The sequence below is a fragment of the Hyaena hyaena genome, unplaced genomic scaffold (genome assembly GCF_003009895.1).
Source record: "Hyaena hyaena isolate Hyena2069 unplaced genomic scaffold, ASM300989v1 scaffold_1288, whole genome shotgun sequence".
Lineage (NCBI taxonomy): Eukaryota > Metazoa > Chordata > Mammalia > Carnivora > Hyaenidae > Hyaena > Hyaena hyaena.
In genome coordinates, this window is record NW_024081913.1 from 134,049 (window position 1) to 206,137 (window position 72,089).

Genomic DNA, 72,089 nt, shown 5'->3' on the forward strand with positions numbered 1-72,089 from the left:
AAACTTTAGCTGCTGCATCTTAGTGATAAAACTCAATTTGTGTCCAGGACTCAAGTTGTAAAGAATCCAAAATATGTAGTTTCTAGATTTTCATCCTCTATGTGATAGGGAGTTTGCTTGAAGCAGACTGGAAGGATCAAATTGATCATATCCTCTGAATCCAATTTAACTACTTAATATCCAATGAGTCTTACAACTCAATCTTTAAAATAACACAGCAATATTATGCTGCAAAATATAATTTAAATATTGCTATTACAAAAGAAAGTACATGTGTTCTGTCTCCAAAAAGACAGGCTAAAGCCTCTTCAGTCATTCTACTTGTCTTGTTTCAACAGTAACTTTTATATTCAACAGTCACATTCTAAACGTGAAATACTGATGGGTTCTCTAGCTCACGGGGACTTGGTAACACCGTTTTCCACCTGGACCCAATAACATACCAAAAACTGGTTCTCAATTTTTCTCTTTTGCCAAAGAAGTCTGAGCTTTATTTGAATATTTCATGTCTTTCTTTCTTTCTAATTTTTAAAAAATATTTATTTATTTTTGAGAGACAGAGAGAGACAACGCATGAGCGGGGGAGTGGCAGAGAGTGAGGGACACACAGAATCTGAAGCAGGCTCCAGGCTCTGAGCTGTCAGCACAGAGCCCGACGCAGGGCTTGAACACACGAACCATGAGATCATGACCAGAGCTGAAGTCAGACACTCAATGGACTGAGCCACCCAGGTGCCCCAATTTCGTGTCTTTCAGTGAGATTGTCCTTAGGAACAAGTTTGCCATTTTTCCAGCAATGTAATATTACCTAGATAAATCTTACAGAAAAGTCTTATGCAAGATACTGGGACGGGAAATAAGTGTAGCTTCTTTCTATCATTTAAGGTTAGTTAACCACCAGTGCTGTGTGTATATTAGTGCAAATTGCTTAATATGTTAAAAAGCCATTTCTTTGGAGTTCTTTTTTTGTTGTTGTTTTGTTTTGTTTCATTTTGTGCTTCACTGTATTTTGCACTGAAATGAACTTGTTTCAGACACTAAAGAAGAGAGTTAGTGAAATCAACACTTTGACTTAATACTGATCTCTACTGTGACGATTGTGGCCCCTTGCTACTTAAGTGTTTTCAAGTCCAGTGGTCATGTGACTCACTCTGTCCACTGACACACACATACTTTCTAGTAGGAGGTTTTTAGAAAGTTTATTTCTCTCCCCTTCGCCCCCTAAACAGGGTATACGTAGATGGTACTGTACTTTTTTTCTCTATCTTTCTGTCTTGAAACTGAGTGTGTTTTTTTTCTGGAGTAGAAAGCAATCATCTTGTGAACAAAAAGTAACAAGAATAGGGAATAAAGCCATCACACTTTGTATGGGGGAGAATACAGTGAAAGACAAAGGCAGGAATCTTTGATCAGCCAAATTGATGCAAACTACATTTATTTCTACGCTTGGCGTTATATGAAGAAAAAAATAAGACTTGTTTCTTAAGCTACTGAAAGCTGGAGTTTCTATTACTTGAGTCAGAACACATTCTTAGCTGAACCAAAGCCTAAATAAATTGGTTTAGTAGATCTGTATATGTAAATGTTTATTTACATCTTTTAAGAATTTTTTAAATAAAAGCCAAGCATGACTTTGCATTTTAGAATCAGCATCCACATTCCCTCAATAAACTATGAATATGTACATGTTCAATATTCCTGCCTTCTATAATGGATTCCTACATACTGATATGAGATGCTTCTACATGTCAGTTTCAAGAACTCCTCTGGAAAGCTTCTGTTATTCATTAAAGTTGCGGTATTACTTTTTCCATAAGTTATACATTTATTATATATCTCCTTAACTTTTCTTGCTGAATTTAGTAAAATGTGTTATTTATTTAAGACAAACACATAATAATTAAGGAAACTATATGTTTTATAAGGTTAAAAGCCATATATATATATATATATATATATATATATACGTACATATTTGTGTATTGTGTATATATATGTATGTATGTATATATATACATTATTTTTTGCTACACAAATAAAAGATACATTGTGGGGAGAGTTTTATATAAGACATTGACAATCATTATAATGAGATGAGACATTAGGAGACTTATGGGTTCAATATCTCCTAAAAATATATGTTGAAATTCCGATGCCTAGTACCTCAGAATGTAACTTTATTTGGAAAAGATGGTAACTGTAAACATTTAAGATGAAGGCATGCTGGAACAGGGTGAGCCTTTAATCCACTATTGTTCGTGTCTTTCTAAGAGGATAGAAGGCAGAGAGGAAAATGCATGTGAAGACCAGGAGATGCACAAAGGGAAGAGAAACATATGAAGAAGGAGGCGGAATTATGTCCCATAAGCCAAGGAACACCTGGAGCTCCTGAAAGAGCGAAGAGGCAAAAAAGGATCCCCCTCTAGAAGCATAAGAAGGAACACTGCCCTACTAATACCTTGATTTTAGACTTCCACCCTCCAAAACTGTGAGGGAATGAATGTTTGTATTTTCTAGGCATCCATTTTGTAGTATTCTATTACAGCAGCCAGAGACAACTTGGGACCTAGAAGTACCTGAGGACATTGTGCCTGCCAATGACTGGGTTCCAGTGGGCTGGGTGTGCGACGAGCCTCTAAGACGCCCCCGAGGAGCCTCACCTCATAATAAATTCACCTTCCTATGGTGTCGCCATGTGAATGTGAGCTGGATTTAGTGACCTGCTTCTAACAAATGTACTATAAAAATGATAGGATGTCAATTCCGATGTTAAATTACAAAAGACCGCAGCTTCAACCTTGGACTTCTCTCTCTTCTCTCTCTCTCTCTCATTCTCTCAGACCCCTCACTCTAGGAGAATCCAGCTGATATTTTGTGAGATGACCCTGTGGAGAGGGTAAAGGAGGCCAATAACCATGTTAGAAGAGAGGGTCTGAAAGCAATTCCATGCAAATTGAGTCTTCATTAGTCCATGTCCCTAAACGGTAGCATGACTGCAGCTTGTGAAAAGTCTTCAGCTAGAGGCACACAGCTCTTCAATACCCAGACTCTTGACTCATAGAAACTAGGAGTTAATAAATGATTGTTCTTTTAAACCACAAAATTTGGGGCATATTCGTTAGACAGCAACAGATAAGTAACACAATTGATGACTAGAAACTGAACTAAAAGATGATTTCTGTTATATACCAGAAGCAGGACTGTTAAGATTCGCCCCATAAGAGATTACTACCCTAAGGTCATAAGCATAAATGAACATTATAGGCTACACGAGAGAAGTGAAATCAACAACAGCTTAATAATTGCACACAGCCTTAAAGTGGCTCATCTCGAAGACTGCATGTAGCAGACCACAAAACAAAAACGAACAAACAAAACAATAACAACAAAAACAAAATCCAAGATCCAGCTCAAGTGGGTTAGAAGGAGAAAGAAAGGCTCACTCCAGGCAAGAAGCTTGTTGAAAGATCACTCAGGTAGGAAGATAATCTCAAGGGGAGTGCAGGCTCTCACAATGACAGTGGGAATCATGCACTCCAGCTGGCCAGCTCCCAAACCGATATTCCCCATCCCAGATAGGGGACTGGGAAGCTGGGGAATTTGAACCAGTCTTTCTTTATCATAAGCCCCCCATCCCAACTCATGGCAGATGGATGGCTCCAAAGGATCTTTAACCCTCTGCTCTGGGACACACTAATTATCTGAATGAGGGTGTTGAGAGGCTCATGGCTGTCAAGATGCTACCTTTGATGCTAGCCAGATGCACAGCAGAGCTTCCAGCCTGTGTGGACGGAACACCCCAGCTTACAATGTGTGCTGGAATACAACCACCCACCCCAACCCTCCCCAGGCTCACATCCAAGTCTCTGTCAGGGGTGCAGGAGAGCAGCTCTCATTTTATTAGGGAGTAAGAACGAAGTCCTGGCAGGGCTAGCACACTGCCCCAGCGGGTGGAAGATCAGCTGCTGCGAAGTTCTCTTGGAATGAGGGCGGAAAGAGGGACTGCAGCTCAGCTAATTCTCCACATCTCCATTTAGGTGCCATTGTCCCATCTGACTCCCACCTTACTTCACTTCCAAAACACAAATGCAGGGGCACCTGGGTGGTTCAGTCAGTTAAGTGACTGACTTCAGCTCAGGTCATGATCTCACGGTTTGTGGGTTTGAGCCCCAGGTCGGACTCTGTGCTGACAGCTCAGAGCTGGAGCCTGCTTCAGATTCTGTGTCTCCCTCTCCCTCTGCCCCTCCTTTGCTCAGACTCTCTCTCTCTCTCTCTCTCTCTCAAAAATAAATAAACATTAAAAAACTAATAATAAATAAATAGCAAAACACAAATGCAAATCTCAAGACGCCAAGGGCAGAGCATTAAATGCAAGCCTGGGGCTCTGTGAACCCTCACTGGCAACACAGTCATGAAGGTGGCCCTGACCAAGTGTCAATCACCGAGGGTCCACTTCCCAGTATTACACAGTGCAGGAGGAGGACAGGAGCAATCTGTGCATCAAGCAGGCAACGTGATGGCTCTAGGAAAATCTATAAGAAAAAGGGACGCTCAGTTGGATAATAGGCAGAAGAATAACGTCTTATTTATTCTATTCCAGCCTTCGGGATGCTAGACTTTACCTACTGAACCAGCAAGTCAGCAAAAGCCACTGCAAGGAGCAGGAGAGAGACTCTTCATGTGAAAATCTAAGCTGTTTGTTTACTGTGGATCATGTCCAGGTTGAGAGAGGTCATTGTAATTGTATTTATGTCACAAAGCTTTTTTGAATGAATTAAGAATGGTATTGAACAGGATGCATAAGAACTATCTTGCAGTAAGTTTTGGTGAGTTAATGTTTCTTATAAATCCAGAGAGCCTTGTATTTTAGGCTGTCAAAATACCACAGAGTGTCTTAGAGGTACTTATTATTGATGGCAGACAGTAACATGATCCCTATATTTAGCTGTAGTATTTTTAAATTTTTGTTTCAATAGCACCCTGTGGCTCAAATATCACCATAAAATCCTCTACCCCCCCAAAAAAAAAACACTAGCAAAGTAATGCCAGGCAACATGATAAAAGATGAGTTTACACTATCATATTTACCTCAATTCAAAGATGCTCATTTTCAGAGATCTTAAACTCTAGTAAGCTCTTGGTCTCTTGTGACTCGAAAGGAAACAGTGGTGGTAACTTATGGTTTTAGGTAAATTCAGGTACTTCTGTGATTTTAGTATTGTTAATTTGCAGAACTAATCTATTTGGCATAAAGAACAGTTATTATTTATTTAATCACTTACTTGTGCATTCCAGAAATGGCTATTTAGTGTCTACTACACCTAGACACTGGAGATGTAATCAGTGATCAAAACAGAGCTCCTGCTCTAATCAGTAACACAGATTATTTATACATGTAAACAGATAACACATTTTAAAAAAGTAAATAAGTAAATTGCCATATCAGATGGTCAATATGCTCTGAAAAGAAATAAAGCAAAATTAGTGGGGCCTGAACAGGTCAAGGATTATTACTACCATTTTTTTTGTGTTCAGTGAATGTCTCACCAAATGGGTGGTACATGAGCAAAGTTCAGAAAGTAGCTGGGGACCCCTCCCGGGGGTGGGAAATGAATTTTCCAGTAGAAAAAACCACAAGAGGTAAAGTCCTGTATGGGGAACACGCCCGACCATGCAAAAAGCACAAGGAGCCAGTGTGGAGGATGATACGTAAGAAGAAAGTGGAGACAGTAGAAGATGGGATTGGAGAGCTAAGAAGGTCCTATCGTGGTGGGCTCTGTCTCCTGTGGTAGAGTTAGACTTTGACAGGAGTGCTGCAGAATGAAGGCATGGGGAAGTTATGAGAGGGAGAGTAACATCATGTGATCCTGCTTCTGAAAGAATTCCAGTGACTATGTTCATAACAGAGGAAAGCAAGGTGAAGGCAAAAGCAAAAACAGTAAGAGACCATATCCACTTGCTTGCCTGAATGAATGCAGTGATCTCTGAGCAGCAAATATGAATTAGGAGACTGCTATGGCAGAGATACTGAGAATTGGTCAGATGCTGGATATTTATTAAAGGAACAGTAGACAACCTCAAAAGGAAACTGATGTCAGATGTGAAGAGAAGAGAGGAGTCAAGGGTAATTAAAAGATATTTGGGTTGAAATAATGAAGATCAGACTCATCAATTAAAAAGCAGCTAAGGACAAGTTTGCAGAGGATAGGCACAACTGGGATTACAGTTTGGGGAATGTTAAGTTTGAAATACCTCTTTGTTTTACAGGAAGAGATCCGGTAGGTAGCTCAATATGAATCAGGCAGGTTTACAGGAAAAGTGAGGGATGTAGATAAACCTTTTACAATTATCAACCTAGAAATGAGACTGGAAGAAAACACCTAGGGGCTTCCTATAAATAGAAAAGAGAAGTTACCTGAGGATTTGACTATAGACCACTGCAACACAGAGAGGGGGAATCACCAGGGAAGAGGGAAAACAAGTAGGTATCTATAGGGAGAAAGGGAGATAAGCAAGAAGACATTGCACCAGAAATAAGTAAACAAGCACAGCCTCCCAAGCAACTCAGAAGACTTCACTGAATTATTGAATTACAGGTTATAATAAAGAAAGAGAACTAACCACTGAATTGAGTATCAAAATGACACATAAGGGTTATTTGTATGTTGTATTGGAAAGAAAAACATGAATGAAGTGGTTTAAATGGAGATTCGGAGAACTTGACCCTAACTTTTTTGATAGGTTTCACTTCACCAGTGAGAAAAGAAATAGGTCAGTGGCTAAAAGGAAATTGTGAGATACTGTATATTTAATAATGAACCCTCAAAGTTATATACATCTTAATCCCCAAAACACAGGGGTATGTTACCTTACCTGGCCTAGGGATTTTGCAGATGTGTTTAAATTAAGGAGGCTGAGAAGGGGAATTATCCCAGATTATCCACATGGGCCTAATGTAATCAATCACAGTGGTCTGCAGAAGATGACGGCAGGACAGTCAGATAAAGAATGAAGAAAACTCGGTACAATGGAAAATGGATTCTCTTAGCCCATCTAGAAGGAACACACCCCTGCAAATGAAAGGCCAATGGAACTGATTTCAGATTTCTGATGTTCATAACTATAGAAATAGGTAGATAATGCATTTACATTGTTTTAAGCCACTAAATTTGTGATATTTGTTATAGATGCAATAACAAACTGATGCAGAGTTCAAACAAATTTTATATAAACCTTTTGTAGTTTGAAATAAATCACATATTTAGTAACATGTATACCACTTAATAGAAAATATTTAAAGTAAATACCTGTGTTACTTCAAACCACATGGTTTAAAGATACAGAAAATTTCTAGTAACTTACAACTCCTCGAGTCTGCATCTCGCCCCTCAAAATGCCATGACTTAGAGGTAACCAGTACTCTGAAGTTTGCAGTGATGCTTCAATATTTTCCTTTACAGATTTTAATCAAAAATCTATTATAATATAGTTGAGATTGCTGTTTAAACATTACAGAAATGGAAGTATCAGGATACATATTTTGTTTCTGATTTTGTACTTAACAAAATAGTTAAAAATATTTATATGAGGGGCGCCTGGATGGCTCAGTCAATTAAGTGTCTGACTTTGACTCAGATCATGATCTCATGGTTCATGGGTTTGAGCCCTGCACTGGGCTCTGTGCTGACAGCTCAGAGCCGGAAGACTGCTTTGGATTCTGTGTCTTCCTCTTTCTACGCCTCTCCCCTCCTTGCCCTCTCTCTCTGAAAAATACATAAACATCAAAAAATATACTTATTCTTGCATGTAGAAAGATCATACATTTTCATTAACATAGAAGATTCCACTGTCTAAATGTACCTCATTTATATGCTGATGAATATTTACTTATTTTCTAGTTCTCACAATTACAATGTAGTTATACATATCTGCAGGTTAAATACAAAGAAACATATTCTACGAGCCACTGACTACCTGTATATTCATTTTTATTGAAAAGTACAAAATATAAATACTTTGAAACACACTGTCACCAGCAGTGTTTTCTTTTCTTGGCACTCTGACCATCACTTGGTATGATGTAACATGCTAGTTTCTATCTTTTTGTAAAGAAGTTTGCGTATTTTTTGGGAATGTACGCTTTGTGGCTTTTTGCATTCTCGTGATTAGTAATGAAGTGATTGATAATATTTAGATATTTTAGACCAATTAAATACCTTCTGTTTGCATTATTTTTAAAATTTATTTATCTTATTGACATGATAGAGAGCTTTAAGTTTTCTAGATACAAACAGGGCATTTTCCCCTTTTTAATAATATTTTATTTTTATTTTCTTTCAGAGAGAGAGAAAGTGGGAAAGAGAGCATGCAAGCAGTGGAGAAGGGCACAGAGAGAGAGAGAAAGTATCCCAAGCAGCCTCTATGGTCAGCATGGAGCTGACTTGGGGCTTGATCCCAAGACCCTGGGATCATGACCTGAGCTGAAATAAACAACTGGATGCTAAACCTACTGAGCCACCCAGGTGACCCTTTAACATTTTTTAACCATTGGAAATCACAACTTTCAAAAGAGGACTAGTGTAAAAAAAAAAAAAAAAAGTGATAATCCCATGCTAATATAGTCAAGGTATGTTAAGACATGGCACAGGAAGTATGAATTCATGATCTGAAGAGGTAAAGTGGGAATATCATCTAGTGACATGCGCTTGAAATCTGGTGATTTTAGGTGGGAGAGAAAGGCTATAAGATATAAGTTGTAACGAAGAGCAAATAATAAACCTATTCCCCTCCAAACCCAGTGTTTTACAGAGAACTTGAAAGGAACAGCCACAGATAACTGCAGGCGCAGAAGCAACAGCCTTAGAGAAATGGCAGGTTTCATTTACGCAAGAATATGGAAGGAATAATATCAATATTATTATCAATGATGACATGTGAGTTCCAGAAAGTTCACAGGGAAAGTTTCCTTCTTTGGAGAGAGAGATGGAATAAGAGTCTGCTCATGCAATGCCGGATGGCATCTGTAAGGGCATGAGGAAATGAGATTTTAGAGAAAGCCTGGTATTTGGAGTTTTGTGGTTATTGATATAAATACGCAAAAAGGCATGGTGAGATGATCCCTGGTCTCTTGAAATTGTTTTGTTGAGACCTTGAGTATTGGAGTGGGTTGACAGGGAAGAGGAAAATTTCCAGGAACAAGGAAAAGGCTGTGAATCCCTCCTTTCCTGCTAATAGCAACATGAGAGCCAGGGAGAGGATAGTGTTATGAGGACAACACAAAAGCTCACCCCTCCCCCACTTCTTTATTCCTCCTCTTGAATAAGGATGTTACAAAATGGATTTTAAGTGGAACACAATCAAGCTAGTCTGGAGCACTGTTGTCTACCATTGACTTTTGCACAAGTGAAATAATGCAATGCAGGAAGGAACTGGGTAACTAACACGTGTTTTCTCAGGGTTATTAAAGTGTCTAGTGGAACGTCTTGCTTTGCATCACTGTGTCTTTGGGGTGTGATGTGGAAAAAAAAAGAAAGCCATACTAGTACTATATGTAATTATTTTTAAAGGTTGTCTCTAAATGGGAATTCTGATGGAAATCTTTACACACACACACACTAAGGACTTGATGTGGGTGGAGTCTAACAAATCTGACAATGACACCATCAAGGATATCTCTTTAGCACTTGTTGACCTTCAGGTAAGAAATAAATTTCCGCTATTATATAGATGCTCCAGGTGATTCTCTACCCACTTAGAAAATGCAGGCAGCAGGGATGCAATAGATTTTGGTCTTGGAGAACAAGATGGGGCAGATATGAATTCCAGACATTAGTGCTTAAGTTAATTTAGAGTTGCACTTTTCTGTTGATTTATTTCTGCTCTCTTTTGTCTTATCTCCTTGTCTTTCTGGATCTCACCCACACTTTATACATGCACACCTATGCACACAAAGACACACACAAACCATCACACTTTTTGTTACCATTCTCAACACAGATGCTTTACATATTTGGGTGCTAACCTTCAGCCTGGAAGCTGAATTTGTTAAGCATCCTTTGGTCATACAGATTTGACCACAAGTATTCTGGTTTTCCAAAACTTCCAAAAGAGAAATTTGCTTCTATATCTCTTGTTTCTATTTCTTGTTTAATTTGTATAAAGATCCAGCCATTTTCTTGGACTCTGTCAGTGAGCTACGAATCCGTCAGTAGAGTCCATTGTATGTCAAATCAATAGTCAATGACAAAGGCAACTAATAGAGAAAAATTGATGAAAATATCTGAAATCTTAGGCTCTAATTTGGTTAATTCTTTAAAATCAAATAGGGTATTAACTCTAAGCCTTTATGAACACAGATGACCATAAAACCAATCTCCTATACTCCAGATTATAATCAAGTGGAATGTGAGAGGCGTTAAATTTAACCTTTCATTTAAAAATATATGAATGTCATATATTTTGTGTGGTTTAAGAAACCAGAAGCAACAGTATTACTTAAAAGCTACCAAAATGTGTTTCAAGGAAACAACAGCATAAGCATTACCTAGGAATTTGCTAGAAATCCAGTCTTGAGTTCCAACCTGTTTCTACTGAACCAGATCTGCACTTTAGTAAGATCCTCAGGTGGTGTGTTATCACATTAAAGTTTGGGAACAGCAAAAATACAGAAGGACACCTGAGTTGCATCGGAGAGAAACAAATGGAGTATTTGAATATTTTCTAAGTATATAGTATATTCACAGTTTCTTGCATTTTAATAAAAGTGAACAGATCATATCCCTGAGAAACCATGATACTGTTGACCTCATAGTACAAAATAATTTACAAAAATATCTAAGGAAAATGTGTCTCAATTTGTTCTTGTGACCATTCAGCCATATGCATGTTAACCAAACTGCCTTCCTTCCTATGAATACAAAAAGACAGTCAGGATAAATTGTCACTTTTTCTAAATGAACAGTAAATAAAAAACTTTCTTGAAATTCTGATACTTGCAGGAAGACTGTATTTTCTAGGTCCTCAAAATATTTATTGTAGTAATAACTCACCATACTGTATTTTTTTAACCATAGTGTATTCAAATAGCCAGAAAGATTTAATTACATTCCCTAGTTACTTAGTGTACAACCTGAGAGGAATAAAGATCCAGATAAAACATATAGTTGTTATCTTGAAAATAATTATTTTAATGGTCAAATGTTTTATATATTATATATAATACATATGTATATTATATTTATATGCTTATGTATATGCTATATATATATATATAGAGAGAGAGAGAGAGAGGAATATTTATTTCACTTATGTTATTTCTTTCATTTATATTACGATCTATTAGGTAAGAGTACTGAATTTCACCGATTTAATGAATAGAGTTTTGATTTTTTATTACCAGTTATATTAAACAGATAATGGATATAGAATATAAATATAAATATAGCTGTAATAGGCTCTCTTTATGATTTTAATGGTCCTTATCTAATTATCAATTTGTATCATATCTTCCTTATTTATAATCATAAATCTGTAATTTGTGAGATTTTTCTGAATAGCCAGTATAACCACCTAACAATCATGCCTTCTTAAACATTTTATGATGTCTTAATTCAACATCCCTGCTGTACCCAGTAGTTTTCACTTAGATAAACATGGCGTGCTGGCTTTATACCTCACCTCTGATGAAATTTCAGACTAATAGAGTTTTGCCACACAGAGAGAAAAAAAAGTGGCCATTTCTAAGTATAGGTGACAATATAAACCTAGGTTGGGATAGGCAAAGTCCCAGCAAAGACAACTATTTGCCACCATATTAGTAAAGTTAGGAGAAAAAGTTGTCTGGGCTATTAAAAACAAAAACAAATAAAAATATCTAGCAGACTCTGCAATGAATTTATTGTTATCTTTATCTGGGATCTTCTCTGAAAGCTTTGTTTCACATTCCCTTAAGTATCTACATTATCAGTTACTCCAGTATTCTTAATTTTACATTCTTGAACTTGTATCTCATATTTTTTAAGATTTAGAAAAATGACATGTTCCAAATTAAAAGAAAACATTATTTGAAGATTTTTTTCAGAAAAAGAGAAATACTTACAGCTGGAGTTTAAAAATACATCTTTTAATCATGTGACCTAAAATTAAATTAGAATTATCACAATGACTTAGAAACAATAAAACACTGAATCACAGCTATGTAAGAGACTTATTTTTCTTCTAAAATGTAAGTTAAATACGTTTATTACAGGCACTTGCTTATGCATGTTCAAGCCTACATTCTTGAAAAATGTAAAATGTAGATTCAAAAAATTCCAATAGAATTCTGACTGATGAACTAAGCTTCAGTTTACAAACATCTTAATTTCAATGAACTGGTTTAGTAAGCTAAAGTATAGTTAAAAGTTAATTATTTTACAGATGTTGTTAGATGGCAGTTGTTAAAGATCCCTTAATTTTTTCTCAGTAGGAATTTTTTTAAGGTTGTTTTTTAAGGTTGTCTTTTAAGGTTATTTACAGTCAGTAGCTAAATATGTGCACTATATATTCGAGAGGAAAAACTTACACACAGAAGAAAGCTATTATGGGTTAAATAATTTATTCTTATCAATTTATGTGAACTAAGGTCTATGGCTTTGTTGGTTTATTTATGTATTTCTGTAATCTAATGAAGACTGGAGTATTTGTCTTCTGAAAGTCTTGTCTGAATCAGGAACAATCACAGACACCTCTATTATAGCAGTGTGATTTGACTTCACACACAGCATGTAGCTACATAGACTGGAAGCAAGGGTTTTGAGAGAGTAAATGGAGGAATATCTTTCTGAGGAAGAGGAAATCGATGATCTGTATTCAGCAGAAGCACCCTGCTGGTCTCAGCTGTCCAATGCTGACGCATCACTTTCTTCATTGATACTTAGTGGCTACTCCATTTACTCTTTTAAAAAGTGCTCCCTCTAGATAACAATGAAAGAAAGATAACAAGAATCAATATTGTAGGAAGTCTCCTGTACAAGCTCTCTGGTAAACAGAAGATAGGGGAAAAAAAAACAAAAACAAAAACAAAAACAAAAGAAAGAAGATAGATCAAGCTTTTCTGGAGTTCAGTGTTTGTGTAGAATGAGTTCAAGATGATGCACTCAGTAGCATAGCTTTATTTGCTGCATCTATGAAATTTTCCTGAGTACAACTTAAAGTACATTGTTTTCTTTATTTCTGACACTTACAGTTCAAATACTAAAATTTGAGTATAACCTTCCAGTTTCATCCTACTTTATTCCTACACAGATAGGTGTAATACAGGATATAACCAAGGCTGTATAATATTAAAATAATTTATATTTCAGTTTTAATAGTGGAAACAATATCATGTAGAAAATCTTTGGGACTACTTCTAGAGGGAAATAAGAGCATGCATATCAATTCTGATCCAGGGTTGACACCATATGCCTACTCACAGAATAAATATTTATGTAGCCACTATAAGAAGATAATATATAACTACTTCCATATCTCCATTTGAAATCGCAGGCCATACTATCTTTTCATTATTCTGTTGGGACTCTGCATGTTATACTTGCTTATCCCAACTTTATTTGTAATGCCTCTTATCTCTTGCCAAGCATAACTGATTTCTGCACACCTTCCTATTTGGGCAAGACATTAAAGGTTCTTATCATTTCCATTTCAAAGCGATCTTAGGAAAGTAGAAGAACTCAGGGTTCAGCTCTTAACAGGATGGTATCCTTTGAAATAACCATTCCAATATTGTCCTTGAAATAACATCTGTAGCTTGTCATCAATGTTTTCTTTTCCCAATTCTGCTATGGCTTTTTCACCTGTTAAATCATATAAATAATACTTTTTTTCTAGAATACATCTGTTAAGCTAACTAAAGAATTATCTTAGTATTTTCTGCAGGCAAACATAAATGTTATATAAAACATACCATCATTACTTGCTAACATTACTGAAAGTAAACAAGATAGGCAAAGTAACTTTGTAGTTCACACACTGGCTTCATCTGACTTTTTATAATCACAAAAAAATATTTCATAATTTTGCATTACTCTATTCTTCAATACCAAATCTACAAATGTGAATTCATGGAGACCCTGCACTAGAATCCATTTTGTCGAGTTATTATTTTCAATTATTTTCAATGTCAAATAGTGTTATGAGCTAAAAGATCACCATATTACTCATTAGAATTTAGTTTGATGAATATAAAATGTGCATTAAAAAACATTAACTTTTAGCAATTCTATTATTACTCAACAAAACGCTAAATCTCATTTTTGAAAGTATGCTTCACACCCAGCACAGAGCCCAATGCAGGTCTTGAACTCACAACCCTGAGATAAAGACCAGAGCTGAGATCAAGAGTCAGATGCTTAACTAACTGAGCCACCCAGGCACCACCTCACATTTTCAAATAAAAAAAAAAAAAAAATTATTTGAAACTTTCAGTGCTCACAATAACAAAACTTTACTTCTTGCTAACATTACAGGTCTAAGTGTCTTCATTCTGGGACCTTGGTGAGGTAGGAGGCCATATAGGCATTTTCATGGTAGAGGGTAAGAAAACAAGGTGGATGGGAGGAACACATAAAGGCTCTTAGAGCTTCCACTCTGAAAGGGAATTTGGCATTTTTGCTCACTCTTTCTTGATCATGGAATTCAAATGATGCACCTCAAACTGGAAGGTACCACATGTCACACAGCAGTGGGCAGAGCAATATGCAGAAAGAATTAACAGGAGAAGCATTCTGATCTGTCAGATGTATATTATGATTCAATGATTCTTTTCCTGAGAACACCCAAAAATGATAAAACTAACATTAAGGTGGCACATACTGAATTTTTACGCAGCATTCTCTGTAATAACAGGGGTCTGGAGATAAACCACATGTCCATTTCTAAGGGGACACACAAATTGCAGTGAATGTTCACCATGGGGTATTATTACAAAAGCAATTATAAGCAATGAATTAATGTGCAAAGAATTATCTGAATGGATTTTTAAAAAATACATAATGCTTGAAGAGAAACCAGTGTTGAGATGTACAATGTATTAAATATATTTTTGAAATATATGCACACAAAGCATTCTATCAAATAAAAAAGTAGAAAGAAGACTGCAAAGACCCATAATGATAATATTGCATCAATTGAGAAATATGATTAACCCAACTTTATGCTCCTATGGTACAAATAATGGAAATGATTTCAAAAAATTGTATCATACCAGGAAAGTCTCTGACCTAATGAAATTAAATAAAAGTCAATTAAAAAAAAAACCAGATTATTTTATACTGAAGTATTTAAAATACAGCAGATATCTTAATATATGTAGATATAATAGAGATGATAAACTATAAGGAAAATATAGAACTGTTGGACACTAAATTCTAGATAATGCTGTGAGAAGAAATGGGAGAGAGGATATCTCATGCAGGTGGTTGTTGGTATATCTAGCTTATATCTGTCTTATATTTCATTTGTATGTTTTTCACTTTAGTAAAATAAGCTTAGAACAATAAATATATTTTTTAAAAAGGAAAAAAATCAGCGATGAGGCTCTGAATTAAGGAAATGGGGCCTGATGATGTATGGACTTTACTATGCTGTCTAAACCTACTTTGTTGAGGCTTTTTACCATGAATGGATGTTGCACTTTGTCAAATGCTTTTTTTTTTTTTTTTTGCATTACTGAAATGATCATATGTTGGGAGCCATTCTGAACTCACTAGTTGAGAAAACTCCTTGTGAGGTTATAGCAAGTTTGCAAGGCTCTTAAATCAGATGATGACTGATACCCACCTCCACTTAATTGTTTCTGCTTGAGCACTCAACCCCAAAGCACCTTGTTAATCGGTATTCAGAGTGACTTAGTCTGGTCTTGATATGCTGACTGCCTCTTGTGAAGGAACTTATTGTAGGAACTTATTCTTTTGTGATTATGGGAGCAAACATTTGTGTTTCCTGAAAAACCTGTTTTTCTTAATACTTCTCCTTAAGCAAACAGGCTATTGACCCCTGCTCACAAGTTGCCTTTGCTATACTAAAAACATTGTCTTGTATTTGAATGCTAAAGATACCTTCCTTCCCCATAGGATAAGCACTAAATCACCTACCTCAATCACTACTGATAAAAGTTATCAGCATGAATCTTCTACAAATCCATGTTCTGGGAAATTCTTACATATCAAAGAAAGTGGTCATCAGAAATCATTGTCTAAGCAAATGCCACTTCTGTGCTGTCCCCCAAGCACTTAATTATAAAATAAAGTTGAGTCTCAGTCAGAGCAGAGATGCCTGCCTGGTGACCAGAAAGATTCTCAGGGCTCTCTCACTCTCACCGACATCGTCCATCCTTCAGGGACCCCTGGACAGGCTGGAGTTGGACTCCAGCAATCATTTGGTTCCTATTCTTTCTTTTATTATGTGGTGTATCACGTTGATTCATTTGTGAATAGTGAACCAGCCTTGCAACCCAGCAATAAATCCCAGTTCATCTTGGTGAATGATTTTTTAATGTATTGTTAGATACGGTTTGCTAGCATTTTATCGAGAATGTTTGCATCTATTTTCATCAGAGATACTGCCCTATAGTACTCTGTTTTAGTGGTATATTTATGTGGTTTTGGTATTAGGGTAAAGCTGGGCTTAGAATTAATTTGGAAGTTTTCCTTTTTTTTCCTATTCTTTGAAAAAGTTTGAGAAGAGTAGGTATTAACTCTTCTTTAAATGTTTAGTAGAATTCACCTAGGAACCCATCTGGCCCTGCACTGTTGCTTGTTGGGAGTTTTTTTACTACTGATTTAATTTCTATCCTGGTTATCAGTCTGTTTGAGTTTTCTGTTTGTTCCTGTTTCAGTTTTGGCAGTTTCTAGGAATTTAACCATTTCTTCCAGGTTGGGCAACTTAGTTTTTCATATTTCATAATTTTCTCTTATAATTGCTTCTATTTCTGTGATGTTGTTATTTCTCCTCTCTCATTCATGATTTTATTTTATTTTGGTATTTTTTCTTTTTGATAAGTCTGGTTAGAGCTTTATTAATTTTATTGACTTTTTTCAGAGAACCAACTCCTGGTTTCATTGATTTGTTCTAATGGGGGTTTTTTCTTTGTTTTTTTCCTCTTTTATGTTTTGCTGATTTTCTTTAGTGATATATTTGAATTTCTTTCTTTTTATTCTTTCATGTTTATTAGTGGTTTTGACATACAGTTAACAGTAGATTTACATATAACTTTTTCTGCAAATAACAGTGTATATTAAGTTTAATGTCACTCAAGTGTGAATCCATTGCTTTCTCCTCTTCTCCCCACATTTTACGTATATATTTTATACCTTTTTTGTGAGTTCCATGACAGATTTTTACAGTAATATTCATTTTACTGCTTTTGTGTCCTGCCTTTAAACTGTCACTCTTTTATACTCAAAACATCTCCTTTACTATTTCTTGCAAGGCTGGGGTAGTGGTCACAAATTCCTTTAGTTTCATTTGTCTGGGGAACTCTTTCTCTCTCCTATTCTGAGGGATAGCTTTGCTGGATAGTGTATTTGTGGCCACAGATAATTCCCATTAACCACTTTGAATGTATCGTGTCACTGCCTTCTAGCTTGCCAAGTTTCTGTTAAAAAAATTTCCAGTTAGCCTTATGGGTTTTCCCTTGTAAGTTAAGGGCTTCTTTTGCTGCTTTTAAGATTTTGTCTATATTTTGCAAATTTAATTACAGTATTTCTTGGTGTTGGCCTATTTCTGTTGATTTTGATGGGAGACCTCTGTGCCTTCTCAATCTGGCTACCTGTTTCTTTCATCAGGGTAAGGAAATTTTCAGCTATTATTTCTTCAAATGAATGTTCTGCCCCTTTTCCTCTCCTCCTTCTGGGCCTCCTGTAATAAAAATGTTATTACATTTTATAGAGTCACTGAGTTCCCTGAGTGTATCTTCATTTAGCACGATTCATTTTTTTCTCCTTTGTTCACCTTCATTACTTTCTATCACCTTGTCTACTAGGTCATTCATTTGTCCCTTTGCTTCTCCCAATCGCTGTTCACCACATCAAGTGTGTTTCCAATATCATATATTGCACTTTTCATCTCTGATTGATGTTTTTAACTCTTTTAACTCTATGATAAAGGTCTCATTGATGTCTTCTATTCTTTTCTCATCCTCAGTATGTATCTCTATAATTGTTGCATTAAATTCTCCACCAGGCATGTTACTTATATCTCTTTTGATTAGGTCTCTGGTGGTGGCCTTATATACTTTCATTTGGATAAATTCTTCTGCCTTTGCATTTGGTCTAAGTCTCTGCCTCCTGTGTGTTGAAAAGCCAATTTGTCAACTGTTCCTGAAAGTAATGGCGTTATGAAGAAGAGATTAAATAGTGTCCAGGGCCAGGCACTTCAGGGAGTGTATCCAGTGTGTGCTGTGTGCCCTCTGTTGATGTCTTCTTGTTTGTCTATCCCTCAGGCCAGTTGTATGAAGAGGTTTTCCTTGCCTGCTGTGGGCAGTGTTTGGTCCCTGCACTGAATGTGGGGAGTTTTAACTAGGTGTGCTCTTGTCTGCTTGTAAAATGAGGCTGGTCACCACCTCCACCAGAACTGAGGCCCTGCAAAACTGTCTCATCAGAGGTGTTGGTGTGAACAGGGCTTTGTGCTGGTCTTCTCAGGGAAGAGGTCTCTGTGCTGAGCCTGAGGCAAGCATGACCAAGAAGGGCAGTTCCACCAAAGCACAGCAGGTGGGGTGGTGGGGTGGTGAGGTTTGGTGTAAGCAACCTAGGCATGCAGCATCAGTGCTACACTGCTTGCCCCAGGGATTTCTGTGTTTATGCTGACTGGTGGGGGAGAGAAATGGCACTTGGTCAGTTCCTTTGTTCTCACAGAAGTGTCTTCATGAAAACAGACTCTCAGGGATATGCTCCAGGAAGAGCTAATAATCTCCCCGATGTATGCCCCAGGTGCTCTTCAGGTCACTGTTTCTATGCTGTCTGCCCCCAAGTTTTTGCCTGCTTTTTCTCCAGTAGAATTAGAGTCCTCCCAAGGCTTTTCCCAGCCAAGCCCACTGACTTCAAATCTCCAGGCTTTAAGCCCCTGTGGTTGCACAGTAACTCATGAAATTCAGCCTCCTTCATCTTCCAAGCCAATCAATCTGGGGAATGTTTCTCCTTGTGCATTTCCCTGTGTGTTCCTCTCTTTCTTGCCCTTCTCTAAGACCAGAGGCTCCTCCTCTGCAGCGCCCAGGATCTGTTTCTCCCTTAAATCACATCTCCACACTTTCTACCTTCTTCAATGTGTCATCTTCTCTCTCTTTAGGTGTGGAGTTTGTTCTGGTGGTCTTCAGGTCGATTTCTGGAGTCTTTAGGACAATGTGATAGTTATCTAGTTGTATTCATGGGATAAAGTGAGCCTAGGGCCCTCCTACACTGCCACCATTTTTCTATTCCCCAGGGGATTGAGTGGTAAGATTTGTACTTAGGCTTGAGAAATAGAAATGCTGAGGCACAAAATAGTGCCAAAAATAAAACTCAAAAGCATTAGGTACCTGAATTAAGTTGGAATCTCCCATGTTTCGCTTTATTCAGGTATCTCCAGTCTACTGCCTCTGTTCATGTATTGAGTTAGAATAACACACATGACCCCTGACATTAACCCTGTTCAAATTATCCTTAGAGTTCAGATTCAATGTGACCCTGTTGCAGCCATTAAATGCTCCTTTTTTGTTTGTTTTTGCTTTCTGTGTGTGTGTGTGTGTGTGTGTGTGTGTGTGTGTGTGTTAGTGGCTTACCTTATGTGTGACTTATGGTAAATGCGTACTGGGAAAATAGATCTTGTAAGAGGGAGAAGAATCAATTATTGATTATGCAAAAAATTTTAGGTCTGAAGTTGATACCATCTATAACCTTCTCTAACTTGTCAAGTTACAGGTGAAAGAGGAGGCTGAGCAGTGACCTGGCTTGGTTAAGGTCACATACTTGCTTACAAATGATAAATTCAGATTCCCTCAGGTCTTCTGTCAAACCAGCACTCCTGCCTCCGGAGCAGTGGGTTTCAGTGAACGTTCTCCATAGAACTAGAGTGCCTCAGGAGGTGCCTCTAAAGACCAAGCACATGGCCCTCTGGCCCATCCTCCTAGTTTTGGCCTGGAAAGATGTACTTGATACTGTATTTTCAGGAATTATTTTTGGAAAACAATTTAATTTTTTTGTTAAATGAGAAAAAAATAAACATTGTATAACTTAATGTTTTTATTGTACTTCCACAAAATTAGGACATTAATTATGCATTTAATTCATATACTACTATTCTCAATAAAGACAACTTCTGCATTGCTTCAAAAAAGCAATTAAACTTTTAGTAAGTAACAAATGCTTCTAAAATTCTGGAGCTACAATGATAACAAAAAAAATATGACTTGAATTTCCTTTAGGGAGGGACAGGGAGAAAAATGGCAATTGAGGAAGACTTTAAAATTAGTATGAGATACACAGAGAAAGGCTGCTCTGCATAGCTGAAATGTTCAAGGAATGGTATAACGCAGAAATATGATTGATAAAGTATACAGAAAAATGTAACTGGGATATCTGGTCCAAATAAAAGAAAGAGCATGGAAAAGGTCATAAAGTATATAAGGGCAGAGCTATTTTATGGGTGCCTGGGTGTCTCAGTCAGTTAAGCATCTGACTTCAGACTTAGGCTCAGGTAATGATCTCACTGCTCACGAGTTTGAACCCTGTGTCAGGTTCTGTGCTGACATCTCAGAGCCTGGAGCCTGCATCAGATTCTGTGTCTAACTCCCTCTCTGCCTGTCCCTCGTTCATGCTCTCACTCTCACTCTCTCGCTCTAGCTCTCCCCTCTCTCTTTCTCTGTTTCAGAAATAAATAAACGTACAATATTTTTTTAAAAAAGGAGAATATTTTAGAAGCTAAAATTAATTCTGAATGGGTATGGGAGAAACTGGAACTGTGGAGTAAGTCATGTGACATGGAGAGCAGAAGTATAGGCTTTACCATGAGACTGACAGGGCTGGAGTCCTGGATACACAGCGTGAGCTTGATAACATACTTTAAACTGTCATGTCCACTTCTTCCGCTTCGAGTTGTGTTAGCAATAGTACCTTCCTCATAAAATGTGACAATGCTAAAATACACAACTAAGCATGGGATTAGTCACTGAAAGAATGAGATGTGGATGTGTAGACAGACGCATTTAGGTTGGAATCATGACTTTGCCTCTAAATAACAGCATAAACTCAGTTGAGACACTTGACTCTATGGCTCTTCAGAGTCTTTATACGTATAATGGATGGAAGAACAGTATGTTATATAGCTGCCTTATGTGAACTAATGAGCTTTGTATGTTCAAAGTTCCCACATAAAATTGTCTGTCACATAAAACAGCTCAACTCCTTTTATTTTAAATTATGGGTGTGGGTATTTTTTAAATATGTGGGTATTTATGTATCTATGTATGTATCTGCTTATGTATCTACCTACTAACCTACTTACCTAGAAGGCTGATCTTATATATTATAAACCAGAAGAGGTAAAGAAGCATGAGTGAGGGGTACAAGTTAAATTAATATGGTTATGAAAGACCATGCTGAGAAGATGATATTTGAAGGGATAAGGAAAAAGCCATGCAGATGTTTGGAATATAGCATAAAAATATATACCTATATATTTTGGCCTATACAGGTAGGCAAGAACCAAGTTATATGGATGTGCCCAGTATATCTTAGAAGAGGTAAGAAAACCAGTATGGCTACCGCAGAAAGAGGAGAATAGCAACATGTCACAAACACTGAGAGATATGATACAGTTCATGGGGAAATGGTGAATACAATGCTTGGTATTAAAGCAATTATGAGAACTTTAAGCAATTATTCTAAGTGTAAAAGGAAGGTATTGGGGGTATTGGAATTTTATGTTGAAAGAGCAGTGGTCTTAATCATTAGCTGCTTGGTTGGAACCCAAATAAGTTCGAGGGAAGCAGGGAGACTGGTAAGGAATCACTGCAGTAATCCCACAAAAAGGGGATGAATGCTTGGAACTAAATGACAGCAGTGGAAACATGGAAGATGTGATTGGACCCAGGATATATACTGAGGGTAGAGCTGATCCTACTCCTCCACATGTTGGATATGGGCAAATGAGACAGAAGATCTTGTAACAATAAAACAAAGTATGTTAGATTTTTTACATGGCCATCATAGACTTTTGCAAACATGGCATTACATAAGCTCTAAACCTAGATTTTAAGAGGGGTTCAGGCTTCCTTTCTTACTGCTTTTGGAAACCCTACACCACCACCATAGGGGAAAATTGGGTAAGCCTGTTGGACGAAGCAAACCACACGCCTCAATAGGTCTCATCCCCAGGAGAGCCAGCCAGTCTCCAACTGCAGAGCATGAAGCTACAACGCAGCTGTCCGATGACTAGCAAAGGAATCACTCAACAAGCTCAACCTCATTTGCCAAATGACAGAATTTGAACTAACTGATCGGATATTTTTTTAACCACAAAGTATTGAGGTGGTTTGTCATGCTGCAAGAGATAATGTTGCAAAGGATCTATAAAGACTTTGCTGGATTTGGATTGGAATATCATAGTCTCTGATAGACAGTGTTCTAAAATAAAATTGTCTATTATTTGTAAACTCCCCAAAAATTGTTTTCTTTACATATGATCCCCAAAGACCAGAGGCTTGTGGGACATCTCAGTAGCACTAAGGTATCTCACACTGGTGTGTGTGGTTAAACTCCTATCAGTTGTTTATGGTAAAGTCAAACTATAAATAATTCTCAATACATGTTAACACAACTATATATTCTGGGTTACTTCTCTCCTACTTGTCTGGAAGATTTTTCCCTATCTTCGTATCTCTCTTTGTATTTTTAACAACTCTTTCCCAATTTTTACTCTTAGTTGATGACTTCCTTTCAGTTTCACTTAGGGAGTTCAAAAGAAAATTTCCATTATAAACAACCATCTCAACTACCCAATTTTTTGCATCTGTGCTCACACACCTTGTTTTTCCTTCTATTATGTCATTATAAAGGATCTGATCTCATTCTCTATGTGAGAAAGAGACTAGCCCACCCCCTACCAAACAAGATCTTATCTACTTTCACCTTTCCCATTTTTTCTTCATTGAATTTTCTTTTTTAATTAGGTCTAATTTTAATCTCCACTATCCAAACCATATTCTCAAATTTAAAAAGTAAGCATAATTAATTTTACAGTAAGTATAGATTATTTAAATTTCTTGAATGAAGATGAACTCTGATGAGTATACAAACAGATCAGATTATTTTAACATGATTTTAATTATTATTAACAAAAATAAAAATAATTATTACTTGACTATTATTTTAATGTGAGTACTTATTCTCCTAAATAGATCTACCCTCACAATATATACAATTTGGAGAAAGTATTGGCATTTTCAAGTTAAAATATTTTATTATTCAGGACAATTTCTTATGACATTAATTCCTTTAATAAGGAAATAATATCCTCACTTTCCTCATTCATTCATATTCTGTTTATATTTATTAAATTTAAAAACATATTATGTCTTTTGTCATTCCAAAATAGTTTTCTTTTTTTTTAATGTTTTATTTATTTCTGAGAGAGAGAGAGAAAGTGTGAGCAGGAGAGGGTCAGAGAGAGAGGGAGTCACAGACTGAAACAGGCTCCAGGCTCCGAGCTGGCTGTCAGCACAGAGCCTGACGTGGGGCTCGAAACCACGAACCGTGAGATTATGACCTGAGCCAAAGTTGGATGCTTGACCGACTGAGCCACCCAGGCGCCCCACGAAATAGTTTTCTAATGCATCTAACTGGAATGCATGGAACTATATTATACACTTGGCAACACAGGTATAATAGATGCCATCTGCAAGGCTTTGAACTTCAAAATCTGGAATTTAAATTTCTGAAATAACTCAACTTATTGCTGGCTTTGCAGAAATGATGCTGATGATCCTTCTAAGCAATAAACATGATGCTCCCATAGATAATTCATTAAAGGTTTAAAAAATATTTTCACTGAATGCTTTGGAAATCTTTATTGGCTAATTTTTCTTAGAAACATATTTTCCAAAAAGACCTTCCCTTTATTCTCTGGCAGGATTTTCTAGTGTAGTAGAGAGTGATGATGCTGTGGCTTGAAGCAATATTCCAGCTGTGCTCAACAAGCAGGAGGATGTGAGTCTAGACACACTTATCTAGTTTGTGTGCATGTGCAGCATTACAGAAACTGGATGATGCGTCCTGAAGAAGGCTGCGACTGATCAACAGTTTAGTGATATGGTTGGTGGTGGCTTTTCTGCGACAATCCTGAATTAAAGCATATTTCTAAAATTTCCATTTGAATAAAATTCACCTCACCGATCATATATTTTGACAACTGGTGTAGAAAAAAAAATCTATCTCCTATATTTAAGAAGCTCAAGAACATGTCCCTTAGGTAATAACATCACAGCCGTACCGCAAAAGTTAGCATGACTAACTGGTACTAGAGAGAGATGCTATGTTTGCTTCAGATGAAACTGGAAATTTATATACAAGTTTTTCTGAAAGTAGTTAGAAATCAAAAAGCAAATTGAGATGGAGGCTTGTGGAAGTGTGGATATTTTTGAAAACCACAAAAAGTGTTTTCTTAAAAATAGTTTTAATGTTCATTTACTTTCAGAGAGAGGCAGAGTACTAGCTGGCGAGGGGCAGAGAGAGAGGGAGACACAGAACAGGAAGCAGGTTCTAAGCTGTCCACACAAAGCCTGATGTGGGGCTTGAACTCATGAACTGAGAGATCATGACTTGAGCCAAAGTTGGATGCTTAACTGACTGAGCCACCCAGGTGCCCCCAGAGAGTGTTTTAAAACAGCTACTCTAGAAAAATATACCTGAGAGACAAGAGAAACATGTGGAATTCACATCAAAAAATTTAGAAAAATTTTAGTGGCAGGGATTTAAATTCAATAACTCAACTTTTTATAACCTTATATAAAATATACAACCTGGAAGAAAAGCAGTGTAATCAAAGAAAGGTTGAGTTGGATTTGGCAGACGTTGACAAGAGGAGAGAATCAGGGAACTAAACATATCATACCTCTTATGAGATCAAAATGGTTGCAGAAATCAAGCCAAATTTCAGAGCAGTATGGGTGAGAAAAGTGATGTGTTTCAGAGAACTAGAGTTTACAATCAAGATGAGCAGAATAAAATGGAAAGAGAAAATGAGAGAAGCTGAAGAAAGAATTTTTGGTCAGAGGAGGAACTGTTGATTTTGAAATATTCATAGTAAAGCAAAATTAAATAATAGTGAAATGCAAAATGGGTGTGTGTTTGATAATAGTTAAAATGGGACAGAAGTGAAGTGGTTCAACATGATGAAATAAAGAATCTATAAAAATAGGGAAGAGAAAATATAGAATGAGTAGGGGGGTGGCTGGGTCGCTCAGTCAGTTAAATGACTGACTCTTGATTTCTGCTCAGGTCATGATTTCTTAGCTGTGCACTGAAGCCCCATGTTGAGCTCTGTGCTGACAGCGTGGGGCCTGCTTGGGATGCTTCCCTCTGTCTCTCTGTCTCTGTCTCTCTCTCTCTGCCCTTTCTCTGCCTGCTTGTGTTCCCTTTCTCTCTCCTTCTCTCTCTCAAAAATAAACAAATAAACTTAGAATAAGTAGACGGTAATAATTTTCCAAAAAATGAAGATATTATTAATGACAGGGCAACAGGTATCCCTAATAACAATGGTGATTGAAGGACATGCCAAATGTTTCCTCTAAGTTCCTGAATTGGGGCAAAAGGAAAAGGTCCTTTAATAAAATATTGAAGGCACAGTAGCACTGGCGGGGGAGGGGGGGAGGAACAAAAAAAAAAATGTTTTCTATTGAGTCAAGAAAGAACACAACATTTTGTAACAAGTAGGGGAAAGTTAAAGAAGAGTGCAGTGGATGATGACAGTGACCCGAGAGGTTTAAATGGCTCACAGTCCTGCACCTACCCCAGTTCCTCTGTAGAGTACAAAACATCTAGGATTATCGCACACCCAATGGGGATAACTTAATATAACTGTAATAAGAGCTGAAAAAATCTGCATGGAACCACTCCCATGAAAGAAGAAGTGACCGTGCTACAGTAGCTCAAAGTAGTACAGTCTAGAGCCCAACTAGAAGGTGCAGCAGACAGGTAAAAATAATTGCAACATCACTGAAAACATCAAAAGGCTAAGTCCCTGAGGAGGACCACCCTGCCTTGAAGAAACAAGAGAGGAAGTCACAACTTCATCAGCTATATTTCACAGGATATCCACGTACAGAGTCCAATTGCAAAACCAAACTAGCCAATCCTCACCAGTATAAGGACATTTGTAAATTTCAGACTGATCTTTCTCCAAACATGATGATATCACTAAGTCCCTCTTTTGCACATAAATCTATAAATTCTGTTGGGTTGAAAAATGGAAGGAAAAACATCTAACATTTACAAACTATGTTACTTAAAGCAAAGTTGAATGAATTACTATTTAACAGTGGGTATAAATACCTGCCACATACCACTTTGGCTAAGGATTAGGGTACATACTATTTGTTCATAATTACTTTCTCTCCATCAGTGCTTCATGGGAGATGGGATATTCTTATCTATCCCAGTGACTTCTGCCTTGGTCATGTGACTTGCTTTCATCAGTGGATTTTGAACAGACCTGAAATGCAATGGTTAAGCAGAAGCTTTACATATGTTCTATTCATGTAGTTTCCCTCAGGCCCTTTTCATTTCTCTCTACCCTGAGAACAGAACGCCCTCCCAAAGCCAGTTGGAAAAACTGAACTATAGCTGTCACACAAACAAGAAAGAAATGCACATTGCTATAAGCAGCAAGGTATTTCATTTGGTTTTTGGGGGGTTTTTTGTTGTTGGTGGTGGTGTTTCTTTGTTTGCTTTGATACAAGTGTAAAAGCTGAGTAATCATGGGTTTATCAAAAGATTATATCAATTATAGTTATAGGAATGTAAAGGTCCTCTTTAAAAGATCAAGTGGGACAGTAAGAGCTAGTTCTGATAGCCAGAATGCCTCTCTGGTATAGACAATCATGTATCTACAGAATTCACAGACTTAGAGTAGGTGCCTTATCTTTGCTTTTCCCTTAGTTTTGTTGATATCTTCTTTATGAGATCAATGACCTACACTGTGATACATTTTCAAATGTATCTTCTATAGGAAACATGTTCATTTCTTCTCTCTTCATCCCTGTGCCTAGGTATTAATGTGACTAACATTTCTTGTTATGTAAATTAAGCCTCTAAAAACCTTGAGTTCATAGGTATTGCACTGCTATCTTTGGGTGGTTAGGTTTTATGGAAAATCATTTAGGAAATTTGAGATGTATTAATGAAAATACTGTAGAAAATCAGAACAAAAGATAAAGCAAACAAAACATTAAAGATGCTTATAATTCTGTTCTCTACTCATAACCACTACTGAAATATTGGCATGAATAGTTCTTCTCAAAATGGGGATAATATTCAATGTGATGCCCTTAAATATATGTACCATAATAATTTGTTAATTAAACATATTTCTATTGCATTCAAATTTCTAAATTGACTTAACATATTTAGCCATTACTTATAAATTTGATTGTGGTCATTTGAGTGTATTAGATAAATACTACAAGACAGTTTTATTGATTTAATAAAAGCTTTGAAAACATTTTAAGCTTGGTTGCTTTTATTTAATATTTACCTCATATAAATTTCTCTGCGTGACTCCAACTATATCTACCATAGCTGTCTCTTAATATTTATAACACCTAGAGAGAAACAAATAGGTCTAATTATTTCTTCAAGTCCTTCTAATCAGACACTGGATTTGGGACCACTGTACTCTAACAGAAGCTGTTAGTCAAGAGACCTTAATATTCTTTCTCCTTTACATACCCAAAACACCAAAATTGGCAGACCTAACTACTGGCATCATTTTATTGGAATTGGAGAGCCCAGGTTCACACAAGGGTTAAAAAAATAGTGTCACATTTCTAATGAAATTGAGCTCAAGATCTTGCTAAACAAGCCTGGACATTCTAAACTTAATCAAAAGACAAGATCAAGGTACCAATAATATTCCATAGTACATCTATAGTATCTTGTTTCTAATTTCCATGGAAAGCTTTATTCTTCAGAGAATGTTCCTAAAAACTCTGTATAAGGAAGGAATAAATATCAAGGCAGTGGAATGAATGAAGTTCTCTTGATTTCTCCTTTTATTGCAGTACCCAGCATTTTCTTTGTATGTGAAAAAAAAAAAAAAGAAAAATGGCTTTCTAATCTTTCTGCTTCAAAAAAATACTTATGTAGAGATACTTAAATATAAGCTGAGAAGGTTTCTTTCATGACTACATTAAATGTGACATCAGTCTACTTTTTCCACATAACAGTGTTCATTAAAGTCTGCAAGCTGCTGCAACACAGGTCTTTTGTCAAGGTTTCTGTGCATTTCCCCTTTGGTTTCACATTTTTAATTGGTTTAACCAAAAAGAACATAATCTCTACCTGGTAACAGGAAGATATCCAAGTTTCATATTAGCTTTCTTATCTCTAGTGGCTATCTCTAGCAATGCAGAATACTAACGAATACAATATAAGGACCTCTGTGGCTAGAAAAAAAGGGAAAGATGATCTTCGTTTTTGGAAAGTTTTGCCCCTAGACCACATGGCTCCACACAATTTTCTCTAGTGTGGTCTCAAACATATTGTAAGTAGACTTCCAATGAGTTGAAATCTTTTTGTTAAGGTGTTATACTGCCAAGCTGTTAGAGTAATGCAGCTGGGTCTAAAATTTTTGGCTTTTTAGTCAAAGCTGAACAGTGTCCATAGATTTTTCTGAGCCACTTCCAACATACAGTAGCAGCTGCTGTGTTTATGTACAATACCACTGTGCAAGTGGCAATTAAACTACAAAATTCTAGATACGCACTTGGGAAGCAGCAGGCAGTCGGCGCACAACTGGCATTGAGCTAAAACAGAAAGGATGCCTACTTTTAAAATGTAAGTCAAACTAACAAACTTCATGATGCTGTGTACATAAAACGGTGGGTAAAAAACCAACACCGTTTGATAGAACAGGACAAGAATCTTTAGGATGAAATATGAAGGGTTTTTCTTTTCTTCACTCTCTCCACATGTGGCTTTAAAAAGTAATTACAAGGAGCATGAACTCTTTTGATACACTGTAAAACAATTAGTATTCAACATTCGTATCTTATAATAAAGTATCATTTTAATGCATGCCCTATGTGTACAAAGTCCTAAAACTAATTTTATCAGGGCTGAGGAGTTTGAAATTATTATTGGCTTTGCTTTTAACATGTGGAGCATTTGAATAAAAATGTCAAATACCTCTGATGAAAATAAAAGGCAATTATAATCAGAGGCATTGCACTTACTGCATATTTCCTCTCTTCGAACTTCCAGATAGAGTGTAAATTTTCTTGAAAATCACTGGCTTTAAATCTAGTGGACAACACTTTTCAGCATCTATCATTAACTCCAAAAAAGTTTTAGATGTGGTAGACTGCCTTCTGGGGTATTAATCAGGACAAATGTAATTCAAGTAAGTCTATTTACTCTTAATTAGCAAAATCAAATGCTGTAAAGTTCTATCCATTGTTAGATAGATCTTTCTATGTTTTAAGGAAAATGTACTATCTTCTCCAGCACATTTTCTAGAAATAATTTATTTTTACTATGCAATGATTTATTAAAGACTACAAAATATGTTTTGATTTAGTTCATACTTGTTCCATTAACTAATAAGCGGGAAAACTTAAATACAAGGATCAAAAATGTGAGATAATACATTAACCTAACACACACAAATAAACAAAAGATCCTGATCCCTTTCAAATGTTTCAAACGTTCCCAGAGTTCCGGATATTACTTCTAGTCAGAGCTCATCTCAGTTCTGACCCTCCATAATATCACTGAATCCGCTTGATTTTAATATCAAGGCAAGGTAAAACAGCAAGGTAAAATACGTTACCTGCCAAGAACACGGAAGAACTGAAATTGGATCCTGTTTGAATGACTCATGAGCTGTAAAACCTGAGATGACCATTAAACCGGTGTAAATCTGGGATTCCTTTAAATAATTAAACCTGTATCCCTCTCAGGAGTGCAGAAAATGGTTTCTCGAGTTGGGGTATGTTAATGTACAGGACACAGAGGAATGCTGCTGGAGAAATATCAAATCCATTCAGATTTAGACTCTGTGAGGTTGGAAGCCAGGTCATTCTAATCACAGCTGCCTTCCACATCTCTGCTTCATGCTGGTCATTGAGGAGGTACTCCATATATATTTGATGAATAGATATTGAAGTATTTCATATTTTGAAGGCATCTACTTTACCAAAAGTTGTATAGTTGCGAAAGGTAATTTTATGTTAAAATAGCATTGATATATTACACAGTAAAGTCTAATATATGAACTTCTAAAATAAAAAAGTGCTTCAAAGATACTTTTTTCATTTATAGTGATTCTTACTGCCCTAAGTCCCAAGATTTCTCAAGAAATTTAAGTTTATACTTGGGATGAAGTCTGCTATCTGGCTATCAAAACTCACTTTTCTCTTTTTTATAATAACCGTTTTAAGTGGGAGGTCCATCCAGAGATCAAATTCTTTAAGCTCCACATTAATGAGCCTTGTGTTGACCAATATGTAGTTCACTTCTTCCAGGGCACACATGAAGTTACACTAGCAAGACTCCCTTCTTGTGAGACCATGTGACCAGTCTGAGACATCAGAATTGATGCATGACAATTTCTGACCCAGCCACAGACCCTTGAGCATGCCCTCCTACGTTGGCTCACTGTACAGTTAGATACTAATAATTTAGAGTTGGAACACTAAGACTCTGAGGAAAAATGGAAACAATGATGGAAAGAATCTGTGTCTCTGAGTCAATACACAGAAGAGAATCAGCCTGATGACTTATGTAGAGAACAGCTGCATTTGTTTGAGCAAGAACTAAAGTTCTGTTGTTTGAGCAAGATCTAAAATTCTGTTGTATTAAATTAACTGGGATATTTAAGTTTCTTTGCTTCCATGGAATAGCTTACCCCACCCTAAACAGCCATTTGTATTTACAAATAGGGTGTTAACAAAAACTCTTTATGTGTCATTGGCTTAGCATTTAAGTAGTGAGCAATAAGGATGTTACACTGAATCCTGAAAAGATCTGTTTTGTATCAGCAAAATTCCGGTAAAATTGTCAACTTTGATAGAATGATTATAGGTCTTTCTGCTAGAAGCTATGAGGTAAAAAGTTGGGAAACAATGTCACATGTGTAAGGGCTGGTTAATATTGACTATTTTGGGCAAAATGTGACGAGACAGATGAGTTCAGGAAGAAATCAGAAGACTTATAAGTAGAAAGAAAGAGTAAAGAAAAGTTCCAGATTCGTTACTTTTCAATGTTAAAAATCAGGTTGCAACTCCATCTCAAAGAGTTGAAAATAAAATTTTAGAAGCCTTTGAACAGCACATGATTACTGAAACTTTTCATGAATGAGGCAATAAAGATCTGCTGTGGTGTGGTTGGAGCAAGAGGCACTGGAACAAGAAAGCAATGAGATAAAGGATATTTAAAGGTTATGTCTTATAAAAAATTTTAGGATCGGTTATTAAAATATCTAAGTGTTTAGAACAAACTCAGTTCTGAGGACAATATATTGACTAAGGAACAAGGAACCCAGGCTAAAAAAAGTCTTTAATGTGAAAATGGCTCCAAATTGATTAATTAATTACATTGTTGTAAAGACCCTACTTATATTTACAGTCATCAGGCTCAGCTCTTCAAATAAAGGGCTGTAGGCTGTGACAATAGAGGCCAATGACTTGAAAGGTGGGGAGAGGCTCCTCATTACTCCCCATTAATTACAGAATTACTGGGAATCCTGTTTCTCTCCTTAGCCTCTTCTGAGAGAATCTTAGTAGGAAGAGCAGGGGAAATTATTCCTGCTTCACATACGGCCTCAACTGACAATATGGCGGTCATGGTTAGCCTTGTGGACCCAGGTAACTGACGGAAGTCCTGACTCTCCAGCAGTCCTCTACACTCCTCCACTTGGAGAGGATGTGATACACCCCATTACTGCTGTGCAGAGGGTGAAGCCTAGCTCCTTCTTGTGATCTCCAATGACACTGTTGAAAGAGGTTCATGGTAACTTCCTGGCAGAGGTGAACATCCCAATTCCCTACATGGCCTTCTCACTGTAGCAGGGCATGGGGTATTTGGATTACCTCACTACAAGTTGACAAGTGTGGAAATCCAGGTGTCCCACTGGAGCTTTGTTATTGTGGATATGGATAGGACTACACACTGTTTACAGGGTGTATTGGTCGAATAGAGCAGTGCTGGCTAAATATTTTCTGTATCATCACCATTTCTGACCATCTGGCTAGAAAGAGCAAGATCTTGTTGAGGCCTATATTGTATTCACCCAACGGCATTTCTGGGTTACCACCTTCTCCTACACACACTGGGTTATGGGAAGGCCTACAGAACTCACCATCATCACATCATTCCTTGTGTCTTGAAATCCCTGATTGGTTTGTCTTCTACTCTAGACCTTTCAGAGTTTTCTTGAATAATGCGCAGAGATTTTAGTTGTGCTTAATGGAAGGAACAGGAAAAATTGTGTCTAGTCCATCTTCTTGGAAGCAGAAGTTGTGAAGATTGTATTTGAAGTATTGTCATATGTATAGTGTTATTTGTAAGAGAATGTTCGAGCTCATCAAAGAAATGTAACGGAAGTAAATCATTTTATAGTTGAGACACCTGAAGCTCAGAAATGTCAAGTGGATCAGTCAAAAGTTTTCAGGGGTAGGGCTATTTTATTGTGTTCTGTGTTGCTTCAAACCTAATGAAGAAATTTCTAACCCAAAAAACTTTCCTATATTCTTAATGCATAGAAAATAGTGCAATTGTACTGTTTTCTCATGATATGAATTTGACAATCTCTCCTTGTAATTATGCCAAACATATATACTATTGTTTGTATTCTAATTTAATGTTAAACTTCCAGGTGAATTTTTCATTATCATTTTGTAGTGACCAAAAACTCAGTTAATGATTTTTGATTGAAAGTAATTCCGTTTTCTGTGCCAAAATACCAACATTATCTTCTCACTATTTTTTTTAATGTTAATTTTATTTTTGAGAGAAAGAGAGAGAGAGACAGAAAGAGAGAGGCTGAGTGTGAGAGAGGGAGGGGCAGAGACGGAGACAAACAATCTGAAACGGGCTCCAGGCTCCAAGCTGTCAGCCTAGAGCCTGATATGGGGCATGATCTCATGAATCCTGAGTTTATGATTTGAGCTGAAGGTGGACCCTCAACCAACTGAGCCCCTATCCTCTCATTTTTAAAATTCAACCTGTCTTCTGTATTCTTGTAAAAGAAATTCACCTAGATTTGTAAAAATCATATAAACAAAAAAATAAATCGAAACACCAATCTCCTTTTTAACTAGTAATTTGCCATCACTATTGAACCATCTAGATTTGTTGCTACCATCCATTTTTCGTGTGTTCTTTTAACCTTGCTTTTCCTTTATTCAGTTGCCCTTTTTCTAACCTTCCTTGAAAGTGATTAGTCTTTAACCCCCCTCTTACTTTATCTATTCTTGTTTCAGACATTTGAGGTTATATGTCTATTCTTCACTGACTATAGACAATTGCTATTATTTAAATTTATCTTTAAAAAAAGTTAATTTTACCATTATTCTCTGTGAAAAAAAAAATACTGAGCATGGACTCCATTAATTCTGATGACCGACCTCTGTGGTATATGCTGTATTTATCAGCACAATAATTCTACCTCATTGCATATCAGGTGAACTTGTCATTACTGTTATTTCTTTTTTTTTTAATTTTTAAATGTTTTATTTATTTCTGAGACAGAGGGAGAAAGAGAGTGAGAGCGAGAGAGACAGAGAGAGAGAGAGAGAGAAAGAGAGACAGCGTGGACAGGGGAGGGTCAGAGAGAGAGAGGGAGACACAGAAACTGAAGCAGCTCCAGGCTCTGAGCTAGCTGTCAGCACAGAACCCAATGCGGGGCTCGAACCCACAAACCGTGAGATCATGACCTGAGCCGAAGTCAGACGCTTAACTGACTGAGCCACCGAGGCGCCCCATCATTATTGTTATTTCTGACATACACAATGTCATTTACTTGATCGTCAATATTTCTTTTTAAACTTTTCACTGAGGATCAATCGTCTTTTTTCCAAATTCTTTATTATTTTTCAGCGTTCTTCAGGTAGAAGTAAATTCCCCTCAGTCTTTTTGTAAAGTGGCTTTTAATTTCATCTTTTCTTGTCAAGTCATGGTTTTATTACACATATTCTCAGCAATCTGAAGATGTTAGAATATGATTGTACCATATGGGAATTTAATAGAAGCATACTGAATGCTGTGTGTTGCAGCCTGTATTTAAATGTGTTTTTAAACATGTTCCAATTTGAAGGACGTTCACTTCACATCTACCTTATTTCTCCCAATTTGAGTTATATTCAACTGTCTCAAGCTGACATAGTTATTCTTTTGCTACTTGGTCTGCCTTCACACTGACTCAAAGAACAGTGTAGATATGTTTAGCCCTCCCCCTCCGGCTCTAACTCACCCTGAGTCAACTGAGGAGGTGCTTGAGGACAACTTCCAGCACAGAGGAAGAGAGGACACATGGGCTAGACTACAAAGCAGAAACAAGTGATATGATATCTCCCACATGGTAAACGGGTAATCTTTAAAAGAAGCAACAATGATGCTATTATTCTGGCAACGAAAGAAGGCCTATGGCAAGCAACTCATCTCAAAATGCAAGGTATTTGAAGACAGCATATTAGTATAGAGGGGAGTACATAACAAGCCATGATCCTTCTACACCTGCAGGTGAACATGGTTGTTTTCAAATTGATGTACTTTACACAAGTAATATAGGGCATGGTTGTGTTCTGCTGTCTTTTAAAAATTTTTTTAACGTATATTTATTTTTGAGAGGGAGATAAAAAGACACAGTGTGTGCACGGGGAGAGGCAGAGAGAGAGAGGGAGACACAGAGTCAGAAACAGGCTCCAGGCTGTGAGCTGTCAGCACAGAGCCTGACATGGGGCTCAAACTCACGAACCATGAGATCATGACCTGAGCTGAAGTCAGATGCTTAACCTACTGAGCCATCTAGGCACCCCATGCTATGTTATCTTCTGACATCTACTGTTGTCTTTGAAAAAATCTACAGGTAATCTATTAAATCTAACTATTCTAATAAGACAATCCACTTTGCATTTTTAAAAGTCTCTCTGGGATATATATAGAAATGAATGTAAAAATTTTTTAAAAAATGTCAGGACTTCCTAAACTTCAAAAATATGATTATATGTTTCATTAACTATGAATATTTTCTGTCACTGTTTTCTTTGGACATCATCTCCCCTAATTCTATCTATTTTATCCTCTGGGATCCTTTTCATTCTTTGGAAATTCTAATTTTGCCTCCATGTCTCCTAAATTTTCTTTCATTTTGCCTATCCCTTGATCATTCCTTTTAAGCACAGTTTATAAAAAATACAACCTTGATGTTACAGTCTTCGACAGACTCTACCCCAGGGATGTCAATTATAAAGGAAAAATAGACATCATTCAAGAAGGAGAACTTATTTCTGCTCTCTGGAAATAAGTCAGTCTTGATTTAAATATACAATTACCGGCACTAAGTTCCTTTAAAATTTAGAGTGATCTATGATTCTCTTCAATGTTGGTGCACTTACTGTCTTTTAAGAGAAAGTAATGTTCTTTTCCCTGAAAACAGTAATTCCTCTTTCTGTAGTGTTCTTTTTTTGTTTCCAAGGCCAAACTGTATACCAGACAATTAAAAGAGTCAATTTCAAAACCACTAGCATGCAGACTTAGTGGTTTCAATTTAACTTTTCTGCAGGTTAAAATTTTAAGTTTTGCTCATTTATAATTTGGTGTTATTTCCTCCAAATTTTCTTTTCCCGTATTTGAATGGAACTTAAAAATATTTCATAATCGTTATTTCATGATCAAGAATAGAATTATTATAGCAAACAAGAGCAGATGACTACTCTGTTATCAGATGAGCCTACAAAAGAAAATTTTGTAATGAATGAGCAATTATTGCTTAACTGTCTGGATGCTCTAACAGATGCTCAGCACAAGATATAATTCTCTTCTTAGTAAGTTCAAGAGAACTTTCAATTAAAATAGAACAAACTGTATAAATAATGGGATGCTCAATAAAAGAAACCTGCTTCTTGAGCTTCCCCAGAAACACCTTTAGGAGGGGAGTGAGGAAAAAAATGGATCTTTTCCCCATCATGTACATAAACAAATGCTGCTGCAGGTACTACCTTTCAGAAGTTTTCCAATACGTGCCCATAGATCCTCAAATTCTTGAATACCTTCGAATGGCATTCTAACGGAAGAACAATGAAAAGGATGTAAAAAAAAAAAAAAAAAAATCTTACGTAATCCTAAAAAAGTCCCCACATTTTAACCTTCGTCTGTACCTTCCATTCTTCTCCCACTCCTTTCTTCATTCACCCTACACAAGGTTATCCCAGGACCTTGAGGGTTTTATACCCTGCTTCTCTGGGCATTTTCTTCCACTCAAACTGCAGTGTATACAATTTTCCTGAGTATGTATTGGGAGACATGTATATGTTGATTTTTCTTTAAAAAAGATTATCTAAATATAAGAAGCTATTTCTGCAGAAACTAAATAGCCTTTTGCTTTCTGTTCCATGGTCAACTCAAAGTAAAGATAAAGTGTTCCATTAAATCTGTTTTTAATCGTATAAGTGCCCTGATGAAATTGTTTCACTATACAAAACCATTATGTTAGACACAAATTAAGGCATACACAAGACATTACAATGGTATTTAAAGTGAAATATTTATGAAGTGATTTAAATACTAATGACACAGCATTCCTAAAGGAGTCACAAAATTAAAGGATAAGAGCATTCCACACCAGCATTGCAGTCCGTGAGGCTGTGGCATGTTGCGTATATTGTTTCTCATTATTCAATTCTTAGAAATGTAGCCAGGAGACACAAGAGAAAGAGGACATATGGGGGCGGAGAGGCATATTTGAAGGACATCCTCTCTATGTATCCTACCCATCCAGCAACACACGGTCTGTCAAGAACCTACTTATGGAGTAATTTCAACGCTCTAGGACAAAATCTTGCCCTTTGTGTTGGAGAGAATGTTTACTGCTTCAGATGGTGATAAACCAACTTCAGCACAATCCTACCTTCACAAATCCAACCTGTTTGCAACCCTCTGCCCGGCCATTCTCAGTGTAGAGGCTGATCTACTTCTTTATGGTTGCAAGATGGCTAATGACGAAGGAGCTGGGTGGCTTTTAATTAGAAAATTGACCATAGCTGGCATATCTCTAAAGCACTTTTTTCTAAAATTAAGTAAAATAATTCTAAAGAAGAAACCAGAAATTTCTAAAATTGAATTAATACATTAAATATTTGGTCAGTTTTTGAGTCTTTTAGGGCATTTCTGTAAATTAATGAGTTATTAATATGTTACTTACAACTGCAACATTTAGTAACCTGCTTGTTTTTTACAACTTTTAATGTGTGGAGTAGCAATATGAAGATAGGCTGAGATGGATTAACACAAACTATGAGCTGTCAAAAATAGTACTAGATCTAATTTACAACTCTAGGTCAAAATAAAAATAAATAACACAACCAATGTTTGTGTTGCATTAATTAAGATGAGCAAGTCTCTATACCACATTAGCACTTGAAATAACAGTGTATGAAAAAATATATATCCATGCATGAAAATATGTATCATATTTTATATGTAAAATACAATGTTTTGAATATTGTGATAAGAAAGAGGAAATCTACTTGAAGCCTAAATTACACAAGTAGATATAATTTAATGTTTAAATGTGAAGGAAATATATTTTACTGTATAATATACTCCTTGCTGATTTCAAATAAATGGTTTGTATTGTGACTACAAAATTAAGCAAAAAAAACCTATCACAATAATTAAAGAGTCAGGTAGGAGGCATAAGTCTCAGAAATGTATGTTTTAACACTTATTAACCCAAAAAGAAAAATGAAAAAAAAAAAACCTATGTAATATTTTGATGTGATTCTCTTAGTTTATTTTAGCTTTCATTCAAATGAAATACTTTCTATGCTAAGAAAAAAACAAAGCTCTTCTCTAACCAGTATAATTAAATTCATAAGATAGTTTCAATAATTATCTCTTAAAATATCAACATCCCATATTTCAGAGTTCCCATGTTTTAGAGATTTGCATAAATGTAAGTATGCAAATCAACGTAAGTACTGCCTCCATGTTAAAAATAGCAGGTAAAGTATGATAGGTTATAATATTTCCTGGATAACAAAATTATTGTATTAAATGACTGACTATAAAAGTTTAATATTAGCATTACATAAACAGAAGATGCCATTAAATATTTTTCATGAAATGGTTTAAATCAGCCAAAGTATGAATAAAATGAAACTGCCTAGAATAAGGCTCTGTCAGGACATTGTGTGAATACAACCCAACTTAAGTCTATATGGGGAAAGCAATCAGATGCTTTGGAAAAATTATTTAAATGATTAATATTAAGAGCATTTCTTAAGAATACTGTAATTACAGACCTTCAGTGATGGTTCACAGAACTTCAAAAAATTAACTTGGTTAATGTTTGAAATGTTTGAATCTTATCCTAGAAGAGTCTTATAAAAGCACAACTTAAATTGAGGCGAGAGATGTGATGTCCATTTCCAATTCTGACACTAAATTCTTCTGTGGGTTTGGCCTAAAATTCACCTTTTTTTGTGTCTCTAAATTTTATTTCTCTGATAATAAAATGAGATGATTGAACTAATCCCTAAAACATAATATAAATATTCCACGAGATTGGGGGAGAGCATGAATGAGGTCTTATCCATAGTTATGCTATACATACCATTTTTATGAGTTATTTATATGTATTTGGTATTGAACTCAAGCTTATAATTGTTTAATTCTATATCACTTATAATTTCTTTGGGTTTATAAATTCCTGATTAAAATTTAGTTAATAAGTAGTTAATAAAAGAATAAGAATATTGTGTGGGAGTGCCTGGGTGGCTCAACTGGTTGAGCCTCTGACTCCTGATTTCAGCTCAGGTCATGATCCCATGTGTGGGATGGAGTCCCATGTCTGGCTCCACACTGAGTGTGAAGCCTGCTTAAGATTCTCTCTCTCTCTCTCTCTATCTCTCTCTGTCTCTCTGTCTCTCTGTCTGTCTCTCTCTCTCTCTCTCTCACACACACACCTCTCTCTCTCCTCCTTCCTCTCTGCCCCTCTCCCATTTGTGCATGTGCTCTCTTTCTCTGAAACAAGGAGAAGAAGAATATTTTGAATGGTCATCCCTTAACTCTAAAAAATAGAAAAAAATATGGTTGATCTATATCTCCCTCAATGTTAACATCAAAGAACAAACTTTAAACTCCAGAATCTTTTGGTGAGAGACTATAAACTTACTTAAGTCACAATATAGTGTTTTTCTAACCTTTATATCACTAGTCTAAGCAATATCTTACACTTTGTTGAAATTAAATGTATATGTTTCAAATATAGCACATCTTTTGACACTCAAAATAAGCCATAATAAAGTTAGTAATTATTTTCTTCATTTCATTTTAGAGGAAAACTAAGATTAGTTTTAAAATAAGGATTACATATAAATGCCTAATCCAGTGTTAAGTTGCATCTTCCGTCCATACCATTTCTACTTGGGAAGTGATAGTATGTGTCATTTGTCATTAAAACCAATCATTAAGTAATAGCCATAATCTTGAGGCAAAGAAAAGAGAAGAAGCTGTAATTTATTTATTTTACCTGAAAAACTATAAAAAAATGAAAGATCAAATTTAATGAGAATTTATACAAGGGAGAGAACTATTCACTTTATCCTCATAATCTAATTATTATAACAGACTTGTATATAGGCAGTATTGCTGTCTTCACTTTACAGATGGGACATCTACGACTCAGGGAAGTCTATTTACTTTCCAAGGTTACACAGTAAGTCAGACACAGTAAGTCAAATGCACGTCAGAAGGGCCTTTCCAAGAGAGCTGATTACTGGAATTCTGTATTTTGATTGGGATATTACAATTTATAATTTAAAAGACCAGAAAAGTGCATTTCTCAGGGGCTGCAGTTATAGACTGAGCAGTCATTCACATACAGATGCTACTTGGAGTCATATTACAGGCAAATATTTCAGAAGAAAGTAAATGATAGAAATGGAGATATAGAGACATAGGTACAGATATGGATGTAAATTACTGAGAGAGGAGAGGGGATCTAGCAGAGGAAGGAGGGAGAGAGAAAGAGGGAATAACTGACAGATAAGGGGAAGGAAGGAAGGTCAGGTGGAGAGAATGAGAAGGGAAGTAAAGATAAGAATGGAGTAGAGAGAGGAGAGAAGACAGGGAGAGGGGGGAGGAGGGCAGAGAACAGCAGGTAATGAGTGTGTAATTCTCACATGCAGGGAAGGGGGAAAAGGTGACACAGTGAAAAACACACAGACAGGGTAGATTTGCAACCAGAAAACCTCAGTGCCATGGAAGCCAAGAGCAGAGAAATATTCCTGAAGGAGATATTCAGACTTGTTCATTGTTACATTTATTGCCTAATACGATTTTAATTTTGAGTATTCCCATCCAATTCTAATTCTCCTGCACACTTTCAGCATTAAAATTTCCCTAACATTCTGCTTTTATTCCTTCTGTAGCAGAACCTTCCAACAATCACTGCAGATCAGAGGATAAACTCCAACTATAGCAGCTTACATGGGAGGACCCTTGAAATCTGGCTCCACACTATTTTGTAACCTTTGATACCTCTACTCACCATCACTAGGTTTGACTGAATAGGATATTCTAATATTTTTCTAAGGGCTTAGGAAGCCGTGAAGATTAAAATAATTATTCTTATTTTTAAAAGACTATCCTTAGTTTCAAGAAATTGTCATTTAAAAAATATGCTTATTTTAGGATACTGGGGTAGCTCAATTAGTTAAGGATCCAACTTCAGTTCAGGTCATGATCTCTCGGTTTGTGAGTTTGAGGCCCACACAGGGCTTTGTGCTGACAGCTCAGAGCTTGGAGCCTGCTTTGGATTCTGTGTCTCCCTCTCTCTGTCCCTTCCCCCACTCACGCTCTGTATCAAAAATAAATAAACATTTTTAAAAAATGCTTCCTTTAACTGAGGAAATGGTATCTCAGGAATTTTGTGAGCCATCTTTTAGATAAATCGCAATTTATCCAGATAAAGTAAAGACAAAAACATGTCTCTTGAAATTTTGGATTTATACCCAAATAGCTCAAAGATTTATGATATGCTCAATGAATGCTGAATTTTGTTTTGTTTTGGTTTTTTGTATCTTATTCTTGATATTTCAATACTGCCAGGAAACACAATTTTAGGGGTCCATTTCTTGTGCTTTAAATTCTTATGCACATGATCTTATTTGATCATAGATGGCTGACAAAATAACAGAACTCTACAGCTCTTCATACTCCGCCTACAAAACACTCTTCGAACAGCTGCAGAATATCAGTAATTATCTTAGTCCAGGGCAGCGAAGTCAGGCAACTAGCAGTTAACCCCTCTGCTAAAAAATAGCCCACATAATGAAATGTAAAACAGAGGTGCTCTCTCAGACCCAAGTGTAGGTCATTCTTTCTCCCTAGATAGAAAGGAATAGAAAAGTGCCAACAGCTGAGGGCTTACAAAGGCTGTAGAATCACCCTGGTTGATACTAAGCCTCCCTCCAACCACAAATTTTCATTTAAATATATCTGCATGAATTGACAACTGAGTTTATAGGCAAAACATTCCAAATAATCTATATTAAGCCCAAGTGAAATCCATCTATTACCAGGTGTTATGATGCAAATGTTTCTGTAAAAATCTTTAAATACATAATCCAATGAATAATATTTACTTTTCAAGAATGCCCCCTCCTATAAAGATGTCTAAGTCAAGTAAAATATTATAGACTGAAGTTCTGCTCTTCAGAATATTTTCTACCCTAAAAATAAGCTGATAAAATATCAGCACAAATTATATTTTCCTGAGGATATGTAAGCAACTGAAGGGAATCAGGTGTTCATTGGCTTCCAAACACACAGAAAAGATTCTCTTAGGGAAACTATACATTGATGTAAAGTCCAGGAAAGAATGCAAGCAAGGAGTGAGGTAGAGGGAATGGAAATATAATACCTCCTTTTTAGGGGTTGCTGGTCAAAGTTGCATAGCATTATTTAACAAACCCTTGATTTTTTCACATCTCTGCAACACATTACCCTGAGCTTGAGGATAAAAAGGAAAAGCACAGATTATATCCCTAGAGGATTCAATTCCTGTTGCAACCAGCTTCTTTATTTAAGAATATGTGTATCTATATTTAAGAATAGAAGTGAGAATCAACTAGCATATCACAGAAATCTTACATTAAAATGATATATAAAATAATGGACTAGTATTAAAAGATTTCTTAGAGGAGGCAAATCTTGAACCTAATTATGAACATCTGTTTGTGAAGAATAAAGAAAATAGTCACTCACGCATCAGAACAACATGAGAAAGGTAGAAAGGAGCCAGGGAGATCTTTAAGGTTGTTTTGAGTTTAGCTGACCGTATTTACTATTCTTGATCTCTTGCTCATTAGGTTCTAGCCACATTTGCTTCTTCCGTCTTAGCACTGCTGGGGAGCAGGAGTTTGGGCAAGTCTTGAAGAAATCAGGCTTCTGTGGAGTTTTGCTTAGCAGCTATTGGCACCTCTAACAGAGTATATGAAACAAAGCTGACTCGAGGTGTGTAGAAGTATCTGGAATCCTGAACCTACCTACAGCTGCTCACAGCAAATGTACAATTATCCACATTTAGAATCAGGTAACCAAAGCACAGAGAAGTTAGGCAATTTTCTGTAGGATTGTGTGGCGAGGGTTCAAAGCCTTGCATGCAGCTTCCAAAGCCCACACTTAACCCTGTTCCACAACACTTCCTAACACATGTCATGGGGCAAATCTTTTACTGCCACATCTCAGATAGTTACAGATATCTGGAATATTAGATGTTATCTTGGGAAGAGGGGAATGAGTGCTGGGATTGTCCCAAATCCCATTTATCACTACCTTTTACCATCTATCACAAGATAATTGTTAGTCACCATTGGACTTCAGATCCAAATGCTACCTGAATTTAACTTTAATGCAATATTAAAAGCTTCACTTAAGAGTATCAGGTCACAAAGATGATATTTGTCAAATTATTACAATAGTGTCCCAGTTCAAAGAGATTCTAATGTACTTTCAATGAGAAGTTGAAGCCACATTTGAAAGGCTGATGGTGCTTTTTTAACCCTTTCCTAAGTCATTTCCGTTGGTAACGGAAAGGACAATATACAAATTAGAAACCAAATTGCAGCTTAGGGCCTTACTGTACAAATGTGTCACAGTTGTAAGAATAATGTTTCTTCCTGATGAAAAATGTCATTACCTATAATTCTACATTTAAAAAAATTAGAGATGTCAAATTAAGTGAATTTGATTTAAATATGATCACAGCAACTCAGACTGATATTGTCATTCCATAATACTTTTATACAATTTTTTTCTAATACTGTGGATACTTTCCTGTGCATGTTGATTTTGAACAAGGATACTATTTTGTCTCAAATTTAGATGCCACTGAAAATGAGATTTATTGACTACACTTCATTTTGTGTCTATATTCATACAAGGTGCAAATGAGTTAATCAAGTGTATATCTTGATCTCTAGATAACATGGATAAATATGGATACTTAGTAACAACTTGTAGCCCTGCCATTGTAAATTTATACTGTGCACCTTGTAAAATACCTGAGCACTAAGTCAATAAAGCATGTTTCACTTCTGATAAACAATGAAAGGAAGTCTTACTTTAAACTGGTAAGAGAATATTACAATTATTAATAAACAGTAGACTGATAAATTTACACATGAACAAAATTATTATTATACCCCAATACTTACTTCTCCCAGTGCTAGATTTATTTGTGTCAGTTCTGGTAATATTTGTAAATGAAGATAAATATATAATTTAATATTATTCAAATTAAGTTACTAAACATTAAATAATATAGAGCTATTTAAATTACTCTATAATTTTTTTCACGAATCTTCTATAAATGTTTCCCTCTGTTTTTCAATATGCACACTAAGGATTCAATAACTAATGTGTCAGGAAAATCCTATAAGAATACACTGATTTTTCTATAGTGTTTTTTTTTTTAACAGGCTCATAGTACTTTCAGTATATTATCTCATTTATCCTCACATATTTTTATTAAAAAATTGTTTCTCTGACATCTCATTTATCCTTACAATATTTTTATTGAAAAGATTTTGTACTCCCTTTCTAAAGTAGTTTTATTTTTTCTAAACTAGTTTCAAAATAGTAAGTTTTCTTAGCTTTGGAAATAATTTTCTTCCCCATGTTGGACAGAGTGATTAATTTTAATCAAGATTTTTCCATATAAACAATACACCATGTCAGAAATTACTAGCAAAAAAAAAAAAAAAGCTCTAAGAGCTTTCACACTGTCTTTCTGTTTTGTAAAATTTTCTTTTCTTTCACTCAACAAATTAATTATTTCCCTAAAAACTTATCAATGGAAGCTGAATCACCATATACTTCTTTCCTCTATTGGCCTAGCATATAATCATGCTTTCAAAGTATTTCCTCCAAAATGTTCCAACATGTGTTCTATTTATAGTGCCTCTTCTATTGTCTTCTATTGAAGCTAACATTCACAGCTCTCTTTTTCTGTTCCCCCCCAGCTTTCCATGTTCTTATCTTTCTCCTTGGTAATAATTCTGAACTTCCCCATAAACGTCATATGCAAAAGACAAATCTTAAAATTAATTCTTTCTTTGCCAGTTTTTGTATAAATAATACATTTTAAAGGCATTACTTCACCCCCATCCCCACTCCCATCCCTGCCACAGAACTTGCACCTCTATTCATATCCAGATTTTTGTCTGTATTCATTTTTTTCCTATCTTTAGTACTAATTATTTACAGTCACTGAAATGATTTACTATGCATCTTAATTGCAGCCACATAAATTAAGGGTCTGAAGCTAGCACATTCTTTATGCAGAGAAACCTTACCAAAAATGTAGATTTTCAGTCTCAAAAAACTGTAGCTTTTCATTCTTGCAAATGTTATTATTATACTATTTTTTAAATTTGTATTATTTATTTTTGAGAAAGAGAATGCAAGTGGGGAAGGGGCACAGAGAGAGGGAGACCCAGAATCTGAAGCAGGCTCCAGGCTCTGAGCTGTTAGCACAGAGTCTGATGTGGGGCTTGAACTCACGGACCATGAGATCTTGACCTGTACTGAAGCTGGATGTTTTACTGACTGAGCCACCCAGATGCCCCTATACTATTTTTGATATAACCTCACTTTAGGCTACTGGAGACCTACTGAGAAGGTTAACTCTTCCTAATCACCATGTGCTGACTCAAGGCATAAGGCATTTTCTTAGAACTATTATTGTAATTTCATGGACTTAGGTCCTAGAGCTTAATATTTAATCTCATGTTCTCAAACCTTATTTCATAAGGTATAGTATAAATTTACTGAAAGTGGGAACAAATCTTTTTTTCTTCTTCAGTGGTACACCTAACAGGTGCATTCACTTATGCCACACAGGAAACACACCTGCAGTGTACAGAGATGCTCCATGTTCCCATATAACAGAACTTCCTGAAACTTACAGTTAGCCTGACATTCCATTCGATGTGTACTCGAAGTAAAGCTGGTTAATGATGGCCATCATCAGTGCAGGACTCGAAGCTTTCAAAGCTTTAGTTGTTTTATCAGCAGTCCTGATTTTATAAATGATGAAGCCCATCAACCCTATTCCCACCCAAATCTCCTGGTAATCCTAGGTGTGGTAGGATATCAGGGGTACCCAAGTATTTTTAATAAGACTTGGACATATCTCAGTGGAGGATCCCTAGCTTAGGCCACCCCAATTCATATGGACAATGACTGAGACAACACCAAGTACACAAAAGTGGAAATTTCTAGATTCCTCAACGATGCAAAAATGGGAGCACCTGGATGATGATGTGTCCAACTCTTGATCTCAGCTCAGGTGTCGATCTCAGCATCATGAGTTCAAACCCCACATAAAAATAATAATAATAATGCAAAAATGTCCTGTACACATATGCACTCAGCCTGAAACACTCATTCAGTCCCTCTTTGTTCATCTATTATCACTTGCTCTTCCTTTAAATCTCAAATTACTTAACATTTCTTCTACAAAACTTTCCGATAATGTCAATGGATTCTGTATTTTCTGGATCATCATTCAATGCAACCTCAATCAAAATCCCAGCAAGCTATTTTGTGGGTATCAGCAAAATGATTTATTTCTTTTTTCATAGTTTACTGTCAAGTTGGTTTCCATAGAACATCCAGTGCTCATCCCAACACGTGCCGTCCTCCATGCCCATCACCCTCCTCCCCCCCTCAGTTTGTTCTCAGCATTCAACAGTCTCTCATGGTCAACAAACTGATTCTACAATTTATACCTAGAGGCAAAAGACCCATAATAGCCTACTCAACCAATGAAGGAAAGAACAAGTTAGAGGACTGAAAATGCTCAGCTTCATGACTTAATAAAAAGCTACAGTAATCAAGGCAGTGTGGTTATTAGTGAAAGAACAGACATTTAGATCAATGGAACAGAAGAGAGAGCCCAGAGATCAATCCACATACATGGAGTCAATTGACCTTTGACCAAAGGCAAAGGAAATACAATGGCAAAAGACAGTCTTTCTCACATAAACCAGGCTGAAACAATCGGGCATCCACATGAAAAAAAAAGTCTGGATCTGGATCTAATGTCCTTCACAAAAACCGACTAACAATGGCTCACAAATCTAAATGTAAACTACAAAACTACTAGAAGATGGCATAGGAGAAAATCTAGGTGACAGTTTTTATGCTGATGACTTTTTAGATACACCAAAGGCATGATCCATGAAAGAAATAACTGATAAACTGAACTTCATTAAAATGAAAAAAATTTTGCTTTGGAAAAGAAAATGTCAAAAAAATCAGAAGAGAAGCCACAGACTGGGAGAAAATATTTTTAAAAGACATTTGACAGGGGTGCCTATGTGGCTCAGTCAGTTGACAGCTCAGGTCATGATTTTGCGGTTCATGAATTCAAGCCCTGCATCGGGCTCTGCGCTGATGGCCTGGAGACTGCTTCAGATTTTGTGGCTTCCTCTCTCATGCTCTGTCTGTCTCTCTCTCTCAAAAATAAATAAACATTATTTTTAAAAAAAAACACATTAGACAAAAAGGACTGTTATGCAGAACAAAGAACTCTTACAATGCAACAATAAGAAAATAAAAAACTCAGTTAAAATGTGCATAACCCTAAACAGATAAGGCACAAAACAATACACACAAACAGATGTCAAGTATGCATATGAAAAGTTGCTCTGCTTCATTTGTCATTAGGGAATTACAAATTTAAACAACAATGAGATACTACTACATACCCATCAGAAAGGCTAAAATCCAAGAACAATGACAATGCCCAATGGTAGCATGTTGTACAATAAAAGGAACTCTCAGTCATTGCCGATTAGAATGAAAAATGGTACAGCTATTTTCAAAGACAGCCTGGCAGTTTCTTATAAAGCATACTCTTGCCATTTCATTCAGCAGTGTGCTCTCTGACATTCACCCCCCAAAACTTGAGAACTTATGTCCATACAAAAACCTGCACATTACTATTTATAGCAGCTTTATTTATGATTGCCAAATTTTGAAAGCCACCAGGAGGTCGTTCAGTGTGGGAGTAGATAAATTAACTGTGGTACATCCAGAGAAATGAATATCATTCAGCACTAAAAAGAAGTATCAAGTCATGGAAAGACAGGGAGGAAACTTAAATGCATATTACTAAGTGACAAAAAGCCAATCTGAGAATTCTAAGTGCTGCATGATTCTAATTATATGAAAGTTTTAAAAAGGCTAACTCTAGATAGTAAAAATTCAGTGGTGGCCACCAGTTAGAGAAGAAGGAGGGATGAATACAGTACAGAAGATTTTGGGGGCGCCAGGGTGGCTCAGTTTGTTAAGCATCCAACTTCAGCTCAGGTCATGATCTCACAGTTTGTGGGTTGAAGCCCTATGTCAGGCTCTGTGCTGACACCTCAGAGCCTGGAGCCTGTTTCAGATTGTGTCTCCCTCTCTCTCTGACCCTCTTCTTTTCACGCTGTCTCTCTCTCTCCCTCTCCCTCTCTCTCAGAAATAAATTAAAAACATTAAAAAAAGATTTTCAGGGCAATAAAATTATTCTGTATGACAACACAATGACAAATGTCATTATACATTTATCCAAACTCAGACAATGTATACCACCAAGGGTAAACCTAACATAAACTTTGGATTTGGGTTGTTAACAACATGTCAGTGTAGATGGTAACAAAGTTACCACTGTGTTGTGCGATGTTGACAGCAGAGAAAGGTGAGGATGCTATATGGAAACTCGTGCTCAATTTTGCTGTTAACCTAAAACTGCTCTAATAATAACATTTCTTAATTTAAAAAAATAAAGAGAAAAAAGTCCTTTGTAGACAAAATTAATGATATAAGAAATTACTATCAGACCTCGCACTATAAGAAATGTTAAAATTCTGGCCAAGAAATATGGCCCCAGCAGAAACACGAATCTATACTAAATAATAAAGAAATCCAGAAACAAAATAAAGGAAGACAAAATAAAATTGATTCTTTGATTTTATATATTGTTGTAAAAGATAATTATCTGTCTAAATATTTAAATATGTTATATTGTTTCAGTGCCACTTGTAAAACTAAAATGCATGAGAATAATAACAAGGATTGCAGAGAATATTTAGGACTGTCATGTGTTAAGTCCTACACATGTGAGTAGTATAATATTCTTTAAAAGTAGACTCTGATTAAATAGTAGTCAATCACATAACATCTAGGACAACCATTTAAAAAAGTAAAAAGATATATAAATAATAAGTCAATAGAGGAAATAAAATGGAATTATAAAAATTCAATCAATCCAAGAAAGACAGAAAGAAGTAGGGAAAAACAAAGGAACTAGAATAGCAAAAACAGTTCTAAGAAAAACAAACTCAGTGAATCCAAACCACCTAATCTCTGTATTTATTATAAAACTGCAGCAATCAGGACAATGGAGTAATAGCAAATAAAAGATATACAGACCAACAGAACCATACAGCCCTGAAATAAAGCATATTCTTATTATCTATTTACTGAATAAATACGGGTTTCTATGTTTATGTTTTCTTAAGGTCAGGTCAATTTTTATAGATCAATATTTGGACTGACTATATAACTAAAGACTATGGAAAGATATACTTGTCTAAAGGCTGAGTTTATTACATTAAAGATTACTTTCCTGCGGCACCTGGGTGGCTCAGTCTAAGGTTAAGTGTCTAACTTCAGCTCAGGTCTTGCTCTCATAGTAAGTAGGTTCAAGCCCTGCATCGGTCTCTGTGCTGACAACTCGGAGCTCAGAACCTGCTAAAGATTCTGTGTCTCCCTTTCTCTCTGCCCCTTCTCTGCTAGCATTCTGTCTCTCTCTATCTCTCGAAAATGAATAACAATGTTTAAAAATATTTTTAAAAAGGTTATTTTCCTAAAAGGATCAGAATGCCATAACAACTTTTTATGAAAAGTTTTCTTTACCATATTGGGACTTATCTGAGTGACTTAATAGTTACATTCATCAGACAGACAGGTTTAAATATACTTGGATTAAAATTTGCCATAAAATAATTTTATAGAATGTCAATATCTTTAGAAAATGGCAATATTTCTAATATGTTCCTTCTTATGCTTATAAGAGATAGCCCATAAATCATGGATTTTTGTCATTTCTCTTCTTCCTGTGTATTATGAGTACATATATATTCATACACGCAATTCTGTGTGTTTAGCTTTTAGTGTTTATAATTAACAAACATCAGTTATGTGAAAATTTTTAAGCACTCTTTTACACTTTATATATTCTGATAGATTATTTCTGTCTGCATTTCTTTTTTTTTTTTTAAGTTTATTTATTTATTTTCAGAGAGAGAGAGAGGCCAACTGGTGGAGTGGCAGAGAGAGGGGAAGAGAAAGAATTCCAAGCAGGCTCTGTAAGCACAAAGAGCCCCAGCTGGGCTCAATCTCAAGAATCATGGGATCATGACCTGAGCTGAAATCAAGAGTTGGATATTTAACTGAATGAGCCACCTGGGTAGCCCTGTCTGCATTTATTTCATTAAAACACACACACAAATGAACACATACTTTTGAATATATATTCAACTCATATCTTTGCCATATTTTCTCTGTCTTGAAAGATTCTAAAATTTCTAAACTTTTTTTTTTTTTTTCAATTTGACTTATTAAGTATAAGTCAAGGTCTTTCCACTTCTTTCGCTTTACTTCTCCTTAGGTGTTGACATTAGTTTTACGACATTTACAAACAAGTTGCCTTTTCAAAAATTTTGGGTTCAACTTTATTTACAATGTCAACTGACTTGATTAGTTTTCTGTATTCTATAGGTATGGCATCATTCAAATATTTCTTCTCTTATTAGCAAATAGAAAAGAACCTCAGCTCTCAACCTGTAACCTGTTTTTCCCCTTTCCCTGATCCCAAGGAACTGATGTCTATACAACTTTCCATCATTCTTTTGCAGTTATCCAGTGTTCCTTACTTTCACAAAGATAGGGCGCCTCTACCCCTACATGCATAATCAGATATTTGTTTTGGAATATTATGTACATTAATAGTGGCTGGTTGTCTTCTAAAGCATTTGTATCTGCAATATTTTCACATTCATTACTCTTAAAATACCATTTTCCCCCTTATACATTTTTTGGCCCCAAACAATGTCCATCTAATTGAGTTTTGTTTATTATATTTTGTTTTACCCCTTTCTGTCTGATTTCTTTTTTTTTTTTTCTTTGCATATCCATCTGTAAACTGCCTGCTTTTTCAGACTCTGCTTATCCTTTCCCTTTGGACTTCCTTTCAGATGCTAATTCTTCCATGATTGTCTCCCTTCTCTTTCAGCCCTAAACCCTGTGAACCCTGACTCTGCTGTGTGCCAGGGACCCCCCACAGCTGGAGTGCTTGCTCTAAACCTGGTTTACTCTTTATTTCTTATTTCACAGATGGAAGAATGATCTTGCTGATTTTCATTAGTTGTTTTTTGTTGATGGTGGTGGTGGTGGTGGTGAGTTTTTTTGCCTATTCCCTCCTACTCTTTAGTTTTCTCATTTCTCCTTTTGGAACAATTTGAACTATCTCTTTTACCCTACACTTCCTTTTTTTTTCAGACATTTTTTTGTTCATGTCAACCTTCTCCTGTCTTCTGTGTCCAGACACCCACAGTTCATCTTCCTCATGGAAGATCCTTATCAAGCTTCCTTTATATTACCCTAATTCATCTCCTTTCCCCGGCCTCCTTTCTCTGTCATGCCAATAGTAGGCAATTAGCTTGGCAAAGGAACTGTCCAATTATACAGATACCCTTGGGGCATTCTATAGAAAATAAACAAACAAACAAAAAAATGCAATTGGCTTTTGTCTAAAGGCATGATTTAAGGGAGAGGAATGTAAAAAAATACACCACATAGGGAAATTTTAAATTGAAGGAAGAGAAGAGAGAGAGAAAATACTAGACAAGTTTGACTAATTGGAATAAAGGTCATAGTACAAGTGTAATGGAAAAGGTTATTCTTTGTCTGAAATAATTACAATTCATGATCTGGCATGTGAAGCGGAAACAGGTAGTAGTTGTGAATGACTAACAATAACACATGCCTATATGAAATATGTTCTGCTTTTCTGTACTTACAGTGAATATCATAGAACCTAAGCTTAAAAAGAACAGAAAGAAAAGCAAAGCACATTTAAATTTTCATCTGATTGACTCTTATTAATACTGCTGACTTCTTTCCATTAGCCACACCCTAATTAGTTTCTGCATACAGTGTCAGCACTTATTTTCATGGCTGAATGTCTTATATATGAAACCAGACAAAATCTGACCACTCTTTTAAAATTAAAATTGTATAATAAAATCCCCAATACACTATTTTACCAATGTCATTCTTAATAACTTTTGGATTCCATTCATTGGGCTATTTGAGAAAGTAATTCATCTCATCATAATGGTTTCCATTCTGCATTTTAAAATGTTAGATACACCGTGACAAGCTTTTATGTAAAATGCGTCACTGTCCTTCATATTTAAAGATGTTATTGCAAAAGTTAATGCTATTTTTGTATGTAAGACTGATAAAACTAAGAGCTTTATATTTTTAAAAAAAATAGAAGTATAAAAATATAGTCACATATATCTTTTTTCCTTCCCCATGTCATATAAACACTTTTAAATTAATATAGCTAAGGTAATATCCTTAATATACTTGCCTTCAACTGTTATTTTTATCATCAAATAGCTTTATTACATATATTTCTTAAATTACATGGAAATTATTTTGATTATGGACATTATTCACATCAAAGGGATTATCATGCATCTCATAAAGGAGTAGAAATAGTGAAATAAACTAACAAGGTTAGAACTCATTAAAAATAGTTCAGGCATGATTTTGTATAATATTTTTTAACTTTAAATTTTTGAGAGATGGAGATTGAGCGAGAGCAGAGGAGAGGCAAAGAGAGAGAGGGAGACACAGACCTTGAAGTAGGTTCCAGGCTCTGAGCTGTCAGCACACAGCCCGAAGTGGGGCTGCAACTCATGGACTATGAGATCATGACCTGAGCCAAAGCTGGACGCTTAACCCACTGAGCCACCCAGGCACCCCCAGTTAGGATTTTTAAAATAACATTGTGCCTAAAACGCAACCAATCTGTGGCACAGCTTTCGTCTTTTGAGAGCTATTACTCCAAACTTCAGGCTATCTTAAGTCCTTTTACTTTCATCCTTGCTGTCTTTGAAAAGGTCAAGATAAGCTCATCATTTGGTTTAACAAATACTGCAGCCAAGGTCTTCAGCTGTACCTTTCCTTTTCCCATATGGTCTGTAAGAGGGACGGCATGGTGAGCAGAAGCTTGGTTACTGCCTCAGTTTTCACCAACAGAACTTTTACGTTTTCACACCCACTGATATTGTGAAGTCAGAACTAACCACTAAATAGCTGGGGAAGAATGATGCATTTTGTCTGAACTCTGTTTTGGGTATTTTATTCAATGTGTTGGGTACTTTATGTTAATTTTTTAAGTTTTTAAAAAAATTTTATTAATTTTGAGAGACATCAAGAGCAAGAGCAAGTGCAGAATGTTGGCATTGGGGGTGGGGTGGCAGAGAGGGGGAGAAAGGGAAGGAGAGAGGGAATTCCAAGCAGGCTCTGTACTGTCAGCACAGTATTGAATTCAAGACTCCTGACATCAAGATTTGAGTAGAAATCAAGAGTCAAAAGCCTAGTGACTGAGCCACCCAGGTGTTCTGGGTATTTTACCTTAGTAAACAATTGACTTTTTGCTTTATCTTGTGTTGCTTGTGTTTGGTAATTTGCAATAATTATTACAGCAACTGTAAGATTTCTTACTGTTAAGATTTCTTTCTCGTCGTTTTACGATATGTCTATTCCCACAAAGCCAAAAACTCTCTCCTCAGTTTGTTGCCATTTTATATATGCTATGATAAACTATATAAATATATATGGAACTTTTAGTATGTATAATATAATAAGTATGCTAATTTAATTTATATATAGTATATACTGCATATAATTATATACTAAATATATACAAGTATATAATAATCTCATATTGCAAATACACACACACATACACACATATGGCGAGAGACGGATTTACCAATTATAAGCATAATTATTAAAAGTAAAATGAAGATTTCTCTTGCACCAGGATTGTATGTTTAATTGAAGGACTGAGGAACTTTAGGTCAAAATATATTGCTTGGTCCTCCAACTCAAATCCTGTTTAATTCTCTGACCTTGGGCATATGATCAAACTGCTCTATATCTATATCTAGGTATCAACTTGTATAAAATAAACTTTCCTATACAAGTGTTGTGAAGATGAAATGAACTTGTTTAACAATCGTTAAACAATTTAACCATTGTTTAAATGTCAGACATTTTACTTCTCTTCATTTACCTATCTTGTATTGTAGCCTGCTTCTCATTCTTCATGTATATCCTAGACTCTCCCATCTCAAGTCTTTAATTCCAGATTTTATAATCTAGCACATAGTCCAGTATGAGTTCATGACTGAAATTCAAAAACAACAAAAACAAACAAAATTCCTAAAACCTCCAGGATACCTTCTGAGGCTGTGGGATCAAGAGTCATGATCCTTACCCTGAGGGTATAGCCTCTGGGCAATTTCTAGTAGGCTTCTTCTCAACCCTGGTGGCCTTGAGCTGGGCTTTAATTTGTGTGCCCCTCAAACCAAAAGATTTCCAATGAGTTTAAATCTTGTCCCCATTACTGATGCTCTCAGGATCGTAGTGTGTCGTCCATCTAGCTCCATTTTTTTTTTTAAACTTTCCTCTAGATTTGGGCCTGATAATCCCTTATTTTATCTTTAATAAATTCTTTAAAAATTATTTATCCAGCATTTTTAGTTGCTTCTAGCGAGAGAAGTGGTTAATCTTGCCCGCCACAATCCAGGAAATTAAAGTAGGTCTGAATGTATTTTAAAAGGTACTTTACTGTGATTCTAAATAATTCCTAAGCTTTTACATTTGGTTATTCTCGTAGATTTTCAAAATGTTATAATGCCCCACTTAAAATATTTCACTAGTATAAACTCCCAACTCTTCCTTTTATTCCTGATGTCTACTTTGTTCTGTTCTTTCTCCTATCCTCTTAAACTTTCTTTCTTCCTTAAGTACAAATTATGTGCCTATGTAAGTTAATTTTCATTTCTTAATTCTCATTTCTTTATTACCACAATTTCCACTCTGACTAGTGTTTGATATTTGAAAGTTATTTTATTTATTTCCCTCTAGTTAACAGTATGTTTTTATTTTCTTTTTTGAGACAATTTCACAAAATCATGTTTTTCACTTCTTTATTTGCTTCACTAACATTTTCCTAAATCATATTAGCAATAATTCAGGCCTGAGAAGCTGTTACTAACCTTTCTGTTTTTTCCTATTCCAGTGTAGCCTATAGGCTGGTGTTAGATTTGGTTTTGTTTTAATAGAGAAAAGATGTGACTATGTAGATCAATGTATGCTAAATAAAGGGTGTAAAAAAAGTATCTTGCCTAATAATCAAAACATTCTATCAAATACTAAATACACTTTAACATTTTTTGATTCACCAGACAGTGTGGGTTTGAAACTCAGATCTGTAACTCAGTAGATGTATAAACGTGTAAAGTTACTTAACCTCTCAACTTGTGCTCTGTAAATGAGAAGATATAACCTATTTTACACAATTGTAAGGATTTAATGTATATGAATTCTTAATAGCATCTGGCACAGAGCAAGTATCAAATGGATTATCTACCACTAATAATAAATATTAATAATTTTCTTAAGTTTATTCATTTATTTTGAGAAAGAGAGAGAGCAGGGGAGAGACAGAGAAGAGACAGAGAGAATCCTAAGCAGGCTCCACACTGTCAGTGCAGAGCCTGATGCAGGGCTTGATCTCACAAAGCAAAAAGTTGTTACATGAGCCAAAATCAAGAGTCGTACACTTAACTGACTTAAGCCACTCAGGCACCCCAATATCTGACCATTACTCAATGAGAACCTCTTCCCTGGAAAATCCTCAATTTCCTGCATCTAAAGTAATATCTGTCTTCCATTTTCCCTTTAAATCCACACATTTAATATGACATTTAACTGCTTTGTTTGAAGTGGCCGTATTTGTCTCCCTCAGTAGAATGTAAATTTCTATCTATATTTGGAGATTATGCAGTCTGATATTTTAATCCCCAGTGTTTAGTATGGTGCTTTAAATAGAGTAAATGTTTAAAAAAATATTTGCTGATTTAAATTTCAGTAATATAAATGAATAGGATGTAGCAATCAACCTGAAATTAGTTTCAAACTTTCTTTATATTGTATTACATAGTATGAAATAATACTATGTGTATTTGCAACCTGAGCAATAGTCCAAGAAATGAAGCTCTTTCCTATTATTAGTTATATAATTTCAATAAGCCACATTTTCCATCTTTGCTTGTCAGGTAAGTGACAGTTTCCTTCACTCTTAACTATCTCTTTATAACTTATTTATCTCTTACAGTGAATTTTTCATAAATGTGAAAAATGGTCAGTAAAATTTAGTATTGGGGTGTCTGTCTGGCTCAATTGGTTAAGTTCCTGACTCTTGATTTTGGCTCAGGTCATGATATCATTGTTCATGAATATCAGTTTGAGCTTTTGCGTGATACCTGCTTCACCTTCTCTGCTCTCTCCCTCTTCCACTCACACTTTCTCTCTTTAAAAATAAATAAAATAAAATAAATAAAATAAAATTTTTAGTACTGAAGTATGATAAGAGGCAGTATTTTTCAATGTCCAAACTAGTGATGAAATAGTTATTTCATAACCATCTGAAATTAACCAAAAGTGGACTTCCCCCCCCCCAACAAACTTATAGAAAAAAAATATTTTGGCATAAGTGTTAGTCTTACCGAAGATATATACATTTCCTTGTTCTCATATGCTTAGATGGGGTCATATAACTTATTCTTGCCAGTGGACATAAGCCAACCTATTTGCTATTTTGGATCCAAGGCAAATATACAATCCAATTGTTGATAAATGTGTTTTTCAAAGTTTCTCATCCAAACAGTTAAGGGATGATGGAAGTAGAACATGCAAACAGCTCAAACTTTAGAAACATATTGGGGCACCTGAGTGGCTCAGTCAGTTAAGCATCTGACTCTTAATTTCAGGGTTGTGAGTTCAAGCCCCATGCCCTGCATGGAGCCCAATTAAAAATAAATAAATAAAGTATCATGTCATAAAGGAGAGTCACTTAACCCTCATCCACCTACCTCCTTATTTATTTTCAAAATAATCAAACTATGAAATACACACACAAGCAGTTTTCCTTGTCTTAAGTACTAAGAGCTTCAGGGTTTACTTATTATTGCCCAAACCCAGCCTGTTCTGATTAATAATACTGCCTAAATAAAGGAAAGAATAAACTCTTCAGCAGGCATTTATTTTAAGGTATGAAATCACTGCAAACAAAACCCTCCCCGAGGGGCATCTGGGTGGCTCAGTCAGTTAAGCGTCTGACTTCAGCTCAGGTCATGATCTCACGGTTCATGAGTTCAAGCCCTGTGTCAGGCTCTGTGCTGACAGCTGAGAGCCTGGAGCCTGCTCTGAGTTCTGTCTCCCTCTCTCTCTCTGCTCCTCCCCAGCTCTCACACTCTCTCTCTGTTTCTCTCTCTCTCAAAAATGAATAAACATTAATTTTTTTTTAAAAAAACCCTCCCCTTGGTTCTAGCTATTTCTACTTGGTTGGTTAACAAAATATATTTTCCACAAATAGTTATAGATTGCATTTGTATTTAATTATTTTATTCTTTATGTTAGTGTTCACTTTTGGTAGTGAAGCCATCCTTCCCAAAAGCAGGGTCCACAAAGCCTTAGGCCTACAGCATATTTAAAAAGGAATTTCTAAGAAGAGAAATACCATACAAAATTTGCTACTGTTGCTTATCAAGCTGTAATGAACATTTTTTTACTTTGAAAAATAAAACTAAATTAGAAAAAAAAAGATAACTAATTTCTAAAACAACAGATTCTCAGTTAACCCTGATGCCAAATCTTTTTCCTCCAGCTTTTCACCTGATATTGCCATTCATCTACCAAATTGTACACATAAGCTTCTCATCTGAGTTTAATCTATCTTAAAATTTTCCTAAAATAAGGAGTACTTGTAACTAATATGTACTTTATTAAGATTTTATAAGGTTGAAGCATATTTATTTCAGGGATCACAACAAAAATATTCTTTCCTTAAGAAGCGTTTTTATCCATACAACCACTTTTCTTTCATTTTTTGGGGATCTCCTTCACTCTCCTTCACAGAGTCCTCAGATGTTTATCCATTCTTACTGAATAGAACAAATTTATCCTTTATATTGTACAGAGTTTCAATAAATTTCTCTCTAGTCTGGGTTCCAACAATATATACTGAGTGTACCCTAAGTACTAAAAAAATTGCTTCTTAAATGGCAGTGTCTCTCACTCTAAGAATGCTGACAATTATTCATCTTATTCTAAGATAGCTTGAACTCACTAACCAGTTTATTGGACTCTTTCACATCCTTAAATGTCCGTTTAAATGTTGCCTCTTCATTGCCTTTAAATACTCCTCTAAACCTTTACTTCTTTCTCTGTCCTATAGGGTGTCATTGTGCATCTCTCCAAATAGCAATTATTCCACAGGGTAGCCAAGAAAGAAAGAGAGAAAGAAACATAGAGAGATGGGGGTGGGGGAAGGAAGGGAAGTGGCTGTATTAAAATAAGAGGAAGGTCAAGCATACATCTGTATCTGTATCTCTATATATACATATTTTGGTTACTGTTTTTTACTTTTTTCTTATTTCTATTTTTATCTTCTTTTTCTTTTTTTATGTTTTATTTATTTCTGAGAGAGAGACAGAGAGACAGAGAGAGACAGCATGAGCAATGGAGGGTCAGAGAGAGAGAGAGATACTGAATCTGAAATAAGCTCCAGGCTCTGAGCTAGCTGTCAGCACAAAGCCCAAAATGGGGATCGAACCCAAGAACCATGAGATCATGACCTGAGCCGAAGTCGGACACTTAACCTACTGAGCCACCCAGGTGCCCCATATCTTCGGCTTTTTCTGTGTTTGGTGGTTTTAACTGAACATTTACAATGCCATTTTTCTTTCCCCTTTTAGTACATCAGTTTTACTTCTATTTTTTAAGTTTTTGAGTGATTCCCTGCAGTTTGCAATATACATTTATAGCTAATCAATATCCTCTTTCAAATAACAGTATATCATTTCACAGACAGTATGAGCACTTTATAATAATTCTTCCCTGTAGTCTCTTGTTTGTTTCACTTATATATGAGCATACATAAGCATTTATATATTCATAAAATATACACATAAGCACATGTAATCAAATCTATTGTTCCTGTTATTTGAAACTGTTATCTGTCAGATAAGTTAACAGTAATAAGAAGAGTTTTAATTTTGCCTTCGCTGACTCCCTCTTTAATGCTCTTCATATAGATTTGAATTTCCAATCTGTATCTTTCCCCTTCTTTCTAAAGAAACTCTTTTAATATTTCTTGCAAGGCACATCTACTGGCAACCAACTTCCTCAATTCCCTTTGTCCAAGAAAGTTTTTATTTCTCCTTATTATGTGAAGCCTAATTTCACAGGTTACAAAATTCTACGTTGATGTTGTTTTTCCCTCAACATTTTAAATGTGTAATTCACCCTTTTCTTGCTTGCATAGTTTCTTAGAAAAAGTAGAATGTAGTTCTAAACTTTGTTTGTCCATAGGTAAGATCCCCCCCCCCCTTCTGGTTTCCCTCCTGGCTTTGATTTTATGGTACTTTGAAAATTATATGTCTAGGTGTCATTTTTAAGGATTTATCCTACTTGGTGCTCTCTGAGTTGAAAAATAAACAAAGAAAAATGAGCCACCACTTGAATGGGCTTCAGGGAACACATAATCTTCAGAGGAAGTTCAAATTCACCACAGAGCAAAATGTTGAGAAGAAAGTTCAAAGACAGAGGATTTGGGCAAGTATGAATTATAAGGGAACACTGAAAAGTTTTCCAGAGTGTGAGGGATAAATAGGGAAACAGGACTGTTAAAAACACGCAGAACTTATAATGCTTACTTAGAATCTGGGTGATAAGATTGATCTTCCTGTTGTTACTGACATGAAAGGAAATAAAAGTCCTGTGGTCTTGATAGACTCATCACATATAGTGACGGTGAGACTTTACATAAAAGGATGGAAGAGTGGGCATCTAGGATTTCTCTTGATCTCTATTCAGAGAAACACACAGGACTTGGGAAGTAGGTTCTTATTTAAATTATATTGATGAATTTTTGAACCATGGTATGATGGTGAATGGCCTTGTGAAGACAAGTATTTCTAGAAAGGATAAAAGTTGATTATTTTACTCTGCTAGCGAGGGCAGGGTTGCACCAAGTTCAAGGTTTCCGTTTGATCCCTGCCTATGGGATTAAGCACCTTCCAGAAATTAGGATGTTATTCTGATGTTGAGACTTCCCCTCACACACACACATACACTTAATAAAGAAAAAGAAAACCCTAGGAAAATAAATGTGGCCTTCCTCTTTTGTGTGAGTTTCTTCTGATCCTTTTTAAACAGGTAGACATCCTAGGAGCTGTGGTCTTACTCTAAGGATAGGTTTACTCTTGACTCTGTTTCGGAGCATTATAAATTAATTATTAATGTGTTCTCATTTTTTACTTCATGGATGGAGGAAAAAGCTGATGGGAAAATTTTAAAAAATGTGTTTACTACAATAACCAGTTAATTGTGTAGAACTGAAAGAAACAGAAAGGAAAAAAAAACCCTACTTTTTTCTATTCAATTTTCTCTTTCCCAGAATAAGAATTTTTTAAGCCTTGAAATTCACTATGAGGATAAGAAAAACTTATGTTCTATGCATATTTTTCAAAACTTGATGTAATAAACTCTACATGTACTGTTATTCCAATAGAGCAGAAATGAGGTTTCTCTGAAGCATACCTGCCAAAGCCAGGAAGAGGATAATCAAAGAGCTACAGTGATATTCATAAAAGGTATGTAGAAGCAGTTTTGGTGAAGAATTTTACAGCTGGCTGAGATGTGCAAAGAATAACATATAGTGATAGTGATTCTAATTCACTGCATTATATTGAAAAGATGATTATAGTATAATATGTGATTATATTAAGAATATATTGTATTATATTATATTATGTCCAATAATTATATTATTGTATATATTATATTATATCATATTATATTAAAAAGATATTCTACCTCAGTTTAATTCAATAGTTCAGCATCCTTCAGCATTAAATTCAGACTCCTGTTAAGACCATATATCAAAGTCTCTCACATTTTTAACTATATTTTGCTCTTCTCCAAACTTTCTCTGACTTCCTTATGCTTCCTTGTTTTTTCATTCCTGATGTTAAACTTCACATACATGTTTTGTTTTATATCTTACACTTCCATCATATAGAACTCCTAAAATATTGCAGTATCATTATTATCAACTAAATTTCTAACTTAAATTTAGAAAAAAAATTGTTAGTCATCTAAATTTAACTAAGGGCTACCCTGCTACATTTGCATCTTGTCTGGGAGCTACGATAGATTAAATTGTAAGAGTATGACTTTTACACTTGTGAATTTTCATAAAAGAAGAAATCAAGATGACATGGAATGAAAGAAAAAATATTGGGGAAATAGTATGAAAATACGTGCATCTCTTTTCTCATGTGTCTCAAACACATTGCTGGTCATATTTTTCATACATTTAATGAAGCAGCAATAGTATGATCTCCCTGACACATAGTAGAGAGATCACAGTATGAAATACAGTTCAAATGTATTAATACAAACAGACGTAAAAGAATTATATTTTAAGTAAATTTAAAGTTTAATATATTTAGTGATAATAAAAATAATATAAAAATATATGTATATAGAGACATATATAGATATACATACCAGACACCATAACAAATGAAAAATATTTTCATGAAATATTACCATGACCAGACAAAAATAACTTCAGACATTCTCTTTTTATGAAGTGATTAAACATAATAATTATCTCAGATATACAAATTTTGAGGTAATACTACTTTATCACAGTTTTGAACAAATTTTTTTGTCAAAATAAGCCAACAAAAATATTTTAAAGAGTTCCAACATTAGAGACTTGGAAACAAAATCAGGCGAGGCACCTGATACCCAGTGATAAAATAAAAATTCAGTGTTGCATTCCTAAGTATACTACAATGGTGTGTTTCAACTTCTCTCCTGTGAAGTCCCTACTGTCATGTGAAATTCCACCTCAGCACAGTTATTCAAAATTATGTTTACTATATACAAAGATTATGATGTGCCTTCTATCAATGTATTTAAAAATGAATAAAGAGTGGCGCCTGGGTGGCTTAGTCGGTTAAGCGTCCGACTTTCGCTTAGGTCATGATCTCGCGGTTCGTGGGTTCGAGCCCCGCATTGGGCTCTGTGCTGACTGCCAGCTCAGAGCCTGGAGCCTGTTTCAGTCTGTGACTCCCTCTCTCTCTGATCCTCCCCTGCTCATGCTGTCTCTCTGTCTCTCCTAGAAATAAATAAAAAATAAATAAATAAAAATAAAAATAAAAATAAAAATAAAAATGAATAAAGAAAGAAAGATTTACAGGAACACAGAATGAAAACAAAGCTAAGTAAAGACTAATATTATTGTGGTAACGGAAACAGACATTGTATTGCTTAGCCTTGTGTCAGTGTTATAATCTATTCCAAAGAGATGTAAGAAAGAATCTCATCGAGGAGAAGAATGCACTGATTATATTTGGTATCTTAACTATGCAGTTTTTCAAAGAATAAACCCTTCATCTACTTAACCTCTATCTACCTTTGCTGGTTTGTAGTTTTTTTTTTTTTTAATATTTATGAATATGTTTTCAAACTACATGCACATTTATTGTAGGCATTATAGGATTTTATTATTGTCTCTAATATATATCACAGTAATTATTATATGGGTCACCTGGAAGCAAAACAACATTCTATCTAGCAATTCTATGTAATTGGAATATCATCCATAATTGACTCCGTATTACATCTAGATGTAACAACAATTGATTTGAAATCTAGAAAGTATTATGAAATTTACTACTTAGTTAAAGTAAAGAAATCCATGTTTAGATTTGACACCAAAACAAAGACCACACAAGCAAAAATAAACAAATGGAACTGCATCAAAGCAAAAGTCATCTGTACAGCAAAGTAAGCCATCAACAAAATGAGACAGTAACCTATAGAATGGAAGAAAATATTTTCTCACCATGTAACTGATAAGGGATTAATATCCCAAATATATAAAGAGCTCACACACTCAATAACCACAACAAATAAACAATCTGTTTTAAAATGGTCAGAGGACCTGAATAGACATTTTTCAATGGAAGGTACATAGATGACTAACAAGTACAGGAAAATGTGCTCAATATTATCTAATCACCAGGGAACTAAACATCAAAACAACAATGAGAAGTCACGTCACACCTATGAAAATGGCTAACATCAAAAAGATAGAAGATAATAAATGTTAGCAAGGATGCAAATGAAATGGCACCGTTGTACCCTTGTGAACTGTTGGTGGGAATGTAACTTGGTGCAACCACTCTGGAAAACGTATAGGGGCTCTGCAAAAAGTTAAAAAACGAACTACCATATGACACAGCAATTCTATTTCTGTGTATATATCCAAAGGAAACAAAATCAGTATCTGAAAGAGATACCTATACCCTTCTGTTCATTGTAGCATGATTTAAATAGCCAGACATGGAAACAACCTAAGGGTCCATATGAATACATGAATAAAGAAATAAGATCTATCTATCTATCATCAGTGGATTGATAGATACATAAATCTGGATAACATGGATAAACCTTGAGGGCCATTATGCTATGTGAAATAGGTCAGACTGAGAAAGGACAAACAAGTGTAGGATGTCACTTACATGTGCAATCTCAAAGCAAAACAAAACAACCCTCATAGAAACAGACATCAAATTGGTGATTCCAGTGGTTGCCGGCAGCAGGGCTTGGAGGAAATGGGTGAAGGTGGTGATATAAATTGCTGCTCTTCAGATAAATACGCTTTGGGGATATAATGTACAGCATGGTGACTACAGTTAACAATATCTGAATGTTACTAAAAGAGTAGATCTTAAAAGTTCTCACCACAAGAAGAAAAATGTGTAAGTATGTGAGGTGATGGAGGCTGACTAAGCTTATTGTGGTAGTAATGTGGTATGTATAATATATATATATCAAATCACTATGTTATACTTTTTAAACAAATACAAAGTTACATGTCAAATATCTCAATAAAACTGAAAAAATGCAGTTGCCATCTACCAAGTGAATATTAATATATAACTCATATATATTATATATATTACACATATTATATAGATATATATTTCAGAGTATGGTATGAATTGAATCATGAGCATTAAACTATTACAATGTTTTCTACTCACAACAGATAAGGATTTACCTTTGTCTGACTCTTGCACTTTGGAATTCAAATTAGTATACATTAAAATATCTAAAACAATACAGTGCTTCTGTGATTTATCGACTAAGGGTTACCTAACAGTTTTCTAAAATCATTAGAAAAATGATAAAACATTGTTATAACAATAATAAAAGTGGTATACAATAGGATTAGAGTCCGACTTTGGCTCAGGTCATGATATCGCAGTTTGTAGGTTCAAGCCCATGTCAGGCTCTGCGCTCACAGTTCAGAGCCTGGATCCCACTTCTGATTCTGTGTCTCCCTCTATCTTTGTCCCTCCCTTGCTTGTGTGCTCTGTCTCTTTCAAAAACTAATATAATGTTAATTTTTAAAAAAACAGAGTTTTCATAAAGAATGAAAAGATTACAAATCCATGAGTGAGTTTTGTATACAGACTACTTTTGTGTTAACAGAAATAATAAAAACGATATGAGATGTGTATAAATCACAGAGTAATTGTCAATGTTAATAGTTTTTTAATGATAAGCCATTCAGAGATAATTCACCTCCAAAGTGAACTGATTAAAGCTAAGTTAAATTGAAAGTCATGTTTTTTTTTTCAGTTTAAATGTAATGTTTAAATAAAAAACCTTCTAAAACTATAAGATAGTTTCCTTAGATACTTGAATTTCTATAGTTTTCTGATTTTTTTTTACCAGCAAAATGATTAGAGAAAGAAAAATAATGATTAAAAAAGTGTCCAGTGACTGTTAACGGCCATTGCAAAAGAAATATTATATTTTCAAATGTGTTTCACCTTTTTATCTGTATTCATAATTATGTATTTGAAAAAGTTACCTTTACCATAGATATTAATTATATGATGTTTCCTTATTTTCTTTTTTTTTTTTAACGTTTTTTAATGTTCTATTTATTTTTGAGACAAAGACAGAGAGTGAGCAGGGAAGAAGCAGAGAGCAAGGGAGACACAGAATCTGAAACAGGCTCCAGGCTCTGAGCTGTCAGCACAGAGCCCACGTGGGGCTTGAACCCACGAAGTGTGAGATCATGACCTGAGCTGAAGTCGGATGCTTAACCGACTGAGCCACCCAGGCGCCCCAGCAAACTTGCAGCAAAACAAGTTAAGGCATTCACAAGACTACAAAAGAGCAGATGTAGCAAACAGGTTGGAAAACAAGGTAAGATATTCCATATGATAACATGGTGTAAGGCATTTATAAGCACGGGCAGTGCCCAACCCCTAGATATACAGTGACCAGATAAGCGAAACCGGAGTGCCCGCAAGATGTACATTAACTAGGTAAGCCAAACAAGGCCCTCTGTTTTCAGCAAGGCCAGAAAGCAGTGCTCTGCTTTGCAGTGTGTTCCCTATAATCTCCTGGCCTAGGTTACAGCTATTTGATTTCCCAGAGTTCACTGGTGTCAGGACTGAGAAAAACTGCCAAATGTCAGATATTTCAATGCTTTCAAGGAGTCATAAAGTCACTAGGAATAGCAAGAAAAAGCACAGCTCCCAGGTCGGACAGATCGAGGATGGAATCCTGCTTCTGTCATTTCCCTGCTTCAAATTTTGAGCCAATGATTTACCTTAAATCTTTGTTTTACCTCCTGTAAAATCAAACTGAGTGACTTTAAATCAAATGACTGTTTAAAAAATTAAAGGCAATGCTAACTATTCTATATCTATTCTTATAACAATGCATGATAAAAAGTAAGTGCTCACTAATTTGCTACATATTATGAGAATCACTACCTTCTTTATTGTCATCATCTTCACTACAACTGATATGTTAAAAAAACTCTGCTTACACTTTCTAATTTACAGATTGCTTCAGTGAGCTGTCAGTGGAACCGTAGGCAACAGATAGCCAAGTCATAATGGTTTAACAATATAAAGATTTATTTTTATCACTTAAAATGATTTCTAAAAACAACCCAAAACAGTTGTTACTACTCTAGGTGACTTGGTCTTCTATTTCTAGTACAATTAATATGAAGATTTTTTTTTTTTTTCCTTTTGAAGGCTTCAATATGGCTATAGCTACTCCTGGCATCAAGTCTATACTACAGATACAAAGAATAGAGAAGAACAAAGGTACAGAGACACACAGAGCACAGTTTCATGAACCAACCAAGCCTGTCCCTCTCCTCAGCTTGGCTGAGGGCTTCACCTGAGAACCTGGGATTTCTATGTCTCATTAACAGAGCAAGGTCACATGGCCAATCCTCACTGGAATGGACTTTCAGCCTCTACTAACAGAATAAGACAAAGGAATCACTTGTGAGAGGTAATCTGCAATGTCTGCAGTTATAGGAGAAGAGAATGACAGAATAAGAGAAATGTCATAGTCTGGAAATTTGTCAGTCCATGGGTCTTCTTAATATCTTAACACAATTACTGCAGCTTCTAGAAGTGTTTTTTTTTTTTCATTTGAAAGTAAAATGCCTACTAAGGATTGGCTGAATATAAAAGAGAGATGCTTGCCTTGAAGAACTGTGAAAATGACAAAATATTTGACACCATATGTTGAGACTCCAAAAAGTAAGTGACCAAACAAGGGATCAAGTTACCTAGAGACAGAGCTTTGCTGTGGCCTAACTTGCTGAAATAGTTCATTTATGTCCCTAGAGTGCAGAAGCAAAGGTCTTCCTACATTGCCAGTAAGAGAGAACACCTACAAAGAGTCTGGAGTCAACCCTACCAAATGTACCATACTTTAGGGGGAAAAAAGGAGGGGGGTATAATATTTGAAATTTTTGTGATCCATCAGGTGTTTGTACATCTATAACTAAAATGGCTTAATAACTAAAATGGCCCAGGTAAACATTTCCACAATTGTAATTACCTGCACACCAAGTAATTCATAAACCAACCCCATGTGTATCAGCCTCGGACAGCACACATGGCCATTAGTGTGGTGACACTAGTCTTTAGGCTGAATGAATAGGAAGCAGCCTAGAACTTAGAGAAATGCATCCTACTTCTTAGGGAATCCACCTCACTGTCTTTACAATTTGTTGAGACAGCAGTTTGGGGTGAGTTTTAATGTTTCTCAGAAATTCTGATGCTTAATTTCCAACACCAGTAATTGTTTGAGACTTGAACACTTAAAAAATGATAATGAGAAATTAAAGGAAGCCAGCTGATAATGAGGTGGGCTAGAAGAAGGCATGCATGTGTGCCTAGGAAAAGTTGCCTTAATTCAAAGAAAGGTCTACAGAAATATGTAATACATAAGCTTTGTTTCCTGTGGACATTTTTGTTTCTGAATGTGACATGTTTACGCTACGTTCCTCTTTTTATCATTACAGAAATTAGTCTGACATATGCCAAACTTGGTAAATGAATAGGGAAGGCACGTTTTTGTGTGAGGCCAGTAAGTTCACGATTTACCTATGCATGAGAGTTTCCTATCACCAAATTTCCCGTCTTTATTCAAGATACAGAGCAGTTACATCAGGGCAGGTTTTCCTCATGTTGGCTTTTATAACCACACTCACATTTCTTAAGTCTTCATCATCATCATGCAGTAACTCGTAGAAACTGCCAATCTGTTATCTATATATAAAGTTTTATAGCTGGTCTTTTTCTTTCAGATTAATCCCAGTTGTTGAATGGATAGTAGTTTGTTCTTTTTTTTTTTCTGGGTGGTTTTTCCATGGTAATTGATGTGCAAGTTTACCATTTATCTATTAAAAGATATCTGGAATCTTTCCAGGGAGGGCTATCATGATGAAAGCTGTTATTTATATATTTGTGTTCAGGATTTTGCATGAATATAAAAACTATATTTCAGCAAAAACTATTGTTGGGGACCCTGGGTGGCTCAGTCAGGCTTCAGACTATTGATTTTGGCTCAGGTCATGATCTCACATCATGAGATGAAGCCCATATTGAGGCTCTGTGCTGGGCATGGAGCCTGCTTAAAATTCTCTCTCTATAGTTATATTTTATTACTTGTATTTTTTCAAGTCTTCCTAAGAATTTATCAATTTTACTGATTTGTTTAAAGAACCAGATTTTTTTTTCATTTTCTCCAAAGTTTCCTATTTTCTCTGTTTTAAATATTTTTTAATGTTTATTCATTTTTGAGACAGAGACAGAGAAAGAGCATGGCACGAGAGGGGAAGCGGCAAAGAGAGAGGGAGACACAATCCAAAGCAGGTTCCAGTCTCTGAGCTGTCAGTACAGAGCCCAACACAGGGCTTGACCCACAAACCCATGAGATCATGACCTGGTGTAAGTCAGACACCCAACCAACTGAGCCACCCAGCTGCCCCTGTTGTTTCCTATTTTCAATTTAAATGAATCCTGCTCTGAACTGTATTATTTCTTCCTTGTGTTTGGGTTTTCAATCTTACATATGGATGTATATACATGCATATATGTATATGTATATGTGTATGTATATACATACGTCCATATATATGTTATATACATATATTGAATGTACATATGCTGTATAGACATGATATATATATATTCATTTTATACATACACATATATAGTTTTTTAATGAAAAGATATTTCTATTAATTTTAATAGGGAAAAATGATGATATGGTCTATCTCATCTCAAGACACCCAATTCTCACAAACAGAAAAATATATCAATAGATGATATAAGTAATAAAAGTGTTTGAAAGTAAATAAATCCAATTTGCATATAATGTCTAGGAAATCAGTGTATTGGAATCATCAGAAGTTTCCTATTTTGATGGAAGAGGGATTCTAGGAAGTTTTTATTTGCACATGGTGGAAGATCAAATGACTGATTATCAGGCAGACAGTTAATTCTTTGATGGCTAATGGTTATCTTGCACTCAAACTGCTTACAACCAACTGAAGCATTGTTACCATTATTGCTAAAAGTCATTTAAAAACCTAGAAAATGTATACAATATAAACAAAGTTTAACAGTTTTATTGCCAGAGATAGGAGCATATGGTACAGTTACTTTCTATATTTTTTATTTTATAATATTGAACATCTATAAGCAGCATGAATTTTTATTCACAGAAAATAAAAGCTGAAGAGAAAATTACTTTTCTTAAAAAAATTGGTTGTCTTTGTTTTTTAGATTTCCTTTTGAACTCATAAATATATTATTTGAATTTTCTCATATTTACATATTTTCTTGTAGTTTTTCTGTTACATCAAGTTTGATTCCATTACAGTCAGAGAATATTCTCTATGTGCTGTCAGTTGTTTCAGAATAATAGACATTTGTGGGGGTTTTTTTGTCCAATCTATAGTCTGTATTGAGGAATATTTAATGGCTGCCTGAAAAAAAGATTTTCTTTTATAGTAGTGAGTGTCAATTAGATTCTGTCAGTTGACTGTGTTGTCTGAATCTTCTAAATATTTGCTGATTTTTGCCTAGTAGTTTTATCAGTTACTGAAAGGAGGAGGTTTAAGTCCCAAAATATAGTTGTGAATTTTCTTATTTTCCATGCCAATTCTGTACTTTTTGTTCACTTATATTGAGACACTATTGTTTTGTATGTAAATATCTCACTCATTATATCTTCCTGGTTGGCCCTTTTACCCTCACTTTGCCTCTATTAATTTCATTTTTCTTTTTTTTAATGTTTTATTTATTTCTGAGAGAGAGACAGAGAGAGACAGCATGAGAAGGGGAGGGTCAGAGAGAGAGAGGGAGACACAGAATCTGAAACAGGCTCCAGCTCTGAGCTGGCTGTCAGCACAGAGCCTGAAGCAGGGCTCGAACCCATGAACTGTGAGATCATGACCTGAGCCGAAGTCAGACGCTTACCCGACTGAGCCACCCAGGCACACCACATCTATTATTTTTTTTCCTATCCTCTACTACGTTGAATACTCCTGCTATTTTACTTTGTCGATATTTGTATGGGTTTTTTGTTGTTGTTGTTGTTTTTTATTTATCTTGTTTAACCCATCCTCCACCTACCTCCCTTCCTGAAACTATCCTTTGGTTTCTATAGTAAGAGTCTGTTTCCTGGTTTGTCTCTCTCTTTTTTTTACTTCCCACATACTTATGTCATTTAATTTTATTTTCATGTGAGTGTCTTGTAACAGCACAAAGTTGAGTCATGTTATTAAATCCACTATCAGTCTTTTTTTTTTCCCTTAGTATATTTGCATCACTTATTTTAATATAATTATTGAGATAAGTGTTTAAGGAAATGGCATATTCTTCTATTTTCTCTCTCTTTCCAACTCTTTTTCCTGCTCTCTTTCCAATGGCTGGCTAGAATTTGAGCTGGCACAGACATTTTGGAGAACAATTGAGGATTCAAACAGCAACAGAGAAAGCATTTGGATTAATTTACATCCCAAAGCTAATCCCACTGTAAATGTCTCTTCCACATGGAAACTCTTATTATTAAAATAAAACATCCCCAATATTCATTATTTCAGTGATTATTTAATACTTTATGGTTATCAATGTTACTTCCTATTTAAAGTACTTCAATAACTTCCAAATTATAACTAAGATCAACCTTTCATATGACTTAATCATCCTCTATGATAAAATTGTCTGCATCTTCAATTTCTATCAAGTTGGTACACCTTTTCCTGCTATCTTTTATGTTCCAATTATATGAGTGGTAACTTTACCATGAATTATGTCATATAGCATTCTTACACATATATTTTACTCATGATTTTATTCCTACTAAGAACTCTCCCACCCAATTGCAAACATTATCCTTTTTTTAAAATATTCTTTTCTTAACTCCTCATTCTTAAATTCTCAGATTAAGTATTCATTCCTTTGAGACATTTCCTTGACCAAGTAGTTCATTTCAAATTCTTTTATTTTTTATTTTCATAAAAAATATGTTCCTTTACCTCAGTAATGTATAATGTTTCAATTCATACCTGTATCAACCTGTTGGAATATGAACCCCATGAGCACATGCTCCTTCTTTGCTTTTTTGTTAGTGTTATTACCTGGAAGAGCATTTAGCACATAATAGATGCTTAATGAAAGTTTTTAAAGACTTGAATTATAAAAAAAATAACTTCTGGACACTTTCCTTTGGAAATGGTGACTTTGGCACTTGGCTTATTAGCTTTCTCTATACAACATTTCATGAAACATACTTCCATAGCTTAAAAATTATTGTGGAATACCCATCCAGCAATTTTGTCTCTCTGCTCTTGGAAATACCATTCAATAACTTCCTTCCCATTCCATTTCAGTTGCCTAATATCATCATCATGCTATGAATAATGATCCCACAAAGATGTCAGCCACTAAACATTCTCTGAATACAACCTTCTATTCATTTTTCTTCAATTATTTCTACTGTCTTATACTTCATGGCAATGGTACTTGTAATCTGCTGACTATGTTTTGAACTGCCACTGCATCATTTTTTAAGACACTTTATATATCAGCTAAAGAATGTATCCCTAGAAGAATCCAACTGTTGGTGTTATCTATGACTGCTGCTAAGCTGCTGATAGGTGAAGGAAGCATCACACTTCACATGGGACTTTGAAATTTTCCAGACATTTAACATCCCTAAGGAATTTATTCTATATTTAAAAAAGATTAACCTCAGATCTAGCAATATGATTTATAATGGTCTACAGAATTA

At 35.5% G+C, this 72,089-nt stretch overlaps 1 long non-coding RNA gene across 2 annotated transcripts; it reads right to left on the reverse strand.

Annotated features, from left to right (window-relative positions):
- Positions 1 to 12,597: 12,597 nt before the first annotated feature.
- Positions 12,598 to 36,500, reverse strand: LOC120224887. 2 transcript variants are annotated; one of them, XR_005526692.1, is made up of 3 exons: positions 36,446 to 36,500; positions 26,601 to 26,721; positions 12,598 to 12,953 (listed from the first exon to the last, which is right to left on the reverse strand). It is a non-coding gene; the product is annotated as an uncharacterized LOC120224887 (long non-coding RNA). The 2 variants fall into 2 exon arrangements; XR_005526693.1 differs by lacking the exon at positions 36,446 to 36,500 and adding an exon at positions 34,699 to 34,760.
- Between the last annotated feature and the right edge of the window lie 35,589 nt (positions 36,501 to 72,089).